Here is a 71,324-nt window from a genome sequence, read left to right as displayed (position 1 = left end):
GAGGGAGGGAATCAGACGCGGGGAATCAGAGGCGGGGTTTCAGAGCTGGGGAATCAGAGGCGGGGAATCAGAGTTGTGGAATCAGAGGCAGGGAATCAGATATGGGGAATCAGAGGCGGGGAATCAGAGGCGGGGAAACAGAGGCGGGGAATCAGATATGGGGAATCAGAGGTGGGGAATCAGGGGCAGGGAATCAGTGGCAGGGAATCAGAGGCGGGGAATCTGAGGCGGGGAATCAGAGGCAGGGAATCAGACACGGGGAATCAGAGGCGGGGAATCAGAGATGGCGAATCAGAGGCGGGGAATCAGAGGCAGGGAATCGGACGCCGGGAATCAGAGGCGGGGAATCAGAGTTGGGGAATCAGAGGCGGGGAATCAGAGTTGGTGAATCAGAGGCGGGGAATCAGATATGGGGAAATAGAGGCGGGGAATCAGATATGGGGAATCAGAGGTGTGGAATCAGAGGTTGGGAATCAGAGGCAGGGAATCAGAGGCGGGGAAACAGAGGCGGGGAATCAGATATGGGAAATCAGAGGTGGCGAATCAAAGGCGGTGAAACAGAGATGGGGAATCAGGGCAGGGAATCAGAGGCAGGGAATCAGAGCTGGGCAAACAGAGGCGGGGAATCAGATATGGGGAATCAAAGGTGGGGAATCAGGGGCGGGGAATCAGTGGCAGGGAATTAGAGCTGGGGAATCAGAGGTGGGGAATCAGAGCTGGGGAAACAGAGGCGGGGAATCAGATATGGGGAATCAGAGGCAGGGAATCAGACACGGGGAATCAGAGGCGGGGAATCAGAGATGGCGAATCAGAGGCGGGGAATCAGAGGCAGGGAATCAGAGGCGGGGAAACAGAGGCGGGGAATCAGATATGGGGAATCGGATGCAGGGAATCAGAGGCGGGGAATCAGAGCTGGGGAATCAGAGGCGGGGAATCAGAGTTGGGGCATCAGAGGTGGGGAATTAGATATGGGGAAACAGAGGCGGGGAATCAGAGGCGGGGAAACAGAGGCGGGGAATCAGACGCGGGGAAATAGAGGCGGGGAATCAGATATGGGGAATCAGAGGTGTGGAATCAGAGGTTGGGAATCAGAGGCAGGGAATCAGAGGCGGGGAAACAGAGGCGGGGAATCAGATATGGGGAATCAGAAGTGGCGAATCAAAGGCGGTGAAACAGAGATGGGGAATCAGGGCAGGGAATCAGAGGCAGGGAATCAGAGCTGGGGAAACAGAGGCGGGTAATCAGATATGGGGAATAAGAGGTGGGGAATCAGGGCCGGGGAATCAGTGGCAGGGAATCAGAGCTGGGTAATCAGATATGGGGAATAAGAGGTGGGGAATCAGGGCCGGGGAATCAGTGGCAGGGAATCAGAGCTGGGGAATCAGAGGTGGGGAATCAGAGCTGGGGAAACAGAGGCGGGGAATCAGATATGGGGAATCAGAGGCAGGGAATCAGACACGGGGAATCAGAGGCGGGGAATCAGAGATGGCGAATCAGAGGCGGGGAATCAGAGGCAGGGAATCGGACGCCGGGAATCAGAGGCGGGGAATCAGAGTTGGGGAATCAGAGGCGGGGAATCAGAGTTGGGGAATCAGAGGCGGGGAATCAGATATGGGGAAATAGAGGCGGGGAATCAGATATGGGGAATCAGAGGTGTGGAATCAGAGGTTGGGAATCAGAGGCAGGGAATCAGAGGCGGGGAAACAGAGGCGGGGAATCAGATATGGGGAATCAGAGGTGGCGAATCAAAGGCGGTGAAACAGAGATGGGGAATCAGGGCAGGGAATCAGATGTGCGGAATCAGAGATGGGGAATCAGAGGCAGGGAATCTGAATCAGAAGCGGGGAATCAGAGGCCGGGAATCAGAGGCCGGGAATCAGATTCTGGGAATAAGAGGCCGGCAATCAGAGGTGGGGAATCAGAGTCCGGGAATCAGAGATGGGGATTCAGAGGCGGGGAATGAGATATGGAGAATCAGAGGCGGGGAATCAGAGGCGGGGAAACAGAGGTGGGGAATCAGATATGGAGAATCAGAGGTGGGGAATCAAAGGTGGTGAATCAGAGATGGGGAATCAGAGGCGGGGAATCAGAGGCAGGGAATCAGATGCGGGGATTCAGAGGCGGGGAATCAGAGCTTGCGAATCAGAGGCGAGGAATCAGAGGTGGGCAATCAGAGCCGGGGAATCAGATATGGGGAATCAGAGGCGGGGAATCAGAGGCGGGGAAACAGAGGCGGGGAATCAGATATGGGGAATCAGAGGTGGGAAATCAGAGGTTGTGAATCAGAGATGGGGAATCAAGGCGGGGAATCAGAGGGAGGGAATCAGACGCGGGGAATCAGAGGCGGGGTTTCAGAGCTGGGGAATCAGAGGCGGGGAATCAGAGTTGTGGAATCAGAGGCAGGGAATCAGATATGGGGAATCAGAGGCGGGGAATCAGAGGCGGGGAAACAGAGGCGGGGAATCAGATATGGGGAATCAGAGGTGGGGAATCAGGGGCAGGGAATCAGTGGCAGGGAATCAGAGGCGGGGAATCTGAGGCGGGGAATCAGAGGCAGGGAATCAGACACGGGGAATCAGAGGCGGGGAATCAGAGATGGCGAATCAGAGGCGGGGAATCAGAGGCAGGGAATCGGACGCCGGGAATCAGAGGCGGGGAATCAGAGTTGGGGAATCAGAGGCGGGGAATCAGAGTTGGGGAATCAGAGGCGGGGAATCAGATATGGGGAAATAGAGGCGGGGAATCAGATATGGGGAATCAGAGGTGTGGAATCAGAGGTTGGGAATCAGAGGCAGGGAATCAGAGGCGGGGAAACAGAGGCGGGGAATCAGATATGGGGAATCAGAGGTGGCGAATCAAAGGCGGTGAAACAGAGATGGGGAATCAGGGCAGGGAATCAGAGGCAGGGAATCAGAGCTGGGCAAACAGAGGCGGGGAATCAGATATGGGGAATCAAAGGTGGGGAATCAGGGGCGGGGAATCAGTGGCAGGGAATCAGAGCTGGGGAATCAGAGGTGGGGAATCAGAGCTGGGGAAACAGAGGCGGGGAATCAGATATGGGGAATCAGAGGCAGGGAATCAGACACGGGGAATCAGAGGCGGGGAATCAGAGATGGCGAATCAGAGGCGGGGAATCAGAGGCAGGGAATCGGACGCCGGGAATCAGAGGCGGGGAATCAGAGTTGGGGAATCAGAGGCGGGGAATCAGAGTTGGGGAATCAGAGGCGGGGAATCAGATATGGGGACATAGAGGTGGGGAATCAGATATGGGGAATCAGAGGTGTGGAATCAGAGGTTGGGAATCAGAGGCAGGGAATCAGAGGCGGGGAAACAGAGGCGGGGAATCAGATATGGGGAATCAGAGGTGGCGAATCAAAGGCGGTGAAACAGAGATGGGGAATCAGGGCAGGGAATCAGAGGCAGGGAATCAGAGCTGGGGAAACAGAGGCGGGGAATCAGATATGGGGAATCAGAGGTGGGGAATCAGGGGCGGGGAATCAGTGGCAGGGAATCAGAGCTGGGGGATCAGAGGTGGGGAATCAGAGCTGGGGAAACAGAGGCGGGGAATCAGATATCGGGAAACAGAGGCGGGGAATCAGAGGCGGGGAAACAGAGGCGGGGAATCAGATATGGGGAATCAGAGGTGGGGAATCAGAGGCAGGGAATCAGATGTGCGGAATCAGAGATGGGGAATCAGAGGCAGGGAATCAGAATCAGAAGCAGGGAATCAGTGGCAGGGAATCAGAGGCCGGGAATAAAAGGCGGGGAATCAGAGGCAGGGAATCGGATGTGCGGAATCAGAGATGGGGAATCAGAGGTGGGGATTCAGAGGTGGTGAATCAGAGAAGGGGAATCAGAGGTTGGGAATCAGAGGCAGGGAATCAGATGCAGGGAATCAGAGGCGGGGAATCATAGCTGGCGAATTAGAGGAGGGGAATCAGAGTTGGGGAATCAGAGGCGGGGAATCAGATATGGGGAAACAGAGGCGGGGAATCAGAGGTGGGGAAACAGAGGCGGGGAATCAGATATGGGGAATCAGAGGTGGGGAATCAGGGGCAGGGAATCAGTGGCAGGGAATCAGACGCGGGGAATCAGAGGCGGGGAATCAGAGGCAGGGAATCAGAGGCGGGGAATCAGAGGCAGGGAATCGGATGTGCGGAATCAGAGATGGGGAATCAGAGGTGGGGATTCAGAGGTGGTGAATCAGAGAAGGGGAATCAGAGGCTGGGAATCAGAGGCAGGGAATCAGACGCAGGGAATCAGAGGCGGGGAATCATAGCTGGCGAATTAGAGGAGGGGAATCAGAGTTGGGGAATCAGAGGCGGGGAATCATATATGGGGAATCAGAGGTGGGGAATCAGGGGCAGGGAATCAGTGGCAGGGAATCAGAGGCGGGGAATCATAGCTGGCGAATTAGAGGAAGGGAATCAGAGTTGGGGAAACAGAGGCGGGGAATCAGATATGGGGAATCAGAGGTGGGGAATCAGGGGCAGGGAATCAGTGGCAGGGAATCAGACGCGGGGAATCAGAGACGGGGAATCAGAGGCAGGGAATCAGACACGGGGAATCAGAGGCGGGGAATCAGAGATGGGGAATCAGAGGCGGGGAATCAGAGGCAGGGAATCAGAGGCCGGGAATCAGATGCTGGGAATAAGAGGCCGGGAATCAGAGGTGGGGAAACAGAGGCGGGGAATCAGATATGGGGAATCAGAGGTGGGGAATCAGAGGCGGGGAATCAGTGGCAGGGAATCAGAGGCCGGGATAAAAGGCGGGGAATCAAAGCTGGGGAATCAGAGGCGGGGAATCAGAGTTGGGGAATCAGAGGAGGGGAATCAGATATGGGGAAACAGAGGCCGGGAATCAGAGGCAGGGAAACAGAGGCGGGGAATCAGATATGGGAAATCAGAGGTGGGGAATTAGAGGTTGCGAATCAGAGGCGGGATATCAGAGACGGGGAATCAGAGGCAGGGAATCGGATGTGCGGAATCAGAGATGGGGAATCAGAGGTGGGGATTCAGAGGTGGTGAATCAGAGAAGGGGAATCAGAGGCCTGGAATCAGAGGCAGGGAATCAGACGCAGGGAATCAGAGGCGGGGAATCATAGCTTGCGAATTAGAGGAGGGGAATCAGAGTTGGGGAATCAGAGGCGGGGAATCAGATATGGGGAAACAGAGGCGGGGAATCAGAGGTGGGGAAACAGAGGCGGGGAATCAGATATGGGGAATCAGAGGTGGGGAATCAGAGGCAGGGAATCAGATGTGCGGAATCAGAGATGGGGAATCAGAGGCAGGGAATCAGAATCAGAAGCAGGGAATCAGAGGCCGGGAATCAGAGGCCGGAATCAGATGCTGGGAATCAGAGGCCTGGAATCAGAGGCGGGGAATCAGAGGCAGGGAATCAGATGCGGGGAATCAGAGGCGGGGAACCAGAGCTGGGGAATCAGAGGCAGGGTATTAGAGTTGGGGAATCAGAGGCGGGGAATCAGATATGGGGAAACAGAGGTGGGGAATCAGAGGCGGGGAAACAGAGGCAGGGAATCAGATATGGGGAATCAGAGGCGGGGAATCAGAGGTGGGGAATCATAGGCAGGGAATCGGATGTGTGGAATCAGAGATGGGGAATCAGAGGCCGGGAATCAGAGGTGGTGAATCAGATATGGGGAATCAGAGGCGGGGAATCAGAGGCAGGGAATCAGACGCGGGGAATCAGAGGTGGGCAATCAGAGGCGGGGAATCAGATATGGGGAAACAGAGGCGGGGAATCAGAGGCGGGAAAACAGAGGCGGGGAATTAGATATGGGGAATCAGAGGTGGGGAATCAGAGGTGGTGAATCAGTGATGGGGAATCACAGGCGGGGAATCAGAGGCAGGGAATAGAACGCGGGGAATCAGAGGCAGGGAATCAGAGCTGGGGAATCAGAGGCGGGGAATCATAGTTGGGAATCAGAGGCGGGGAATCAGATATGGGGAAACAGAGGCGGGGAATCAGAGGCGGGGAAACAGAGGCGGGGAATCAGATATGGGGAATCGGATGCAGGGAATCAGAGGCGGGGAATCAGAGCTGGGGAATCAGAGGCGGGGAATCAGAGTTGGGGCATCAGAGGTGGGGAATTAGATATAGGGAAACAGAGGCGGGGAATCAGATATGGGGAAACAGAGGCGGGGAATCAGAGGCGGGGAAACAGAGGCGGGGAATCAGATATGGGGAAATAGAGGCGGGGAATCAGATATGGGGAATCAGAGGTGTGGAATCAGAGGTTGGGAATCAGAGGCAGGGAATCAGAGGCGGGGAAACAGAGGCGGGGAATCAGATATGGGGAATCAGAGGTGGCGAATCAAAGGCGGTGAAACAGAGATGGGGAATCAGGGCAGGGAATCAGAGGCAGGGAATCAGAGCTGGGGAAACAGAGGCGGGTAATCAGATATGGGGAATAAGAGGTGGGGAATCAGGGCCGGGGAATCAGTGGCAGGGAATCAGAGCTGGGGAATCAGAGGTGGGGAATCAGAGCTGGGGAAACAGAGGCGGGGAATCAGATATGGGGAATCAGAGGCAGGGAATCAGACACGGGGAATCAGAGGCGGGGAATCAGAAATGGCGAATCAGAGGCGGGGAATCAGAGGCAGGGAATCGGACGCCGGGAATCAGAGGCGGGGAATCAGAGTTGGGGAATCAGAGGCGGGGAATCAGAGTTGGGGAATCAGAGGCGGGGAATCAGATATGGGGAAATAGAGGCGGAGAATCAGATATGGGGAATCAGAGGTGTGGAATCAGAGGTTGGGAATCAGAGGCAGGGAATCAGAGGCGGGGAAACAGAGGCGGGGAATCAGATATGGGGAATCAGAGGTGGCGAATCAAAGGCGGTGAAACAGAGATGGGGAATCAGGGCAGGGAATCAGAGGCAGGGAATCAGAGCTGGGGAAACAGAGGCGGGGAATCAGATATGGGGAATCAGAGGTGGGGAATCAGGGGCGGGGAATCAGTGGCAGGGAATCAGAGCTGGGGAATCAGAGGTGGGGAATCAGAGCTGGGGAAACAGAGGCGGGGAATCAGAGCTGGGGAAACAGAGGCGGGGAATCAGACACGGGGAATCAGAGGCGGGGAATCAGAGATGGCGAATCAGAGGCGGGGAATCAGAGGCAGGGAATCGGACGCCGGGAATCAGAGGCGGGGAATCAGTGTTGGGGAATCAGAGGCGGGGAATCAGAGTTGGGGAATCAGAGGCGGGGAATCAGATATGGGGAAATAGAGGCGGTGAATCAGATATGGGGAATCAGAGGTGTGGAATCAGATGTTGGGAATCAGAGGCAGGGAATCAGAGGCGGGGAAACAGAGGCGGGGAATCAGATATGGGGAATCAGAGGTGGCGAATCAAAGGCGGTGAAACAGAGATGGGGAAACAGGGCAGTGAATCAGAGGCAGGGAATCAGAGCTGGGGAAACAGAGGCGGGGAATCAGATATGGGGAATCAGAGGTGGGGAATCACGGGCGGGGAATCAGTGGCAGGGAATCAGAGCTGGGGAATCAGAGGTGGGGAATCAGAGCTGGGGAAACAGAGGCGGGGAATCAGATATGGGGAATCAGACGAGGGGAATCAGACATGGGGAAACAGAGGCCGGGAATCAGAGGCAGGGAAACAGAGGCGGGGAATCAGATATGGGGAATCAGAGGTGGGGAATTAGAGGTTGCGAATCAGAGGCGGGGAATCAGAGGCTGGGAATCAGAGGCAGGGAATCGGATGTGCGGAATCAGAGATGGGGAATCAGAGGTGGGGATTCAGAGGTGGTGAATCAGAGAAGGGGAATCAGAGGCTGGGAATCAGAGGCAGGGAATCAGACGCAGGGAATCAGAGGCGGGGAATCATAGCTGGCGAATTAGAGGAGGGGAATCAGAGTTGGGGAATCAGAGGCGGGGAATCAGATATCGGGAAACAGAGGCGGGGAATCAGAGGCGGGGAAACAGAGGCGGGGAATCAGATATGGGGAATCAGAGGTGGGGAATCAGAGGCAGGGAATCAGATGTGCGGAATCAGAGATGGGGAATCAGAGGCAGGGAATCAGAATCAGAAGCAGGGAATCAGTGGCAGGGAATCAGAGGCCGGGAATAAAAGGCGGGGAATCAGAGGCAGGGAATCGGATGTGCAGAATCAGAGATGGGGAATCAGAGGTGGGGATTCAGAGGTGGTGAATCAGAGAAGGGGAATCAGAGGCTGGGAATCAGAGGCAGGGAATCAGATGCAGGGAATCAGAGGCGGGGAATCATAGCTGGCGAATTAGAGGAGGGGAATCAGAGTTGGGGAATCAGAGGCGGGGAATCAGATATGGGGAAACAGAGGCGGGGAATCAGAGGTGGGGAAACAGAGGCGGGGAATCAGATATGGGGAATCAGAGGTGGGGAATCAGGGGCAGGGAATCAGTGGCAGGGAATCAGACGCGGGGAATCAGAGGCGGGGAATCAGAGGCGGGGAATCAGAGGCGGGGAATCAGAGGCAGGGAATCGGATGTGCGGAATCAGAGATGGGGAATCAGAGGTGGGGATTCAGAGGTGGTGAATCAGAGAAGGGGAATCAGAGGCTGGGAATCAGAGGCAGGGAATCAGACGCAGGGAATCAGAGGCGGGGAATCATAGCTGGCGAATTAGAGGAGGGGAATCAGAGTTGGGGAATCAGAGGCGGGGAATCATATATGGGGAATCAGAGGTGGGGAATCAGGGGCAGGGAATCAGTGGCAGGGAATCAGAGGCGGGGAATCATAGCTGGCGAATTAGAGGAAGGGAATCAGAGTTGGGGAAACAGAGGCGGGGAATCAGATATGTGGAATCAGAGGTGGGGAATCAGGGGCAGGGAATCAGTGGCAGGGAATCAGACGCGGGGAATCAGAGACGGGGAATCAGAGGCAGGGAATCAGACACGGGTAATCAGAGGCGGGGAATCAGAGATGGGGAATCAGAGGCGGGGAATCAGAGGCAGGGAATCAGAGGCCGGGAATCAGATGCTGGGAATAAGAGGCCGGGAATCAGAGGTGGGGAAACAGAGGCGGGGAATCAGATATGGGGAATCAGAGGTGGGGAATCAGAGGCGGGGAATCAGTGGCAGGGAATCAGAGGCCGGGAATAAAAGGCGGGGAATCAAAGCTGGGGAATCAGAGGCGGGGAATCAGAGTTGGGGAATCAGAGGAGGGGAATCAGATATGGGGAAACAGAGGCCGGGAATCAGAGGCAGGGAAACAGAGGCGGGGAATCAGATATGGGAAATCAGAGGTGGGGAATTAGAGGTTGCGAATCAGAGGCGGGATATCAGAGGCGGGGAATCAGAGGCAGGGAATCGGATGTGCGGAATCAGAGATGGGGAATCAGAGGTGGGGATTCAGAGGTGGTGAATCAGAGAAGGGGAATCAGAGGCTGGGAATCAGAGGCAGGGAATCAGACGCAGGGAATCAGAGGCGGGGAATCATAGCTGGCGAATTAGAGGAGGGGAATCAGAGTTGGGGAATCAGAGGCGAAAATCAGATATGGGGAAACAGAGGCCGGGAATCAGAGGCGGGGAAACAGAGGCGGGGAATCAGATATGGGGAATCAGAGGTGGGGAATCAGAGGCAAGGAATCAGATGTGCGGAATCAGAGATGGGGAATCAGAGGCAGGGAATCAGAATCAGAAGCAGGGAATCAGAGGCCGGGAATCAGAGGCTGGATTCAGATGCTGGGTATCAGAGGCCTGGAATCAGAGGCGGGGAATCAGAGGCAGGGAATCAGATGCGGGGAATCAGAGGCGGGGAATCAGAGCTGGGGAATCAGAGGCAGGGTATTAGAGTTGGGGAATCAGAGGCGGGGAATCAGATATGGGGAAACAGTGGTGGGGAATCAGAGGCGGGGAAACAGAGGCAGGGAATCAGATATGGGGAATCAGAGGTGGGGAATCAGAGGTGGGGAATCATAGGCAGGGAATCGGATGTGCGGAATCAGAGATGGGGAATCAGAGGCCGGGAATCAGAGGTGGTGAATCAGATATGGGGAATCAGAGGCGGGGAATCAGAGGCAGGGAATCAGACGCGGGGAATCAGAGGTGGGCAATCAGAGGCGGGGAATCAGATATGGGGAATCAGAGGTGGGGAATCAGAGGCGGGGAAACAGGCGGGGAATCAGATATGGGGAATCAGAGGTGGGGCATCAGAGGTCTTGAATCACAGATGGGGAATTAGAGGCGGGGAATCAGAGGCAGGGAATCAGACGCGGGGAATCAGAGGCGGGGATTCGGAGCTGGGGAATCAGAAGCGGGGAATCAGAGTTGGGGAATCAGAGGCGGGGAATCAGATATGGGGAATCAGAGGCAGGGAATCAGAGGCGGGGAATCAGAGGCAGGGAATCAGACGTGGGGAATCTGAGGCGGGGAATCAGAGCTGGGGAATCAGAGGTGGGGAATCAGAGTTGGGGAATCAGAGGCAGGGAATTTGATGTGCGGAATCAGAGATGGCGAATCAGAGGTGGGGAATCAGAGGCGGTGAATCAGAGATGGGGAATCAGAGGCGGGGAATCAGAGGCAGGAAATCAGACACGGGGATTCAGAGGCTGGGAATCAGACGGGGGGAATCAAAGGCGGGGAATCAGAGCTGGGGAATCTGAGGCAGGGAATCAGAGTTGGGGATTCAGAGGCGGGGAATCAGATATGGGGAAACAGAGGCGGGGAATCAGAGGCGGGAAAACAGAGGCGGGGAATTAGATATGGGGAATCAGAGGTGGGGAATCAGAGGTGGTGAATCAGTGATGGGGAATCACAGGCGGGGAATCAGAGGCAGGGAATAGAACGCGGGGAATCAGAGGCAGGGTATCAGAGCTGGGGAATCAGAGGCGGGGAATCATAGTTGGGAATCAGAGGCGGGGAGTCAGATATGGGGAAACAGAGGCGGGGAATCAGAGGCGGGGAAACAGAGGCGGGGAATCAGATATGGGGAATCGGATGCAGGGAATCAGAGGCGGGGAATCAGAGCTGGGGAATCAGAGGCGGGGAATCAGAATTGGGGCATCAGAGGTGGGGAAACAGAGGCGGGGAATCAGATATGGGGATTCAGAGGTGGGGAATCAGAGGTTGGGAATCAGAGGCAGGGAATCAGAGGCGGGGAATCAGAGGCAGGGAATCAGATGCGGGGAATCAGAGGCTGGGAATCAGATGCAGGGAATCAGATGCGGGGAATCAGAGGCGGGGAATCAGAGCTGGGGAATCAGAGGTGGGGAATCAGAGTTGGGGAATCAGAGTCGGGGACTTAGATATGGGGAAACAGAGGCAGGGAATCAGAGGCTGGGAAACAGAGGCGGGGAATCAGATATGGGGATTCAGAGGTGGGGAATCAGAGGTTGGGAATCAGAGGCAGGGAATCAGAGGCGGGGAATCAGAGGCAGGGAATCAGATGCGGGGAATCAGAGGCAGGGAATCAGAGCTGGGGAATCAGAGGCGGGGAATCAGAGTTGGGGAATCAGAGGCGTGGAATTAGATATGGCGAAACAGAGGCAGGGAATCAGATATGGGGAAACAGAGGCGGGGAATCAGAGGCGGGGAAACAGAGGCGGGAAATCAGATATGGGGATTCAGAGGTGGGGAATCAGAGGTTGGAAATCAGAGGCAGGGAATCAGAGGCGGGGAATCAGAGGCAGGGAATCAGATGCGGGGTATCAGAGGCAGGGAATCAGAGCTGGGGAATCAGAGGCGGGGAATCAGAGTTGGGGAATCAGAGGCGTGGAATTAGATATGGCGAAACAGAGGCGGGGAATCAGAGACGGGGAAACAGAGGCGGGGAATCAGAGCTGGGGAATCAGAAGCGGGGAATCAGAGGCGGGGAATCAGAGGCCGGGAATCACAGGCCGGGAATCAGAGGCCGGGAATCAGAGTCCGGGATTCAGAGATGGGCAATCAGAGGCGGGGAATCCGATATGGGGAATCAGAGGCGGGGAATCAGAAGTGGGGAAACATAGGCAGGGAATCATATGGGGAATCAGAGGTGGCGAATCAGAGGCAGTGTATCAGAGATGGGGAAGCAGAGGTGGGGAATCAGATGTGATGAATCAGAGCTGGGGAATCAGAGGCCGGGATTAAGAGTTGGGGAATCAGAGGCGTGGAATCAGATATGGGGAAACAGAGGCGTGGAATCAGAGGCGGGGAAACAGACGCGGGGAATCAGATATGGGGAATCAGGGGTGGGGAATCAGAGGTTGGGAATCAGAGGCAGGGAATCAGAGGCGGGGAATCAAAGCTTGGGAATCAGAGGTGGGGAATCAGAGGCGGGGAATCAGACGCAGGGAATCAGAGGTGGTGAATCAGAGATGGGGAATCAGAGGCGGGGAATCAGAGGCAGGGAATCAGACGCGGGGAATCAGAGGCGGGGAATCATAGCTGGCGAATCAGAGGTGGGGAATCAGAGTTGGGGAATCAGAGGCAGGGAATCAGATATGGGGAATCAGAGGCGGGGAATCAGAGGCGGGGAATCAGAGGCGGGGAAACTGAGGCAGGGAATCAAATATGGGGAATCAGACACGGGGAATCAGAGGCGGGGATTCAGAGATGAGGAATCAGAGGCAGGGCATCAGAGGCAGGGAATCAGACACGGGGTATCAGAGGCGGGGATTCAGAGTTGGGGAATCAGAGGTGGCGAATCAGATATGGGGAAACAGAGACGGGGAATCAGAGGCGGGGAAACAGAGGCGGAGGATCAGATATAGGGAATCAGAGGTGGGGAATCATAGGTTGGGAATCAGGGGCAGGTAATCAGACGTGGGGAATCAGAGGCGGGGAATCAGAGGCAGGGAATCGGATGTGCGGAATCAGAGATGGGGAATCAGAGGTGGGGAATCAGAGTCCGGGAATCAGATATGGGGAAACAGAGGCCGGGAATCAGAGGCGGGGAAACAGAGGCGGGGAATCCGATATGGGGAATCAGAGGTGGGGAATCAGAGGTTGGGAATCAGAGGCGGGGAATCAGAGGAGCAAATCAGAGGCGGGGAATCAGAGGCAGGGAATCAGAGGCAGGGAATCAGATGTGGGGAATCAGAGATGGGGAATCAGAGGCAGGGAATCAGAATCAGAAGCGGGGAATCAGAGGCCGGGAATCAGAGGCCCGGAATCAGAGGCCGGGAATCAGAGGTGGGGAATCAGAGTCCGGGATTCAAAGGCGGGGAAACTGAGGCGGGGAATCAGAGATGGGGAATCAGAGGCAGGGAATCAGAAGCGGGGAATCAGAGGCCGGGAATCAGAGGCCGGGAATCAGATGCTGGGAATAAGAGGACTGGGAATCAGAGGTGTGGAAACAGAGTCCGTGAATCAGAGATGGGGAATCAGAGGCGGGGAATGAGATATGGGGAATCATAGGCGGGGAATCAGAGGCGGGGAAATAGAGGCGGGGAATCAGAGGCAGGGAATCAAACACGGGGAATCAGAGCTGGGGAATCAGAGGCGGGGAATCAGAGTTGGGGAATCAGAGGCGGGGAATCAGATATGGGGAAACAGAGGCGGGGAATCAGAGGCAGGGAAAGAGAGGCGGGGAATCAGATATGGGGAATCAGAGGTGGGGAATCAGAGGTTGGGAATAAGAGGCAGGGAATCAGAGGCGGGAAATCATAGCTGGTGAATCAGAGGCGGGGAATCAGAATTGGGGAATCAGAGATGGGGAATCAGCGATGGGGAATCAGAGGCGGGCAATCAGAGGCGGGGAAGCTGAGGCGGGGAATCAGACATGCGGAATTAGAGGTGGGGAATCAGAGGTTGTGAATCAGAGATGGGGCATCAGAGGCAGGGAATCAGACGCGAGGAATCAGAGACAGGGAATCAGAGCTGGGGAATCAGAGGCGGGGAATCAGAGATGGGGAATCAGAGGCGGGGAATCAGAGTTGGGGAATCAGAGGCGGTTAATCAGATATCGGGAATCAGAGGCGGGGAATCAGAGGCGGGGAAACAGAGGCGGGGAATCAGAGGCAGGGAATCAGAGGCAGGGAATCAGACACGGGGAATCAGAGGCGGGGAATCATAGATGGGGAATCAGAGGCGGGGCATCAGAGGCAGGGAATCAGACGCGAGGAATCAGAGGCGGGGAATCAGAGCTGGGGAATCGAAGGCGGGAAATCAGAGTTGGGGAATCAGAGGCGGGGAATCAGATATGGGGAATCAGAGGCGGGGAATCAGAAGCGGGGAAACAGAGGCCGGGAATCAGATAAGGGGATTCAGAGGTGGGGAATCAGAGGTTGGGAATCAGAGGCAGGGAATCAGACGCGGGGAATCAGAGGCGGGGAATCAGAGGCAGGGAATCGGATGTGCGGAATCAGAGATGGGGAATCAGAGGTGGGGAATCAGAGGCCGGGAATCAGATATGGGTAAACAGAGGCGGGGAATCAGAGGCGGTGAAACAGAGGCGGGGAATCAGATATGGGGAATCAGAGGTGGGGAATCAGAGGTTGGGAATCAGAGGCGGGGAATCAGAGGCGGGGAATCAGAGACAGGGAATCAGAGGCAGGGAATCAGATGTGGCGAATCAGAGATGGGGAATCAGAGGCAGGGAATCAGAATCAGAAGCGGGGAATCAGAGGCGGGGAATCAGAGGCCGGGAATCACAGGCCGGGAATCAGAGGCCGGGAATCAGAAGTGGGGAAACATAGGCAGGGAATCATATGGGGAATCAGAGGTGGCGAATCAGAGGCAGTGTATCAGAGATGGGGAAGCAGAGGTGGGGAATCAGATGTGATGAATCAGAGCTGGGGAATCAGAGGCCGGGATTCAGAGTTGGGGAATCAGAGGCGGGTAATCAGATATGGGGAAACAGAGGCGTGGAATCAGAGGCGGGGAAACAGACGCAGGGAATCAGATATGGGGAATCAGAGGTGGGGAATCAGAGGTTGGGAATCAGAGGCAGGGAATCAGAGGCGGGGAATCAAAGCTGGTGAATCAGAGGCGGGGAATCAGAGGTGGTGAATCAGAGTCGGGGAATCAGATATGGGGAATCAGAGGCGGGGAATCAGAGGCGGGGAAACTGAGGCGGGGAATCAGACATGCGGAATCAGAGGTGGGAATCAGAGGTTGTGAATCAGAGATGGGGAATCAGAGGCGGGGAATCAGAGGCAGGGATCAGACGTGGGGAATCAGAGGCGGGGAATCAGAGCTGGGGAATCAGAGGCGGGGAAACAGAGGCGGGGAATCAGATATGGGGAATCAGAGGTGGGGAATCAGAGGCAGGGAATATGACGCGTGGAATCAGAGGCGGGGAATCAGAGGCAGGGAATCGGATGTGCGGAATCAGAGATGGGGAATCAGAGGTGGGGAATCAGATGCTGGAATAAGAGGACTGGGAATCAGAGGTGTGGAAAGAGAGTTCGGGAAGCAGAGATGTGGAATCAGAGGCGGGGAATGAGATATGGGGAATCAGAGGTGGGGAAACAGATGCGGGGAATCAGAGGCAGGGAATCAAACACGGGGAATCATAGGTGGGGAATCAGAGGCGGGGAATCAGAGTTGGGGAATCAGAGGCGGGGAATTAGATATGGGGAAACAGAGGTGGGGAATCAGAGGCAGGGAAACAGAGGCGGGGAATCAGAGCTGGGGAATCAGAGGCGGGGAATCAGAGGCGGGGAATCAGACGCAGGGAATCAGAGGTGGTGAATCAGAGATGGGGAATCAGAGGCGGGGAATCAGAGGCAGGGAATCAGACGCGGGGAATCAGAGGCGGGGAATCATAGCTGGCGAATCAGAGGTGGGGAATCAGAGTTGGGGAATCAGAGGCAGGGAATCAGATATGGGGAATCAGAGGCGGGGAATCAGAGGCGGGGAAACTGAGGCAGGGAATCAGATATGGGGAATCAGACGCAGGGAATCAGACACGGCGAATCAGAGGCGGGGATTCAGAGATGAGGAATCAGAGGCAGGGCATCAGAGGCAGGGAATCAGACGCGGGGTATCAGAGGCGGGGTATCAGAGTTGGGGAATCAGAGGCGGCGAATCATTTATGGGGAAACAGAGACGGGGAATCAGAGGCGGGGAAACAGAGGCGGAGGATCAGATATAGGGAATCAGAGGTGGGGAATCATAGGTTGGGAATCAGAGGCAGGGAATCAGACGTGGGGAATCAGAGGCGGGGAATCAGAGGCAGGGAATCGGATGTGCGGAATCAGAGATGGGGAATCAGAGGTGGGGAATCAGAGGCGGGGAATCAGAGGCGGGGAAACAGAGGCGGGGAATCCGATATGGGGAATCAGAGGTGGGGAATCAGAGGTTGGGAATCAGAGGCGGGGAATCAGAGGAGGGGAATCAGAGGCGGGGAATCAGAGTTGGGGCATCAGAGGTGGGGAATTAGATATAGGGAAACAGAGGCGGGGAATCAGATATGGGGAAACAGAGGCGGGGAATCAGAGGCGGGGAAACAGAGGCGGGGAATCAGATATGGGGAAATAGAGGCGGGGAATCAGATATGGGGAATCAGAGGTGTGGAATCAGAGGTTGGGAATCAGAGGCAGGGAATCAGAGGCGGGGAAACAGAGGCGGGGAATCAGATATGGGGAATCAGAGGTGGCGAATCAAAGGCGGTGAAACAGAGATGGGGAATCAGGGCAGGGAATCAGAGGCAGGGAATCAGAGCTGGGGAAACAGAGGCGGGTAATCAGATATGGGGAATAAGAGGTGGGGAATCAGGGCCGGGGAATCAGTGGCAGGGAATCAGAGCTGGGGAATCAGAGGTGGGGAAACAGAGGCGGGGAATCAGATATGGGGAATCAGAGGCAGGGAATCAGACACGGGGAATCAGAGGCGGGGAATCAGAGATGGCGAATCAGAGGCGGGGAATCAGAGGCAGGGAATCGGACGCCGGGAATCAGAGGCGGGGAATCAGAGTTGGGGAATCAGAGGCGGGGAATCAGAGTTGGGGAATCAGAGGCGGGGAATCAGATATGGGGAAATAGAGGCGGGGAATCAGATATGGGGAATCAGAGGTGTGGAATCAGAGGTTGGGAATCAGAGGCAGGGAATCAGAGGCGGGGAAACAGAGGCGGGGAATCAGATATGGGGAATCAGAGGTGGCGAATCAAAGGCGGTGAAACAGAGATGGGGAATCAGAGGCAGGGAAACAGAGGCGGGGAATCAGATATGGGGAATCAGAGGTGGGGAATCAGAGGTTGGGAATAAGAGGCAGGGAATCAGAGGCGGGAAATCAGAGCTGGGGAATCAGAGGCGTGGAATCAGAATTGGGGAATCAGAGATGGGGAATCAGCGATGGGCAATCAGAGGCAGGGAATCAGACGCGGGGAATCAGAGGTGGTGAATCAGAGATGGGGAATCAGAGGCGGGGAATCAGAGGCAGGGAACCAGACGCGGGGAACCAGAGGCGGGGAATCATAGCTGGTGAATCAGAGGCGGGGAATCAGAGGTGGGGAATCAGAGGCGCGGAATCATATATGGGGAATCAGAGGCGGGCAATCAGAGGCGGGGAAGCTGAGGCGGGGAATCAGACATGCGGAATTAGAGGTGGGGAATCAGAGGTTGTGAATCAGAGATGGGGCATCAGAGGCAGGGAATCAGACGTGAGGAATCAGAGACAGGGAATCAGAGCTGGGGAATCAGAGGCGGGAAATCAGAGTTGGGGAATCAGAGGCGGGGAATCAGAGATGGGGAATCAGAGGCCGGGAATCAGAGGTGGGGAATCAGAGTCCGGGAATCAGAGATGGGGAATCAGATGCGGGGAATCAGATATGGGGAATCAGAGGCGGGGAATCAGAGGTGGGGAAACAGAGGCGGGGAATCAGGGGCGGGGAATCTGTGGCAGGGAATCAGAGGAGGGGAATCAGAGGCGGGGAATCAGAGGTGGGGAATCAGGGGCGGGGAATCTGTGGCAGGGAATCAGAGGAGGGGAATCAGAGGAGGGGAATCAGAGGCAGGGAATGATACACGGGGAATCAGAGGCGGGGAATCAGAGATGGGGAATCAGAGGCCGTGAATCAGAGGTGGGGAATCAGAGTCCTGGAAAAAGAGGCGGGGAAACAGAGGCGGGGAATCAGATATGGGGAGTCAGAGGCGGGGAATCAGAGGCGGGGAAACAGAGGCGGGGAATCAGATATAGGGAATCAGAGGAGGCGAATCAGAGGCAGTGAATTGGAGATGGGGAATCAGAGGCAGGGTATCAGAGGTGGCCAATCAGAGGCGGGGAAACAGAGGCGGGGAATCAGATATGGGGAATCAGAGGTGGGGAATCAGGGGCGGGAAATCAGTGGCAGGGAATCAGAGGCTGGGAATCAGAGGCCGGGAATCAGATGCCAGGAATAAGAGGACTGGGAATCAGAGATGGGGAATCAGAGGCGGGGAATCAGAGTTGGGGAATCAGAGGCGGTTAATCAGATATCGGGAATTAGAGGCGGGGAATCAGAGGCGGGGAAACAGAGGCGGGGAATCAGAGGCGGGGAATCAGAGGCAGGGAATCAGACACGGGGAATCAGAGGCGGGGAATCATAGATGGGGAATCAGAGGCGGGGCATCAGAGGCAGGGAATCAGACGCAAGGAATCAGAGGCGGGGAATCAGAGCTGGGGAATCGGAGGCGGGAAATCAGAGTTGGGGAATCAGAGGCGGGGAATCAGATATGGGGAATCAGAGGCGGGGAATCAGAAGCGGGGAAACAGAGGCGGGGATTCAGATAAGGGGATTCAGAGGTGGGGAATCAGAGGTCGGGAATCAGAGGCAGGGAATCAGACGCGGGGAATCAGAGGCGGGGAATCAGAGGCAGGGAATCGGATGTGCGGAATCAGAGATGGGGAATCAGAGGTGGGGAATCAGAGTCCGGGAATCAGATATGGGTAAACAGAGGCGGGGAATCAGAGGCGGTGAAACAGAGGCGGGGAATCAGATATGGGGAATCAGAGGTGGGGAATCAGAGGTTGGGAATCAGAGGCGGGGAATCAGAGGCAAGGAATCAGAGACAGGGAATCAGAGGCAGGGAATCAGATGTGGGGAATCAGAGATGGGGAATCAGAGGCAGGGAATCAGAATCAGAAGCGGGGAATCAGAGGCAGGGAATCAGAGGCCGGGAATCACAGGCCGGGAATCAGAGGCCGGGAATCAGAGTCCGGGATTCAGAGATGGGCAATCAGAGGCGGGGAATCCGATATGGGGAATCAGTGGCGGGGAATCAGAAGTGGGGAAACATAGGCAGGGAATCATATGGGGAATCAGAGGTGGCGAATCAGAGGCAGTGTATCAGAGATGGGGAAGCAGAGGTGGGGAATAAGATGTGATGAATCAGAGCTGGGGAATCAGAGGCCGGGATTCAGAGTTGGGGAATCAGAGGCGGGGAATCAGATATGTGGAAACAGAGGCGTGGAATCAGAGGCGGGGAAACAGACGCGGGGAATCAGATATGGGGAATCAGAGGTGGGGAATCAGAGGTTGGGAATCAGAGGCAGGGAATCAGAGGCGGGGAATCAAAGCTTGGGAATCAGAGGTGGGGAATCAGAGGCGGGGAATCAGACGCAGGGAATCAGAGGTGGTGAATCAGAGATGGGGAATCAGAGGCGGGGAATCAGAGGCAGGGAATCAGACGCGGGGAATCAGAGGCGGGGAATCATAGCTGGCGAATCAGAGGTGGGGAATCAGAGTTGGGGAATCAGAGGCAGGGAATCAGATATGGGGAATCAGAGGCGGGGAATCAGAGGCGGGGAAACTGAGGCAGGGAATCAGATATGGGGAATCAGACGCAGGGAATCAGACACGGCGAATCAGAGGCGGGGATTCAGAGATGAGGAATCAGAGGCAGGGCATCAGAGGCAGGGAATCAGACGCGGGGTATCAGAGGCGGGGTATCAGAGTTGGGGAATCAGAGGCGGCGAATCATTTATGGGGAAACAGAGACGGGGAATCAGAGGCGGGGAAACAGAGGCGGAGGATCAGATATAGGGAATCAGAGGTGGGGAATCATAGGTTGGGAATCAGAGGCAGGGAATCAGACGTGGGGAATCAGAGGCGGGGAATCAGAGGCAGGGAATCGGATGTGCGGAATCAGAGATGGGGAATCAGAGGTGGGGAATCAGAGGCGGGGAATCAGAGGCGGGGAAACAGAGGCGGGGAATCCGATATGGGGAATCAGAGGTGGGGAATCAGAGGTTGGGAATCAGAGGCGGGGAATCAGAGGAGGGGAATCAGAGGCGGGGAATCAGAGTTGGGGCATCAGAGGTGGGGAATTAGATATAGGGAAACAGAGGCGGGGAATCAGATATGGGGAAACAGAGGCGGGGAATCAGAGGCGGGGAAACAGAGGCGGGGAATCAGATATGGGGAAATAGAGGCGGGGAATCAGATATGGGGAATCAGAGGTGTGGAATCAGAGGTTGGGAATCAGAGGCAGGGAATCAGAGGCGGGGAAACAGAGGCGGGGAATCAGATATGGGGAATCAGAGGTGGCGAATCAAAGGCGGTGAAACAGAGATGGGGAATCAGGGCAGGGAATCAGAGGCAGGGAATCAGAGCTGGGGAAACAGAGGCGGGTAATCAGATATGGGGAATAAGAGGTGGGGAATCAGGGCCGGGGAATCAGTGGCAGGGAATCAGAGCTGGGGAATCAGAGGTGGGGAAACAGAGGCGGGGAATCAGATATGGGGAATCAGAGGCAGGGAATCAGACACGGGGAATCAGAGGCGGGGAATCAGAGATGGCGAATCAGAGGCGGGGAATCAGAGGCAGGGAATCGGACGCCGGGAATCAGAGGCGGGGAATCAGAGTTGGGGAATCAGAGGCGGGGAATCAGAGTTGGGGAATCAGAGGCGGGGAATCAGATATGGGGAAATAGAGGCGGGGAATCAGATATGGGGAATCAGAGGTGTGGAATCAGAGGTTGGGAATCAGAGGCAGGGAATCAGAGGCGGGGAAACAGAGGCGGGGAATCAGATATGGGGAATCAGAGGTGGCGAATCAAAGGCGGTGAAACAGAGATGGGGAATCAGGGCAGGGAATCAGAGGCAGGGAATCAGAGCTGGGGAAACAGAGGCGGGGAATCAGATATGGGGAATCAGAGGTGGGGAATCAGGGGCGGGGAATCAGTGGCAGGGAATCAGAGCTGGGGAATCAGAGGTGGGGAATCAGAGCTGGGGAAACAGAGGCGGGGAATCAGAGCTGGGGAAACAGAGGCGGGGAATCAGACACGGGGAATCAGAGGCGGGGAATCAGAGATGGCGAATCAGAGGCGGGGAATCAGAGGCAGGGAATCGGACGCCGGGAATCAGAGGCGGGGAATCAGAGTTGGGGAATCAGAGGCGGGGAATCAGAGTTGGGGAATCAGAGGCGGGGAATCAGATATGGGGAAATAGAGGCGGTGAATCAGATATGGGGAATCAGAGGTGTGGAATCAGATGTTGGGAATCAGAGGCAGGGAATCAGAGGCGGGGAAACAGAGGCGGGGAATCAGATATGGGGAATCAGAGGTGGCGAATCAAAGGCGGTGAAACAGAGATGGGGAATCAGGGCAGGGAATCAGAGGCAGGGAATCAGAGCTGGGGAAACAGAGGCGGGGAATCAGATATGGGGAATCAGAGGTGGGGAATCACGGGCGGGGAATCAGTGGCAGGGAATCAGAGCTGGGGAATCAGAGGTGGGGAATCAGAGCTGGGGAAACAGAGGCGGGGAATCAGATATGGGGAATCAGACGAGGGGAATCAGACATGGGGAAACAGAGGCCGGGAATCAGAGGCAGGGAAACAGAGGCGGGGAATCAGATATGGGGAATCAGAGGTGGGGAATTAGAGGTTGCGAATCAGAGGCGGGGAATCAGAGGCTGGGAATCAGAGGCAGGGAATCGGATGTGCGGAATCAGAGATGGGGAATCAGAGGTGGGGATTCAGAGGTGGTGAATCAGAGAAGGGGAATCAGAGGCTGGGAATCAGAGGCAGGGAATCAGACGCAGGGAATCAGAGGCGGGGAATCATAGCTGGCGAATTAGAGGAGGGGAATCAGAGTTGGGGAATCAGAGGCGGGGAATCAGATATCGGGAAACAGAGGCGGGGAATCAGAGGCGGGGAAACAGAGGCGGGGAATCAGATATGGGGAATCAGAGGTGGGGAATCAGAGGCAGGGAATCAGATGTGCGGAATCAGAGATGGGGAATCAGAGGCAGGGAATCAGAATCAGAAGCAGGGAATCAGTGGCAGGGAATCAGAGGCCGGGAATAAAAGGCGGGGAATCAGAGGCAGGGAATCGGATGTGCAGAATCAGAGATGGGGAATCAGAGGTGGGGATTCAGAGGTGGTGAATCAGAGAAGGGGAATCAGAGGCTGGGAATCAGAGGCAGGGAATCAGATGCAGGGAATCAGAGGCGGGGAATCATAGCTGGCGAATTAGAGGAGGGGAATCAGAGTTGGGGAATCAGAGGCGGGGAATCAGATATGGGGAAACAGAGGCGGGGAATCAGAGGTGGGGAAACAGAGGCGGGGAATCAGATATGGGGAATCAGAGGTGGGGAATCAGGGGCAGGGAATCAGTGGCAGGGAATCAGACGCGGGGAATCAGAGGCGGGGAATCAGAGGCGGGGAATCAGAGGCGGGGAATCAGAGGCAGGGAATCGGATGTGCGGAATCAGAGATGGGGAATCAGAGGTGGGGATTCAGAGGTGGTGAATCAGAGAAGGGGAATCAGAGGCTGGGAATCAGAGGCAGGGAATCAGACGCAGGGAATCAGAGGCGGGGAATCATAGCTGGCGAATTAGAGGAGGGGAATCAGAGTTGGGGAATCAGAGGCGGGGAATCATATATGGGGAATCAGAGGTGGGGAATCAGGGGCAGGGAATCAGTGGCAGGGAATCAGAGGCGGGGAATCATAGCTGGCGAATTAGAGGAAGGGAATCAGAGTTGGGGAAACAGAGGCGGGGAATCAGATATGTGGAATCAGAGGTGGGGAATCAGGGGCAGGGAATCAGTGGCAGGGAATCAGACGCGGGGAATCAGAGACGGGGAATAAGAGGCAGGGAATCAGACACGGGTAATCAGAGGCGGGGAATCAGAGATGGGGAATCAGAGGCGGGGAATCAGAGGCAGGGAATCAGAGGCCGGGAATCAGATGCTGGGAATAAGAGGCCGGGAATCAGAGGTGGGGAAACAGAGGCGGGGAATCAGATATGGGGAATCAGAGGTGGGGAATCAGAGGCGGGGAATCAGTGGCAGGGAATCAGAGGCCGGGAATAAAAGGCGGGGAATCAAAGCTGGGGAATCAGAGGCGGGGAATCAGAGTTGGGGAATCAGAGGAAGGGAATCAGATATGGGGAAACAGAGGCCGGGAATCAGAGGCAGGGAAACAGAGGCGGGGAATCAGATATGGGAAATCAGAGGTGGGGAATTAGAGGTTGCGAATCAGAGGCGGGATATCAGAGGCGGGGAATCAGAGGCAGGGAATCGGATGTGCGGAATCAGAGATGGGGAATCAGAGGTGGGGATTCAGAGGTGGTGAATCAGAGAAGGGGAATCAGAGGCTGGGAATCAGAGGCAGGGAATCAGACGCAGGGAATCAGAGGCGGGGAATCATAGCTGGCGAATTAGAGGAGGGGAATCAGAGTTGGGGAATCAGAGGCGAAAATCAGATATGGGGAAACAGAGGCCGGGAATCAGAGGCGGGGAAACAGAGGCGGGGAATCAGATATGGGGAATCAGAGGTGGGGAATCAGAGGCAAGGAATCAGATGTGCGGAATCAGAGATGGGGAATCAGAGGCAGGGAATCAGAATCAGAAGCAGGGAATCAGAGGCCGGGAATCAGAGGCTGGAATCAGATGCTGGGTATCAGAGGCCTGGAATCAGAGGCGGGGAATCAGAGGCAGGGAATCAGATGCGGGGAATCAGAGGCGGGGAATCAGAGCTGGGGAATCAGAGGCAGGGTATTAGAGTTGGGGAATCAGAGGCGGGGAATCAGATATGGGGAAACAGTGGTGGGGAATCAGAGGCGGGGAAACAGAGGCAGGGAATCAGATATGGGGAATCAGAGGTGGGGAATCAGAGGTGGGGAATCATAGGCAGGGAATCGGATGTGCGGAATCAGAGATGGGGAATCAGAGGCCGGGAATCAGAGGTGGTGAATCAGATATGGGGAATCAGAGGCGGGGAATCAGAGGCAGGGAATCAGACGCGGGGAATCAGAGGTGGGCAATCAGAGGCGGGGAATCAGATATGGGGAATCAGAGGTGGGGAATCAGAGGCGGGGAAACAGGCGGGGAATCAGATATGGGGAATCAGAGGTGGGGCATCAGAGGTCTTGAATCACAGATGGGGAATTAGAGGCGGGGAATCAGAGGCAGGGAATCAGACGCGGGGAATCAGAGGCGGGGATTCAGAGCTGGGGAATCAGAAGCGGGGAATCAGAGTTGGGGAATCAGAGGCGGGGAATCAGATATGGGGAATCAGAGGCAGGGAATCAGAGGCGGGGAATCAGAGGCAGGGAATCAGACGTGGGGAATCTGAGGCGGGGAATCAGAGCTGGGGAATCAGAGGTGGGGAATCAGAGTTGGGGAATCAGAGGCAGGGAATTGGATGTGCGGAATCAGAGATGGCGAATCAGAGGTGGGGAATCAGAGGCGGTGAATCAGAGATGGGGAATCAGAGGCGGGGAATCAGAGGCAGGAAATCAGACACGGGGATTCAGAGGCTGGGAATCAGACCGGGGGAATCAAAGGCGGGGAATCAGAGCTGGGGAATCTGAGGCAGGGAATCAGAGTTGGGGATTCAGAGGCGGGGAATCAGATATGGGGAAACAGAGGCGGGGAATCAGAGGCGGGAAAACAGAGGCGGGGAATTAGATATGGGGAATCAGAGGTGGGGAATCAGAGGTGGTGAATCAGTGATGGGGAATCACAGGCGGGGAATCAGAGGCAGGGAATAGAACGCGGGGAATCAGAGGCAGGGTATCAGAGCTGGGGAATCAGAGGCGGGGAATCATAGTTGGGAATCAGAGGCGGGGAGTCAGATATGGGGAAGCAGAGGCGGGGAATCAGAGGCGGGGAAACAGAGGCGGGGAATCAGATATGGGGAATCGGATGCAGGGAATCAGAGGCGGGGAATCAGAGCTGGGGAATCAGAGGCGGGGAATCAGAATTGGGGCATCAGAGGTGGGGAAACAGAGGCGGGGAATCAGATATGGGGATTCAGAGGTGGGGAATCAGAGGTTGGGAATCAGAGGCAGGGAATCAGAGGCAGGGAATCGGATGTGCGGAATCAGAGATGGGGAATCAGAGGTGGGGATTCAGAGGTGGTGAATCAGAGAAGGGGAATCAGAGGCTGGGAATCAGAGGCAGGGAATCAGACGCAGGGAATCAGAGGCGGGGAATCATAGCTGGCGAATTAGAGGAGGGGAATCAGAGTTGGGGAATCAGAGGCGAAAATCAGATATGGGGAAACAGAGGCCGGGAATCAGAGGCGGGGAAACAGAGGCGGGGAATCAGATATGGGGAATCAGAGGTGGGGAATCAGAGGCAAGGAATCAGATGTGCGGAATCAGAGATGGGGAATCAGAGGCAGGGAATCAGAATCAGAAGCAGGGAATCAGAGGCCGGGAATCAGAGGCTGGAATCAGATGCTGGGTATCAGAGGCCTGGAATCAGAGGCGGGGAATCAGAGGCAGGGAATCAGATGCGGGGAATCAGAGGCGGGGAATCAGAGCTGGGGAATCAGAGGCAGGGTATTAGAGTTGGGGAATCAGAGGCGGGGAATCAGATATGGGGAAACAGTGGTGGGGAATCAGAGGCGGGGAAACAGAGGCAGGGAATCAGATATGGGGAATCAGAGGTGGGGAATCAGAGGTGGGGAATCATAGGCAGGGAATCGGATGTGCGGAATCAGAGATGGGGAATCAGAGGCCGGGAATCAGAGGTGGTGAATCAGATATGGGGAATCAGAGGCGGGGAATCAGAGGCAGGGAATCAGACGCGGGGAATCAGAGGTGGGCAATCAGAGGCGGGGAATCAGATATGGGGAATCAGAGGTGGGGAATCAGAGGCGGGGAAACAGGCGGGGAATCAGATATGGGGAATCAGAGGTGGGGCATCAGAGGTCTTGAATCACAGATGGGGAATTAGAGGCGGGGAATCAGAGGCAGGGAATCAGACGCGGGGAATCAGAGGCGGGGATTCAGAGCTGGGGAATCAGAAGCGGGGAATCAGAGTTGGGGAATCAGAGGCGGGGAATCAGATATGGGGAATCAGAGGCAGGGAATCAGAGGCGGGGAATCAGAGGCAGGGAATCAGACGTGGGGAATCTGAGGCGGGGAATCAGAGCTGGGGAATCAGAGGTGGGGAATCAGAGTTGGGGAATCAGAGGCAGGGAATTGGATGTGCGGAATCAGAGATGGCGAATCAGAGGTGGGGAATCAGAGGCGGTGAATCAGAGATGGGGAATCAGAGGCGGGGAATCAGAGGCAGGAAATCAGACACGGGGATTCAGAGGCTGGGAATCAGACCGGGGGAATCAAAGGCGGGGAATCAGAGCTGGGGAATCTGAGGCAGGGAATCAGAGTTGGGGATTCAGAGGCGGGGAATCAGATATGGGGAAACAGAGGCGGGGAATCAGAGGCGGGAAAACAGAGGCGGGGAATTAGATATGGGGAATCAGAGGTGGGGAATCAGAGGTGGTGAATCAGTGATGGGGAATCACAGGCGGGGAATCAGAGGCAGGGAATAGAACGCGGGGAATCAGAGGCAGGGTATCAGAGCTGGGGAATCAGAGGCGGGGAATCATAGTTGGGAATCAGAGGCGGGGAGTCAGATATGGGGAAACAGAGGCGGGGAATCAGAGGCGGGGAAACAGAGGCGGGGAATCAGATATGGGGAATCGGATGCAGGGAATCAGAGGCGGGGAATCAGAGCTGGGGAATCAGAGGCGGGGAATCAGAATTGGGGCATCAGAGGTGGGGAAACAGAGGCGGGGAATCAGATATGGGGATTCAGAGGTGGGGAATCAGAGGTTGGGAATCAGAGGCAGGGAATCAGAGGCGGGGAATCAGAGGCAGGGAATCAGATGCGGGGAATCAGAGGCTGGGAATCAGATGCAGGGAATCAGATGCGGGGAATCAGAGGCGGGGAATCAGAGCTGGGGAATCAGAGGTGGGGAATCAGAGTTGGGGAATCAGAGTCGGGGACTTAGATATGGGGAAACAGAGGCAGGTAATCAGAGGCTGGGAAACAGAGGCGGGGAATCAGATATGGGGATTCAGAGGTGGGGAATCAGAGGTTGGGAATCAGAGGCAGGGAATCAGAGGCGGGGAATCAGAGGCAGGGAATCAGATGCGGGGAATCAGAGGCAGGGAATCAGAGCTGGGGAATCAGAGGCGGGGAATCAGAGTTGGGGAATCAGAGGCGTGGAATTAGATATGGCGAAACAGAGGCAGGGAATCAGATATGGGGAAACAGAAGCGGGGAATCAGAGGCGGGGAAACAGAGGCGGGAAATCAGATATGGGGATTCAGAGGTGGGGAATCAGAGGTTGGAAATCAGAGGCAGGGAATCAGAGGCGGGGAATCAGAGGCAGGGAATCAGATGCGGGGTATCAGAGGCAGGGAATCAGAGCTGGGGAATCAGAGGCGGGGAATCAGAGTTGGGGAATCAGAGGCGTGGAATTAGATATGGCGAAACAGAGGCGGGGAATCAGAGACGGGGAAACAGAGGCGGGGAATCAGAGCTGGGGAATCAGAAGCGGGGAATCAGAGGCGGGGAATCAGAGGCCGGGAATCACAGGCCGGGAATCAGAGGCCGGGAATCAGAGTCCGGGATTCAGAGATGGGCAATCAGAGGCGGGGAATCCGATATGGGGAATCAGAGGCGGGGAATCAGAAGTGGGGAAACATAGGCAGGGAATCATATGGGGAATCAGAGGTGGCGAATCAGAGGCAGTGTATCAGAGATGGGGAAGCAGAGGTGGGGAATCAGATGTGATGAATCAGGGCTGGGGAATCAGAGGCCGGGATTAAGAGTTGGGGAATCAGAGGCGTGGAATCAGATATGGGGAAACAGAGGCGTGGAATCAGAGGCGGGGAAACAGACGCGGGGAATCAGATATGGGGAATCAGGGGTGGGGAATCAGAGGTTGGGAATCAGAGGCAGGGAATCAGAGGCGGGGAATCAAAGCTTGGGAATCAGAGGTGGGGAATCAGAGGCGGGGAATCAGACGCAGGGAATCAGAGGTGGTGAATCAGAGATGGGGAATCAGAGGCGGGGAATCAGAGGCAGGGAATCAGACGCGGGGAATCAGAGGCGGGGAATCATAGCTGGCGAATCAGAGGTGGGGAATCAGAGTTGGGGAATCAGAGGCAGGGAATCAGATATGGGGAATCAGAGGCGGGGAATCAGAGGCGGGGAATCAGAGGCGGGGAAACTGAGGCAGGGAATCAAATATGGGGAATCAGACACGGGGAATCAGAGGCGGGGATTCAGAGATGAGGAATCAGAGGCAGGGCATCAGAGGCAGGGAATCAGACACGGGGTATCAGAGGCGGGGATTCAGAGTTGGGGAATCAGAGGTGGCGAATCAGATATGGGGAAACAGAGACGGGGAATCAGAGGCGGGGAAACAGAGGCGGAGGATCAGATATAGGGAATCAGAGGTGGGGAATCATAGGTTGGGAATCAGGGGCAGGTAATCAGACGTGGGGAATCAGAGGCGGGGAATCAGAGGCAGGGAATCGGATGTGCGGAATCAGAGATGGGGAATCAGAGGTGGGGAATCAGAGTCCGGGAATCAGATATGGGGAAACAGAGGCCGGGAATCAGAGGCGGGGAAACAGAGGCGGGGAATCCGATATGGGGAATCAGAGGTGGGGAATCAGAGGTTGGGAATCAGAGGCGGGGAATCAGAGGAGGCAAATCAGAGGCGGGGAATCAGAGGCAGGGAATCAGAGGCAGGGAATCAGATGTGGGTAATCAGAGATGGGGAATCAGAGGCAGGGAATCAGAATCAGAAGCGGGGAATCAGAGGCCGGGAATCAGAGGCCCGGAATCAGAGGCCGGGAATCAGAGGTGGGGAATCAGAGTCCGGGATTCAAAGGCGGGGAAACTGAGGCGGGGAATCAGATATGGGGAATCAGAGGCGGGGAATCAGAGGCGGGGTTTCAGAGGGGGCGAATCAGAGGCAGGGAAACAGAGGCGGGGAATCAGATATGGGGAATCAGATGTGGGGAATCAGGGGCGGGGAATCAGTGGCAGTGAATCAGAGGCCGGGAATCAGAGGCCGGGAATCAGAGGCCGGGAATCAGATGCTGGGAATAAGAGGACTGGGAATCAGAGGTGTGGAAACAGAGTCCGTGAATCAGAGATGGGGAATCAGAGGCGGGGAATGAGATATGGGGAATCATAGGCGGGGAATCAGAGGCGGGGAAATAGAGGCGGGGAATCAGAGGCAGGGAATCAAACACGGGGAATCAGAGCTGGGGAATCAGAGGCGGGGAATCAGAGTTGGGGAATCAGAGGCGGGGAATCAGATATGGGGAAACAGAGGCGGGGAATCAGAGGCAGGGAAAGAGAGGCGGGGAATCAGATATGGGGAATCAGAGGTGGGGAATCAGAGGTTGGGAATAAGAGGCAGGGAATCAGAGGCGGGAAATCATAGCTGGTGAATCAGAGGCGGGGAATCAGAATTGGGGAATCAGAGATGGGGAATCAGCGATGGGGAATCAGAGGCGGGCAATCAGAGGCGGGGAAGCTGAGGCGGGGAATCAGACATGCGGAATTAGAGGTGGGGAATCAGAGGTTGTGAATCAGAGATGGGGCATCAGAGGCAGGGAATCAGACGCGAGGAATCAGAGACAGGGAATCAGAGCTGGGGAATCAGAGGCGGGGAATCAGAGATGGGGAATCAGAGGCGGGGAATCAGAGTTGGGGAATCAGAGGCGGTTAATCAGATATCGGGAATCAGAGGCGGGGAATCAGAGGCGGGGAAACAGAGGCGGGGAATCAGAGGCAGGGAATCAGAGGCAGGGAATCAGACACGGGGAATCAGAGGCGGGGAATCATAGATGGGGAATCAGAGGCGGGGCATCAGAGGCAGGGAATCAGACGCGAGGAATCAGAGGCGGGGAATCAGAGCTGGGGAATCGAAGGCGGGAAATCAGAGTTGGGGAATCAGAGGCGGGGAATCAGATATGGGGAATCAGAGGCGGGGAATCAGAAGCGGGGAAACAGAGGCCGGGAATCAGATAAGGGGATTCAGAGGTGGGGAATCAGAGGTTGGGAATCAGAGGCAGGGAATCAGACGCGGGGAATCAGAGGCGGGGAATCAGAGGCAGGGAATCGGATGTGCGGAATCAGAGATGGGGAATCAGAGGTGGGGAATCAGAGGCCGGGAATCAGATATGGGTAAACAGAGGCGGGGAATCAGAGGCGGTGAAACAGAGGCGGGGAATCAGATATGGGGAATCAGAGGTGGGGAATCAGAGGTTGGGAATCAGAGGCGGGGAATCAGAGGCGGGGAATCAGAGACAGGGAATCAGAGGCAGGGAATCAGATGTGGCGAATCAGAGATGGGGAATCAGAGGCAGGGAATCAGAATCAGAAGCGGGGAATCAGAGGCGGGGAATCAGAGGCCGGGAATCACAGGCCGGGAATCAGAGGCCGGGAATCAGAAGTGGGGAAACATAGGCAGGGAATCATATGGGGAATCAGAGGTGGTGAATCAGAGGCAGTGTATCAGAGATGGGGAAGCAGAGGTGGGGAATCAGATGTGATGAATCAGAGCTGGGGAATCAGAGGCCGGGATTCAGAGTTGGGGAATCAGAGGCGGGTAATCAGATATGGGGAAACAGAGGCGTGGAATCAGAGGCGGGGAAACAGACGCAGGGAATCAGATATGGGGAATCAGAGGTGGGGAATCAGAGGTTGGGAATCAGAGGCAGGGAATCAGAGGCGGGGAATCAAAGCTGGTGAATCAGAGGCGGGGAATCAGAGGTGGTGAATCAGAGTCGGGGAATCAGATATGGGGAATCAGAGGCGGGGAATCAGAGGCGGGGAAACTGAGGCGGGGAATCAGACATGCGGAATCAGAGGTGGGAATCAGAGGTTGTGAATCAGAGATGGGGAATCAGAGGCGGGGAATCAGAGGCAGGGATCAGACGTGGGGAATCAGAGGCGGGGAATCAGAGCTGGGGAATCAGAGGCGGGGAAACAGAGGCGGGGAATCAGATATGGGGAATCAGAGGTGGGGAATCAGAGGCAGGGAATATGACGCGTGGAATCAGAGGCGGGGAATCAGAGGCAGGGAATCGGATGTGCGGAATCAGAGATGGGGAATCAGAGGTGGGGAATCAGATGCTGGAATAAGAGGACTGGGAATCAGAGGTGTGGAAAGAGAGTTCGGGAAGCAGAGATGTGGAATCAGAGGCGGGGAATGAGATATGGGGAATCAGAGGTGGGGAAACAGATGCGGGGAATCAGAGGCAGGGAATCAAACACGGGGAATCATAGGTGGGGAATCAGAGGCGGGGAATCAGAGTTGGGGAATCAGAGGCGGGGAATTAGATATGGGGAAACAGAGGTGGGGAATCAGAGGCAGGGAAACAGAGGCGGGGAATCAGAGCTGGGGAATCAGAGGCGGGGAATCAGAGTTGGGGAATCAGAGGCGGGGAATCAGATATGTGGAATCAGAGGCGGGGAATCAGAGGCGGGGAAACAGAGGCGGGGAATCAGATATGGGGAATCAGAGGTGGGGAATCAGAGGCAGGGAATATGACGCGTGGAATCAGAGGCGGGGAATCAGAGGCAGGGAATCGGATGTGCGGAATCAGAGATGGGGAATCAGAGGTGGGGAATCAGTGTCCGGGAATCAGATATGGGGAAACAGAGGCGGGGAATCAGAGGCGGGGAAACAGAGGTGGGGAATCAGATATGGGGAATCAGAGGCAGGGAATCTGAGGCAGGGAATCAGATGTGGGGAATCAGAGATGGGGAATCAGAGGCAGGGAATCAGAATCAGAAGTGGGGAATCAGAGGCCGGGAATCAGAGGCCGGGAATCAGACCCTGGAATCAGAGGTGGGGAATCAGAGTCCGGGATTCAAAGGCAGGGAAACAGAGGCGGGGAATCAGATATGGGGAATCAGAGGCGGGGAAGCAGAGGCGGGGTATCAGAGGGGGCGAATCAGAGGCAGGGAAACAGAGGCGGGGAATCAGATATGGGGAATCAGATGTGGGGAATCAGGGGCGGGGAATCAGTGGCAGGGAATCAGAGGCCGGGAATCAGAGGCCGGGAATCAGATGCTGGAATAAGAGGACTGGGAATCAGAGGTGTGGAAAGAGAGTCCGGGAAGCAGAGATGTGGAATCAGAGGCGGGGAATGAGATATGGGGAATCAGAGGCGGGGAAACAGATGCGGGGAATCAGAGGCAGGGAATCAAACACGGGGAATCATAGGTGGGGAATCAGAGGCGGGGAATCAGAGTTGGGGAATCAGAGGCGGGGAATCAGATATGGGGAAACAGAGGTGGGGAATCAGAGGCAGGGAAACAGAGGCGGGGAATCAGATATGGGGAATCAGAGGTGGGGAATCAGAGGTTGGGAATAAGAGGCAGGGAATCAGAGGCGGGAAATCAGAGCTGGGGAATCAGAGGCGTGGAATCAGAATTGGGGAATCAGAGATGGGGAATCAGCGATGGGCAATCAGAGGCAGGGAATCAGACGCGGGGAATCAGAGGTGGTGAATCAGAGATGGGGAATCAGAGGCGGGGAATCAGAGGCAGGGAATCAGACGCGGGGAACCAGAGGCGGGGAATCATAGCTGGTGAATCAGAGGCGGGGAATCAGAGGTGGGGAATCAGAGGCGCGGAATCATATATGGGGAATCAGAGGCGGGCAATCAGAGGCGGGGAAGCTGAGGCGGGGAATCAGACATGCGGAATTAGAGGTGGGGAATCAGAGGTTGTGAATCAGAGATGGGGCATCAGAGGCAGGGAATCAGACGTGAGGAATCAGAGACAGGGAATCAGAGCTGGGGAATCAGAGGCGGGAAATCAGAGTTGGGGAATCAGAGGCGGGGAATCAGAGATGGGGAATCAGAGGCCGGGAATCAGAGGTGGGGAATCAGAGTCCGGGAATCAGAGATGGGGAATCAGATGCGGGGAATCAGATATGGGGAATCAGAGGCGGGGAATCAGAGGTGGGGAAACAGAGGCGGGGAATCAGGGGCGGGGAATCTGTGGCAGGGAATCAGAGGAGGGGAATCAGAGGCGGGGAATCAGAGGTGGGGAATCAGGGGCGGGGAATCTGTGGCAGGGAATCAGAGGAGGGGAATCAGAGGAGGGGAATCAGAGGCAGGGAATGATACACGGGGAATCAGAGGCGGGGAATCAGAGATGGGGAATCAGAGGCCGTGAATCAGAGGTGGGGAATCAGAGTCCTGGAAAAAGAGGCGGGGAAACAGAGGCGGGGAATCAGATATGGGGAGTCAGAGGCGGGGAATCAGAGGCGGGGAAACAGAGGCGGGGAATCAGATATAGGGAATCAGAGGAGGCGAATCAGAGGCAGTGAATTGGAGATGGGGAATCAGAGGCAGGGTATCAGAGGTGGCCAATCAGAGGCGGGGAAACAGAGGCGGGGAATCAGATATGGGGAATCAGAGGTGGGGAATCAGGGGCGGGAAATCAGTGGCAGGGAATCAGAGGCTGGGAATCAGAGGCCGGGAATCAGACGCCAGGAATAAGAGGACTGGGAATCAGAGATGGGGAATCAGAGGCGGGGAATCAGAGTTGGGGAATCAGAGGCGGTTAATCAGATATCGGGAATCAGAGGCGGGGAATCAGAGGCGGGGAAACAGAGGCGGGGAATCAGAGGCGGGGAATCAGAGGCAGGGAATCAGACACGGGGAATCAGAGGCGGGGAATCATAGATGGGGAATCAGAGGCGGGGCATCAGAGGCAGGGAATCAGACGCAAGGAATCAGAGGCGGGGAATCAGAGCTGGGGAATCGGAGGCGGGAAATCAGAGTTGGGGAATCAGAGGCGGGGAATCAGATATGGGGAATCAGAGGCGGGGAATCAGAAGCGGGGAAACAGAGGCGGGGATTCAGATAAGGGGATTCAGAGGTGGGGAATCAGAGGTCGGGAATCAGAGGCAGGGAATCAGACGCGGGGAATCAGAGGCGGGGAATCAGAGGCAGGGAATCGGATGTGCGGAATCAGAGATGGGGAATCAGAGGTGGGGAATCAGAGTCCGGGAATCAGATATGGGTAAACAGAGGCGGGGAATCAGAGGCGGTGAAACAGAGGCGGGGAATCAGATATGGGGAATCAGAGGTGGGGAATCAGAGGTTGGGAATCAGAGGCGGGGAATCAGAGACAGGGAATCAGAGGCAGGGAATCAGATGTGGGGAATCAGAGATGGGGAATCAGAGGCAGGGAATCAGAATCAGAAGCGGGGAATCAGAGGCAGGGAATCAGAGGCCGGGAATCACAGGCCGGGAATCAGAGGCCGGGAATCAGAGTCCGGGATTCAGAGATGGGCAATCAGAGGCGGGGAATCCGATATGGGGAATCAGAGGCGGGGAATCAGAAGTGGGGAAACATAGGCAGGGAATCATATGGGGAATCAGAGGTGGCGAATCAGAGGCAGTGTATCAGAGATGGGGAAGCAGAGGTGGGGAATAAGATGTGATGAATCAGAGCTGGGGAATCAGAGGCCGGGATTCAGAGTTGGGGAATCAGAGGCGGGGAATCAGATATGTGGAAACAGAGGCGTGGAATCAGAGGCGGGGAAACAGACGCGGGGAATCAGATATGGGGAATCAGAGGTGGGGAATCAGAGGTTGGGAATCAGAGGCAGGGAATCAGAGGCGGGGAATCAAAGCTTGGGAATCAGAGGTGGGGAATCAGAGGCGGGGAATCAGACGCAGGGAATCAGAGGTGGTGAATCAGAGATGGGGAATCAGAGGCGGGGAATCAGAGGCAGGGAATCAGACGCTGGGAATCAGAGGCGGGGAATCATAGCTGGCGAATCAGAGGTGGGGAATCAGAGTTGGGGAATCAGAGGCAGGGAATCAGATATGGGGAATCAGAGGCGGGGAATCAGAGGCGGGGAAACTGAGGCAGGGAATCAGATATGGGGAATCAGACGCAGGGAATCAGACACGGCGAATCAGAGGCGGGGATTCAGAGATGAGGAATCAGAGGCAGGGCATCAGAGGCAGAGAATCAGACGCGGGGTATCAGAGGCGGGGTATAAGAGTTGGGGAATCAGAGGCGGCGAATCATTTATGGGGAAACAGAGACGGGGAATCAGAGGCGGGGAAACAGAGGCGGAGGATCAGATATAGGGAATCAGAGGTGGGGAATCATAGGTTGGGAATCAGAGGCAGGGAATCAGACGTGGGGAATCAGAGGCGGGGAATCAGAGGCAGGGAATCGGATGTGCGGAATCAGAGATGGGGAATCAGAGGTGGGGAATCAGAGGCGGGGAATCAGAGGCGGGGAAACAGAGGCGGGGAATCCGATATGGGGAATCAGAGGTGGGGAATCAGAGGTTGGGAATCAGAGGCGGGGAATCAGAGGAGGGGAATCAGAGGCGGGGAATCAGAGGCAGGGAATCAGAGGCAGGGAATCAGATGTGGGGAATCAGAGATGGGGAATCAGAGGCAGGGAATCAGAATCAGAAGCGGGGAATCAGAGGCCGGGAATCAGAGGCCCGGAATCAGAGGCCAGGAATCAGAGGTGAGGAATCAGAGTCCGGGATTCAAAGGCGGGGAAACTGAGGCGGGGAATCAGATATGGGGAATCAGAGGCGGGGAATCAGAGGCGGGGTTTCAGTTGGGGCGAATCAGAGGCAGGGAAACAGAGGCGGGGAATCAGATATGGGGAATCAGATGTGGGGAATCAGGGGCGGGGAATCAGTGGCAGTGAATCAGAGGCCGGGAATCAGAGGCCGGGAATCAGATGCTGGGAATAAGAGGACTGGGAATCAGAGGTGTGGAAACAGAGTCCGTGAATCAGAGATGGGGAATCAGAGGCGGGGAATGAGATATGGGGAATCATAGGCGGGGAAATTTGAGGCGGGGAAATAGAGGCGGGGAATCAGAGGCAGGGAATCAAACACGGGGAATCAGAGCTGGGGAATCAGAGGCGGGGAATCAGAGTTGGGGAATCAGAGGCGGAAAATCAGAGCTGGGGAATCAGAGGCGGGGAATCAGAATTGGGGAATCAGAGATGGGGAATCAGCGATGGGGAATCAGAGGCGGGGAATCAGATGCGGGGAATCAGAGGTGTTGATTCAGAGATGGGGAATCAGAGGCGGGGAATCAGAGGCAGGGTATCAGACGCGGGGAACCAGAGGCGGGGAATCATAGCTGGTGAATCAGAGGCGGGGAATCAGAGGTGGTGAATCAGAGGCGGGGAATCAGAGATGGGGAATCAGAGGCGGGGAATCAGAGTTGGGGAATCAGAGGCGGTTAATCAGATATCGGGAATCAGAGGCGGGGAATCAGAGGCGGGGAAACAGAGGCGGGGAATCAGAGGCGGGGAATCAGAGGCAGGGAATCAGACACGGGGAATCAGAGGCGGGGAATCATAGATGGGGAATCAGAAGCGGGGCATCAGAGGCAGGGAATCAGACGCGAGGAATCAGAGGCGGGGAATCAGAGCTGGGGAATCGGAGGCGGGAAATCAGAGTTGGGGAATCAGAGGCGGGGAATCAGATATGGGGAATCAGAGGCGGGGAATCAGAAGCGGGGAAACAGAGGCGGGGAATCAGATAAGGGGATTCAGAGGTGGGGAATCAGAGGTTGGGAATCAGAGGCAGGGAATCAGACGCGGGGAATCAGAGGCGGGGAATCAGAGGCAGGGAATCGGATGTGCGGAATCAGAGATGGGGAATCAGAGGTGGGGAATCAGAGTCCGGGAATCAGATATGGGTAAACAGAGGCGGGGAATCAGAGGCGGTGAAACAGAGGCTGGGAATCAGATATGGGGAATCAGAGGTGGGGAATCAGAGGTTGGGAATCAGAGGCGGGGAATCAGAGGCGGGGAATCAGAGACAGGGAATCAGAGGCAGGGAATCAGATGTGGGGAATTAGAGATGGGGAATCAGAGGCAGGGAATCAGAATCAGAAGCGGGGAATCAGAGGCGGGGAATCAGAGGCCGGGAATCACAGGCCGGGAATCAGAGGCCGGGAATCAGAGGCGGGGAATCATAGCTGGCGAATCAGAGGTGGGGAATCAGAGTTGGGGAATCAGAGGCGGGGAATCAGAAGTGGGGAAACATAGGCAGGGAATCATATGGGGAATCAGAGGTGGCGAATCAGAGGCAGTGTATCAGAGATGGGGAAGCAGAGGTGGGGAATCAGATGTGATGAATCAGAGCTGGGGAATCAGAGGCCGGGATTAAGAGTTGGGGAATCAGAGGCGGGGAATCAGATCTGGGGAAACAGAGGCGTGGAATCAGAGGCGGGGAAACAGACGCGGGGAATCAGATATGGGGAATCAGAGGTGGGGAATCAGAGGTTGGGAATCAGAGGCAGGGAATCAGAGACGGGGAATCAAAGCTTGGGAATCAGAGGTGGGGAATCAGAGGCGGGGAATCAGACGCAGGGAATCAGAGGTGGTGAATCAGAGATGGGGAATCAGAGGCGGGGAATCAGAGGCAGGGAATCAGATGCGGGGAATCAGAGGCGGGGAATCATAGCTGGCGAATCAGAGGTGGGGAATCAGAGTTGGGGAATCAGAGGCAGGGAATCAGATATGGGGAATCAGAGGCGGGGAATCAGAGGCGGGGAAACTGAGGCAGGGAATCAGATATGGGGAATCAGACGCAGGGAATCAGACACGGCGAATCAGAGGCGGGGATTCAGAGATGAGGAATCAGAGGCAGGGCATCAGAGGCAGGGAATCAGACGCGGGATATCAGAGGCGGGGAATCAGAGTTGGGGAATCAGAGGCGGCGAATCAGATATGGGGAAACAGAGACGGGGAATCAGAGGCGGGGAAACAGAGGCGGAGGATCAGATATAGGGAATCAGAGGTGGGGAATCATAGGTTGGGAATCAGAGGCAGGGAATCAGACGTGGGGAATCAGAGGCGGGGAATCAGAGGCAGGGAATCGGATGTGCGGAATCAGAGATGGGGAATAAGAGGTGGGGAATCAGAGTCCGGGAATCAGATATGGGGAAACAGAGGCGGGGAATCAGAGGCGGGGAAACAGAGGCGGGTAATCCGATATGGGGAATCAGAGGTGGGGAATCAGAGGTTGGGAATCAGAGGCGGGGAATCAGAGGAGGGGAATCAGAGGCGGGGAATCAGAGGCAGGGAATCAGAGGCAGGGAATCAGATGTGGGGAATCAGAGATGGGGAATCAGAGGCAGGGAATCAGAATCAGAAGCGGGGAATCAGAGGCCGGGAATCAGAGGCCCGGAATCAGAGGCCGGGAATCAGAGGTGGGGAATCAGAGTCCGGGATTCAAAGGCGGGGAAACTGAGGCGGGGAATCAGATATGGGGAATCAGAGGCGGGGAATCAGAGGCGGGGTTTCAGAGGGGGCGAATCAGAGGCAGGTAAACAGAGGCGGGGAATTATTTATGGGGAATCAGACGTGGGGAATCAGGGGCGGGGAATCAGTGGCAGTGAATCAGAGGCCGGGAATCAGAGGCCGGGAATCAGATGCTGGGAATAAGAGGACTGGGAATCAGAGGTGTGGAAACAGAGTCCGTGAATCAGAGATGGGGAATCAGAGGCGGCGAATGAGATATGGGGAATCATAGGCGGGGAATCAGAGGAGGGGAAATAGAGGCGGGGAATCAGAGGCAGGGAATCAAACACGGGGAATCAGAGCTGGGGAATCAGAGGCGGGGAATCAGAGTTGGGGAATCAGAGGTGGGGAATCAGATATGGGGAATCAGAGGTGGGGAATCAGAGGTTGGGAATAAGAGGCAGGGAATCAGAGGCGGGAAATCAGAGCTGGGGAATCAGAGGCGGGGAATCAGAATTGGGGAATCAGAGATGGGGAATCAGCGATGGGGAATCAGAGGCGGGGAATCAGACGCAGGGAATCAGAGGTGTTGAATCAGAGATGGGGAATCAGAGGCGGGGAATCAGAGGCAGGGTATCAGACGCGGGGAACCAGAGGCGGGGAATCATAGCTGGTGAATCAGAGGCGGGGAATCAGAGGTGGTGAATCAGAGGCGGGGAATCAGATATAGGGAATCAGAGGCGGGGAATCAGAGGCGGGGAAACTGAGGCGGGGAATCAGACATGCGGAATCAGAGGTGGGGAATCAGAGGTGGGGAATCAGAGGTTTTGAATCAGAGATGGGGAATCAGACGCGGGGAATCAGAGGCGGGGAATCAGAGCTGGGGAATCAGAGGCGGGGAATCAGAGTTGGGGAATCATAGGCGGGGAATCATATATGGGGAATCAGAGGCGGGGGATCAGAGGCGGGGAAACAGAGGCGGGGAATCAGATATGGGGAATCAGAGGTGGGGAATCAGAGGTTGGGAATCAGAGGCAGGGAATCAGACGCGGGGAATCAGAGGCGGGGAATCAGAGGCAGGGAAACGGAGATGGGGAATCAGAGGCGGGGCATCAGAGGCAGGGAATCAGACGCGAGGAATCAGAGGCGGGGAATCAGAGCTGGGGAATCAGAGGCGGAAAATCAGAGTTGGGGAATCAGAGGTGGGGAATCAGATATGGGGAAACAGAGGCGGGGAATCAGAAGCGGGGAAACAGAGTCGGGGAATCAGATATGGAGAATCAGAGGTGGGGAATCAGAGGTTGGGTATCAGAGGCAGGGAATCAGACGCGGGGAATCAGAGGCGGGGAATCAGAGGCAGAGAATCGGAAGTACGGAATCAGAGATGGCGAATCAGAGGTGGGGAATCAGAGTCCGGGAATCAGATATGGGGAAACAGAGGCGGGGAATCAGAGGCGGTGAAACAGAGGCGGGGAATCAGATATGGGGAATCACAGGTGGGGAATCAGAGGTTGGGAATCAGAGGCGGGGAATCAGAGGCGGGGAATCAGAGACAGGGAATCAGAGGCAGGGAATCAGATGTGGGGAATCAGAGATGGGGAATCAGAGGCAGGGAATCAGAATCAGAAGCGGGGAATCAGAGGCGGGGAATCAGAGGCCGGGAATCAGAGGCCGGGAATCAGAGGCCGGGAATCAGAGTCCGGGATTCAGAGATGGGGAAACAGAGGCGGGGAATCCGATATGGGGAATCAGAGGTGGGGAATCATAGGTTGGGAATCAGAGGCAGGGAATCAGACGTGGGGAATCAGAGGCGGGGAATCAGAGGCAGGGAATCGGATGTGCGGAATCAGAGATGGGGAATAAGAGGTGGGGAATCAGAGTCCGGGAATCAGATATGGGGAAACACAGGCGGGGAATCAGAGGCGGGGAAACAGAGGCGGGTAATCCGATATGGGGAATCAGAGGTGGGGAATCAGAGGTTGGGAATCAGAGGCGGGGAATCAGAGGAGGGGAATCAGAGGCGGGGAATCAGAGGCAGGGAATCAGAGGCAGGGAATCAGATGTGGGGAATCAGAGATGGGGAATCAGAGGCAGGGAATCAGAATCAGAAGCGGGGAATCAGAGGCCGGGAATCAGAGGCCCGGAATCAGAGGCCGGGAATCAGAGTTGGGGAATCAGAGTCCGGGATTCGAAGGCGGGGAAACTGAGGCGGGGAATCAGATATGGGGAATCAGAGGCGGGGAATCAGAGGCGGGGTTTCAGAGGGGGCGAATCAGAGGCAGGTAAACAGAGGCGGGGAATTATTTATGGGGAATCAGATGTGGGGAATCAGGGGCGGGGAATCAGAGGTGGGGAATCAGAAGTGGGGAATCAGAGGTGGGGAATCAGAGCCGGGGAATCTGAATCAGCGAATCAGAGGCGGGGCAATCAGAGGTGGGGAATCAGAGGCGGGGAATCAGAGGCGGGGAATCAGAGGCGGGGAATCAGACGCGGGGAATCAGAGGCGGGGAATCAGAAGTGGGGAATCAGAGGTGGGGAATCAGAGGCGGGGAATCAGAGGCAGGTAATCAGAGGCGGGCAATCAGATGCAGGGAATCAGAGGCAGGGAATCAGAGGCAGGGAATCTGAGGCAGGGAATCTGAGGCAGGGAATCTGAGGTGGGCAATCAGAGGTGGGAAAACAGGCGGGTAAACAGAGGCGGGTAAACATAGGCGGGGTATCAGAGGCGGGGAATCAGAGGCAGGGTATCAGAGGCGGGCAATCAGATGCAGGGAATCAGAGGCAGGGAATCTGAGGCAGGGAATCAGAGGCAGGGAACCTGAGATGGCGAATATGAGGTGGTGAATCAGAGGCGGGGAAACAGTCGGGTAAACAGAGGCGGGGAATCAGAGGCAGGGAATCAGCCGTGGGGAATCAGAGGCAGGGAATCAGATGAAGGGAATCTGATGCAGGGAATCTGAGGCAGGGTATCTGAGGCAGGGAATCTGTGGCAGGGAATCTGATGCGGGTTATCAGAAGGGGGAAATGAGATGTGGGAAACGAGATGCAGAGAAAGAGGCACGGAAATAGAGGCAGGGAAAGAGAGGCAGGGTATCAGAGGCGGGTAATCAGAGGCGTGGAATCAGAGGCGGGGAAACAGAGACACAGAAAGAGAGGCGTGGAATCAGAGGTGCGGAATCAGAGCCGGTGAATCTGAGCCGGGAAATCAGAAGCAGAGCAACAGAGGTGGTGAAACATGGGTGCGGAATCGGACACGGGGAATCAGAGGTGGGGACTCAGAGGCCGGGAATCAGAGGCAGGGAATCAGAGGCAGGTTATCAGAGGCAGGGAATCAGAGGTGGGAAATCAGAGGCGGGGAATCAGAGGCGGCGAATCAGAGGCGGGGAATCAGAGGCGGGGAATCAGAGGCGGAGAATCAGAGGCGGGCAATCAGATGCAGGAAATCAGAGGCAGGGAATCAGAGGCAGGGAATCAGAGGCAGGGAATCTGAGGCAGGGAATCAGAGGTGGGGAATCAGAGGCGGGGAATCAGAGGCAGGGAATCAGATGAAGGGAATCTGATGCAGGGAATCTGAGGCAGGGAATCTGAGGCAGGGAATCTGTGGCAGGGAATCTGATGCGGGTTATCAGAAGGGGGAAATGAGATGTGGGAAACGAGATGCAGAGAAAGAGGCACGGAAATAGAGGCAGGGAAAGACAGGCAGGGAATCAGAGGCGGGGAATCAGAGGTGGGGAATCAGAGGCTGGGAATCAGAGGCGGGGAATCAGAGGGGGGAATCAGAGGTGGGGAATCAGAGGCAGGGAATCAGAGGCAGGGAATCAGAGGCGGGAAATAAGAGGCGGCGAATCTGAGGCGTGGAATCAGAGGTGGGGAAAGAGATGTGGGGAAACGTAGGCCAGGAAAGTTGCACGGAAAGGGAGGCGGTGAATCAGAGGCGGGGAATCAGAGGCGGGGAATCAGAGGCGGGGAATCAGAGGCGTGGAATCAGAGGTGGGGAAAGAGATGTGGGGAATCAGGCGGGTAAACAGAAGCGGGTAAACATAGCTGCATAAATAGAGGCAGCGAAAGAGATGGGCGAAACATAGTGGTTGGAACTTGTGTGTTGAAAATTAGGTACACAGAACAGATCAAACAGAGTTGTTGAAATTGAGGGAGGGAAAGAGAGGCACAGAAAGAGTGGAGGGGAAAGAGTGCAGGCAAAATAGAGGCGTAGAGACAGAGGTGGGGAATCAGAGGCGGGGAATCAGATGAAGGGAATCTGATGCAGGGAATCTGAGGCAGGGAATCTGAGGCAGGGAATCGGAGGCAGGGAATCTGAGGCAGGGAATCAGTAAAAAGTTATCAGAGGCAGGGTATCAGAGGCGGAGAATCAGAGGTGGGGATTCAGAAGTGGGGAATCAGAGGCGTGGAATCAGAGGCGGGGAATCAGAGGTGGGGAATCAGAAGTGGGGAATCAGAGGTGGGGAATCAGAGGCGGGGAATCAGAGGCGTGGAATCAGAGGCGGGCAATCAGAAGTGGGGAATCAGAGGTGGGGAATCAGAGGCGGGGAATCAGAGGCGGTGAATCAGAGGCGGGGAATCAGAGGCGGGGAATCAGAGGCGGGGAATCAGAAGTGGGGAATCAGAGGTGGGGAATCAGAGGCGGGGAATCAGAGGCGGGGAATCAGAGGCGGGCAATCAGATGCAGGGAATCAGAGGCAGGGAATCAGACGCAGGGAATCAAATGAAGGGAATCTGATGCAGGGAATCTGAGGCAGGGAATCTGAGGCAGGGAACCTGAGATGGCGAATATGAGGTGGTGAATCAGAGGCGGGGAAACAGTCGGGTAAACAGAGGCGGGGAATCAGAGGCAGGGAATCAGATGAAGGGAATCTGATGCAGTGAATCTGAGGCAGGGAATCTGAGGCGGGGAAACAGGCGGGTAAACAGAGGCGGGTAAACATAGGTGGGGAATCAGAGGCGGGGAATCAGAGGCGGGGAATCAGAGGCGGGGAATCAGAGGCGGGGAATCAGAGGCGGGGAATCAGATGCGGGGAATCAGATGCGGGGAATCAGAGGTGGGGAATCAGAAGCGGGGTATCAGAGGAGGGGAATCAGAGGCGGGGAATCAGAGGTGGGGAATCAGAGGCGGGGAATCAGAGGCGTGGAATCAGAGGCGGGAATTCAGAGGCGGGGAAAGATATGTGGGGAAACGTAGGCCAGGAAAGTTGAGCGGAAATGGAGGCAGTGAATCAGAGGTGGGGAATCAGAGGCGGGGAATCAGAGGCGGGGAATCAGAGGCGGGGAATCAGAGGCGGGGAATCAGAAGTGGGGAATCAGAGGTGGGGAATCAGAGGCGGGGAATCAGAGGTGGGGAATCAGAGGCGGGGAATCAGAGGCAGGGAATCAGAGGCGGGCAATCAGATGCAGGGAATCAGAGGCAGGGAATCAGAGGCGGGCAATCAGATGCAGGGAATCTGAGGCAGGGAATCTGATGCAGGGAATCTGAGGCAGGGAATCTGAGGCAGGGTATCTGTGGCAGAAAATCTGATGCGTGTTATCAGAAGGGGGAAATGAGATGTGGGAAACGAGATGCAGAGAAAGAGGCACGGAAATAGAGGCAGGGAAAGAGAGGCAGGGTATCAGAGGCGGGTAATCAGAGGCGTGGAATCAGAGGCGGGGAATCAGAGACACAGAAAGAGAGGCGTGGAATCAGAGGTGCGGAATCAGAGCCGGTGAATCTGAGCCGGGAAATCAGAAGCATAGCAACAGAGGCGGTGAAACATGGGTGCGGAATAGGACGCGGGGAATCAGAGGTGGGGACTCAGAGGCAGGGAATCAGAGGCAGGGAATCAGAGGCAGGTTATCAGAGGCAGGGAATCTGATGCGGGGAATCAGAGGCGGGGAATCAGAGGCGGGGAATCAGAGGCGGGGAATCAGAGGCGGGGAATCAGAGGCGGAGAATCATAGGCGGGCAATCAGATGCAGGAAATCAGAGGCAGGGAATCAGAGGCAGGGAATCAGAGGCAGGGAATCTGAGGCAGGGAGTCAGAGGTGGGGAATCAGAGGCGGGGAATCAGAGGCAGGGAATCTGTGGCAGGGAATCTGATGAGGGTTATCAGAAGGGGGAAATGAGATTTGGGAAACGAGATGCAGAGAAAGAGGCACGGAAATAGAGGCAGGGAAAGAGAGGCAGCGAATCAGAGGCGGGGAATCAGAGGTGGGGAATCAGAGGCGGGGAATCAGAGGGGGGAATCAGAGGCAGGGAATCAGAGGCGGGGAATCAGAGGCAGGGAATCAGAGGCGGGAAATCAGAGACGGCGAATCTGAGGCGTGGAATCAGAGGTGGGGAAAGAGATGTGGGGAAACGTAGGCCAGGAAAGTTGCGCGGAAAGGGAGGCGGTGAATCAGAGGCGGCGAATTAGAGGCGGGGAATCAGAGGCAGGGAATCAGAGGGGGGCAATCAGAGGCGGCGAATCAGAGGCGTGGAATCAGAGGTGTGGAAAGAGATGTGGGGAAACAGGCGGGTAAACAGAAGCGGGTAAACATAGGTGCATAAATAGAGGCGGCGAAAGAGATGGGCGAAACATAGTGGTTGGAACTTGTATGTTGAAATTGAGTTACACAGAACAGATCAAACAGAGTTGTTGAAATTGAGGGAGGGAAAGAGAGGCACGGAAAGAGTGGAGGGGAAAGAGTGCAGGCAAAATAGAGGCGTAGAGACAGAGGTGGCGAATCAGTGGCGGGGAATCAGAGGCGTGGAATCAGAGGCAGGGAATCAGATGAAGGTAATCTGATGCAGGGAATCTGAGGCAGGGAATCTGAGGCAGGGAATCGGAGGCAGGGAATCTGATGTGGGGAATCAGAGGCGGGGAATCAGAGGCGGGGAATCAGAGGGGGGATTCAGAGGCGGGGAATCAGAGGCGGGGAATCAGAGGCGGGGAATCAGAGGGGGGAATCTGAGGTGGGGAATCAGAGGCGGGGAATCAGAGGCGGGGAATCAGAGGCAGGGAATCAGAGGCAGGGAATCAGATGAAGGGAATCTGATGCAGGGAATCTGAGGCAGGGAATCTGAGGCGGGGAAACAGGCGGGTAAACAGAGGCGGGTAAACATAGGCGGGGAATCAGAGGCGGGGAATCAGAGGCGGGGAATCAGAGGCGGGGAATCAGAGGCGGGGAATCAGAGGCGGGGAATCAGATGCGGGGAATCAGATGCGGGGAATCAGAGGTGGGGAATCAGAAGTGGGGTATCAGAGGAGGGGAATCAGAGGCGGGGAATCAGAGGCGGGGAATCAGAGGCGGGGAATCAGAGGCGTGGAATCAGAGGCGGGAATTCAGAGGCGGGGAAAGATATGTGGGGAAACGTAGGCCAGGAAAGTTGAGCGGAAATGGAGGCAGTGAATCAGAGGTGGGGAATCAGAGGCGGGGAATCAGAGGCGGGGAATCAGAGGCGGGGAATCAGAGGCGTGGAATCAGAGGCGGGGAATCAGAGGCGGGGAATCAGAAGTGGGGAATCAGAGGTGGGGAATCAGAGGCGGGGAATCAGAGGCGGTGAATCAGAGGCGGGGAATCAGACGCGGGGAATCAGAAGCGGGGAATCAGAAGTGGGGAATCAGAGGTGGGGAATCAGAGGCGGGGAATCAGAATCAGCGAATCAGAGGCGGGGCAATCAGAGGTGGGGAATCAGAGGCGGGGAATCAGAGGCGGGGAATCAGAGGCGGTGAATCAGAGGCGGGGAATCAGAGGCGGGGAATCAGACGCGGGGAATCAGAGGCGGGGAATCAGAAGTGGGGAATCAGAGGTGGGGAATCAGAGGCGGGGAATCAGAAGCAGGGAATCAGAGGCAGGGAATCTGAGGCAGGGAATCTGAGGCAGGGAATCTGAGGTGGGCAATCAGAGGCGGGAAAACAGGCGGGTAAACAGAGGCGGGTAAACATAGGCGGGGAATCAGAGGCGGGGAATCAGAGGCAGGGAATCAGATGAAGGGAATCTGATGCAGGGAATCTGAGGCAGGGAATCTGAGGCAGGGAATCTGTGGCAGGGAATCTGATGCGGGTTATCAGAAGGGGGAAATGAGATGTGGGAAACGAGATGCAGAGAAAGAGGCACGGAAATAGAGGCAGGGAAAGAGAGGCAGGGTATCAGAGGCGGGTAATCAGAGGCGTGGAATCAGAGTCGGGGAATCAGAGGCGGGAAATCAGAGAGGGGAATCAGAGGCAGGGAATCAGATGAAGGGAATCTAATGCAGGGAATCTGAGGCAGGGAATCTGAGGCAGGGAATCGGAGGCAGGGAATCTGAAGCAGGGAATCAGTAAAAAGTTATCAGAGGCAGGGTATCAGAGGCGGAGAATCAGAGGTGGGGAATCAGAAGTGGGGAATCAGAGGTGGGGAATCAGAGGCGTGGAATAAGAGGCGGGGAATCAGAGGTGGGGAATCAGAAGTGGGGAATCAGAGGTGGGGAATCAGAGGCGGGGAATCAGAGGCGTGGAATCAGAGGCGGGCAATCAGAAGTGGGGAATCAGAGGCGGGGAATCAGAGGCGGGGAATCAGAGGCGGTGAATCAGATGCGGGGAATCAGAGGCGGGGAATCAGAGGCGGGGAATCAGAAGTGGGGAATCAGAGGTGGGGAATCAGAGGCGGGGAATCAGAGGCGGGCAATCAGATGCAGGGAATCAGAGGCAGGGAATCAGAGGCAGGGAACCAGACGCAGGGAATCAAATGAAGGGAATCTGATGCAGGGAATCTGAGGCAGGGAATCTGAGGGAGGGAATCTGTGGTGGGGAATCAGTGGCGGAAAAACAGGCGGTTAAACAGAGGCGGGTAAACATAGGCGGGGATTCAGAGGCGTGGAATCAGAGGCGGGAAATCAGAGGCGGGGAAAGATATGTGGGGAAAAGTAGGCCAGGAAAGTTGAGCGGAAAGGGAGGCATTGAATCAGAGGTGGGGAATCAGAGGCGGGGAATCAGAGGCGGGGAATCAGAGGCGGGGAATCAGAGGCAGGGAATCAGAAGCGGGTAATCAGAGGTTGGGAATCAGAGGCGGGGAATCAGAGGCGGAGAATCAGAGGCGGGCAATCAGATGCAGGGAATCAGAGGCAGGGAATCAGAGGCAGGGAATCAGAGGCAGGGAATCTGAGGCAGGGAATCTGAGGTGGGGAATCAGAGGCGGGGAAACAGGTGGGTAAACAGAGGCGGGTAAACATAGGCGGGGAATCAGAGGCGCGGAATCAGAGGTGGGGAATCAGAGGCAGGGAATCAGAGGCGGGGAATCAGAGGCGGGGAATCAGATGCGGGGAATCAGAGGTGGGGAATCAGAGGCGGGGTATCAGAGGAGGGGAATCAGAGGCGGGGAATCAGAGGCGGGGAATCAGAGGCGGGGAATCAGAGGCGTGCAATCAGAGGCGGGGAATCAGAGGTGGGGAATCAGAAGTGGGGAATCAGAGGTGGGGAATCAGAGCCGGGGAATCTGAATCAGCGAATCAGAGGCGGGGCAATCAGAGGTGGGGAATCAGAGGCGGGGAATCAGAGGTGGGGAATCAGAGGAGGTGAATCAGAGGCGGGGAATCAGACGCGGGGAATCAGAGGCGGGGAATCAGAAGCGGGGAATCAGAGGTGGGGAATCAGAGGCGGGCAATCAGATGCAGGGAATCAGAGGCAGGGAATCAGAGGCAGGGAATCTGAGGCAGGGAATCTGAGGCAGGGAATCTGAGGTGGGCAATCAGAGGTGGGAAAACAGGCGGGTAAACAGAGGCGGGTAAACATAGGCGGGGAATCAGAGGCGGGGAATCAGAGGCGGGGAATCAGAGGCGGGGAATCAGAGTCGGGGAATCAGAGGCGGGGAATCTGAGGCGGGGAATCAGATGCAGGGAATCAGAGGCGGGGAATCAGAGGCGGGGTATCAGAGGCGGGGAATCAGAGGCGCGGAATCAGAGGCGGGGAATCAGAGGCGTGGAATCAGAGACGGGGAATCAGAGGCGGGGAATCAGAAGTGGGGAATGAGAGGTGGGAAATCAGAGGCTGGGAATCAGAGGCGGGGTATCAGAGGCGGGGAATCAGAGGCAGGGTATCAGAGGCGGGCAATCAAATGCAGGGAATCAGAGGCAGGGAATCAGAGGCAGGGAATCAGAGGCAGGGAACCTGAGATGGCGAATATGAGGTGGTGAATCAGAGGCGGGGAAACAGTCGGGTAAACAGAGGCGGGGAATCAGAGGCAGGGAATCAGCCGTGGGGAATCAGAGGCAGGGAATCAGATGAAGGGAATCTGATGCAGGGAATCTGAGGCAGGGTATCTGAGGCAGGGAATCTGTGGCAGGGAATCTGATGCGGGTTATCAGAAGGGGGAAATGAGATGTGGGAAACGAGATGCAGAGAAAGAGGCACGGAAATAGAGGCAGGGAAAGAGAGGCAGGGTATCAGAGGCGGGTAATCAGAGGCGTGGAATCAGAGGCGGGGAATCAGAGACACAGAAAGAGAGGCGTGGAATCAGAGGTGCGGAATCAGAGCCGGTGAATCTGAGCCGGGAAATCAGAAGCAGAGCAACAGAGGTGGTGAAACATGGGTGCGGAATCGGACACGGGGAATCAGAGGTGGGGACTCAGAGGCCGGGAATCAGAGGCAGGGAATCAGAGGCAGGTTATCAGAGGCAGGGAATCAGAGGTGGGAAATCAGAGGCGGGGAATCAGAGGCGGCGAATCAGAGGCGGGGAATCAGAGGCGGGGAATCAGAGGCGGAGAATCAGAGGCGGGCAATCAGATGCAGGAAATCAGAGGCAGGGAATCAGAGGCAGGGAATCAGAGGCAGGGAATCTGAGGCAGGGAATCAGAGGTGGGGAATCAGAGGCGGGGAATCAGAGGCAGGGAATCAGATGAAGGGAATCTGATGCAGGGAATCTGAGGCAGGGAATCTGAGGCAGGGAATCTGTGGCAGGGAATCTGATGCGGGTTATCAGAAGGGGGAAATGAGATGTGGGAAACGAGATGCAGAGAAAGAGGCACGGAAATAGAGGCAGGGAAAGACAGGCAGGGAATCAGAGGCGGGGAATCAGAGGTGGGGAATCAGAGGCTGGGAATCAGAGGCGGGGAATCAGAGGGGGAAATCAGAGGTGGGGAATCAGAGGCAGGGAATCAGAGGCAGGGAATCAGAGGCGGGAAATCAGAGGCGGCGAATCTGAGGCATGGAATCAGAGGTGGGGAAAGAGATGTGGGGAAACGTAGGCCAGGAAAGTTGCACGGAAAGGAAGGCGGTGAATCAGAGGCGGGGAATCAGAGGCGGGGAATCAGAGGCGGGGAATCAGAGGCGTGGAATCAGAGGTGGGGAAAGAGATGTGGGGAATCAGGCGGGTAAACAGAAGCGGGTAAACATAGCTGCATAAATAGAGGCAGCGAAAGAGATGGGCGAAACATAGTGGTTGGAACTTGTGTGTTGAAAATTAGGTACACAGAACAGATCAAACAGAGTTGTTGAAATTGAGGGAGGGAAAGAGAGGCACAGAAAGAGTGGAGGGGAAAGAGTGCAGGCAAAATAGAGGCGTAGAGACAGAGGTGGGGAATCAGAGGCGGGGAATCAGATGAAGGGAATCTGATGCAGGGAATCTGAGGCAGGGAATCTGAGGCAGGGAATCGGAGGCAGGGAATCTGAGGCAGGGAATCAGTAAAAAGTTATCAGAGGCAGGGTATCAGAGGCGGAGAATCAGAGGTGGGGATTCAGAAGTGGGGAATCAGAGGCGTGGAATCAGAGGCGGGGAATCAGAGGTGGGGAATCAGAAGTGGGGAATCAGAGGTGGGGAATCAGAGGCGGGGAATCAGAGGCGTTGAATCAGAGGCGGGCAATCAGAAGTGGGGAATCAGAGGTGGGGAATCAGAGGCGGGGAATCAGAGGCGGTGAATCAGAGGCGGGGAATCAGAGGCGGGGAATCAGAGGCGGGGAATCAGAAGTGGGGAATCAGAGGTGGGGAATCAGAGGCGGGGAATCAGAGGCGGGGAATCAGAGGCGGGCAATCAGATGCAGGGAATCAGAGGCAGGGAATCAGACGCAGGGAATCAAATGAAGGGAATCTGATGCAGGGAATCTGAGGCAGGGAATCTGAGGCAGGGAACCTGAGATGGCGAATATGAGGTGGTGAATCAGAGGCGGGGAAACAGTCGGGTAAACAGAGGCGGGGAATCAGAGGCAGGGAATCAGATGAAGGGAATCTGATGCAGTGAATCTGAGGCAGGGAATCTGAGGCGGGGAAACAGGCGGGTAAACAGAGGCGGGTAAACATAGGCGGGGAATCAGAGGCGGGGAATCAGAGGCGGGGAATCAGAGGCGGGGAATCAGAGGCGGGGAATCAGAGGCGGGGAATCAGATGCGGGGAATCAGATGCGGGGAATCAGAGGTGGGGAATCAGAAGCGGGGTATCAGAGGAGGGGAATCAGAGGCGGGGAATCAGAGGTGGGGAATCAGAGGCGGGGAATCAGAGGCGTGGAATCAGAGGCGGGAATTCAGAGGTGGGGAAAGATATGTGGGGAAACGTAGGCCAGGAAAGTTGAGCGGAAATGGAGGCAGTGAATCAGAGGTGGGGAATCAGAGGCGGGGAATCAGAGGCGGGGAATCAGAGGCGGGGAATCAGAGGCGGGGAATCAGAAGTGGGGAATCAGAGGTGGGGAATCAGAGGCGGGGAATCAGAGGTGGGGAATCAGAGGCGGGGAATCAGAGGCAGGGAATCAAAGGCGGGCAATCAGATGCAGGGAATCAGAGGCAGGGAATCAGAGGCGGGCAATCAGATGCAGGGAATCTGAGGCAGGGAATCTGATGCAGGGAATCTGAGGCAGGGAATCTGAGGCAGGGAATCTGTGGCAGAAAATCTGATGCGGGTTATCAGAAGGGGGAAATGAGATGTGGGAAACGAGATGCAGAGAAAGAGGCACGGAAATAGAGGCAGGGAAAGAGAGGCAGGGTATCAGAGGCGGGTAATCAGAGGCGTGGAATCAGAGGCGGGGAATCAGAGACACAGAAAGAGAGGCGTGGAATCAGAGGTGCGGAATCAGAGCCGGTGAATCTGAGCCGGGAAATCAGAAGCATAGCAACAGAGGCGGTGAAACATGGGTGCGGAATAGGACGCGGGGAATCAGAGGTGGGGACTCAGAGGCAGGGAATCAGAGGCAGGGAATCAGAGGCAGGTTATCAGAGGCAGGGAATCTGATGCGGGGAATCAGAGGCGGGGAATCAGAGGCGGGGAATCAGAGGCGGGGAATCAGAGGCGGGGAATCAGAGGCGGAGAATCATAGGCGGGCAATCAGATGCAGGAAATCAGAGGCAGGGAATCAGAGGCAGGGAATCAGAGGCAGGGAATCTGAGGCAGGGAGTCAGAGGTGGGGAATCAGAGGCGGGGAATCAGAGGCAGGGAATCAGATGAAGGGAATCTGATGCAGGGAATCTGAGGCAGGGAATCTGAGGCAGGGAATCTGTGGCAGGGAATATGATGAGGGTTATCAGAAGGGGGAAATGAGATTTGGGAAACGAGATGCAGAGAAAGAGGCACGGAAATAGAGGCAGGGAAAGAGAGGCAGCGAATCAGAGGCGGGGAATCAGAGGTGGGGAATCAGAGGCGGGGAATCAGAGGGGGGAATCAGAGGCAGGGAATCAGAGGCGGGGAATCAGAGGCAGGGAATCAGAGGCGGGAAATCAGAGACGGCGAATCTGAGGCGTGGAATCAGAGGTGGGGAAAGAGATGTGGGGAAACGTAGGCCAGGAAAGTTGCGCGGAAAGGGAGGCGGTGAATCAGAGGCGGCGAATTAGAGGCGGGGAATCAGAGGCAGGGAATCAGAGGGGGGCAATCAGAGGCGGCGAATCAGAGGCGTGGAATCAGAGGTGTGGAAAGAGATGTGGGGAAACAGGCGGGTAAACAGAAGCGGGTAAACATAGGTGCATAAATAGAGGCGGCGAAAGAGATGGGCGAAACATAGTGGTTGGAACTTGTATGTTGAAAATGAGTTACACAGAACAGATCAAACAGAGTTGTTGAAATTGAGGGAGGGAAAGAGAGGCACGGAAAGAGTGGAGGGGAAAGAGTGCAGGCAAAATAGAGGCGTAGAGACAGAGGTGGCGAATCAGTGGCGGGGAATCAGAGGCGTGGAATCAGAGGCAGGGAATCAGATGAAGGGAATCTGATGCAGGGAATCTGAGGCAGGGAATCTGAGGCAGGGAATCGGAGGCAGGGAATCTGATGTGGGGAATCAGAGGCGGGGAATCAGAGGCGGGGAATCAGAGGGGGGATTCAGAGGCGGGGAATCAGAGGCGGGGAATCAGAGGCGGGGAATCAGAGGGGGGAATCTGAGGTGGGGAATCAGAGGTGGGGAATCAGAGGCGGGGAATCAGAGGCAGGGAATCAGAGGCAGGGAATCAGATGAAGGGAATCGGATGCAGGGAATCTGAGGCAGGGAATCTGAGGCGGGGAAACAGGCGGGTAAACAGAGGCGGGTAAACATAGGCGGGGAATCAGAGGCGGGGAATCAGAGGCGGGGAATCAGAAGCGGGGAATCAGAGGCGGGGAATCAGAGGCGGGGAATCAGATGCGGGGAATCAGATGCGGGGAATCAGAGGTGGGGAATCAGAAGCGGGGTATCAGAGGAGGGGAATCAGAGGCGGGGAATCAGAGGCGGGGAATCAGAGGCGGGGAATCAGAGGCGTGGAATCAGAGGCGGGAATTCAGAGACGGGGAAAGATATGTGGGGAAACGTAGGCCAGGAAAGTTGAGCGGAAATGGAGGCGGTGAATCAGAGGTGGGGAATCAGAGGCGGGGAATCAGAGGCGGGGAATCAGAGGCGGGGAATCAGAGGCGGGGAATCAGAAGTGGGGAATCAGAGGTGGGGAATCAGAGGCGGGGAATCAGAGGCGGGGAATCAGAGGCGGGGAATCAGAGGCAGGGAATCAGAGGCGGGCAATCAGATGCAGGGAATCAGAGGCAGGGAATCAGAGGCAGGGAATCAGAGGCAGGGAATCTGAGGGGGCGAATATGAGGTAGTGAATCAGAGGCGGGATAACAGGCGGGTAAACAGAGGCTGGGAATCAGAGGCAGGGAATCAGCCGCGGTTAATCAGAGGCAGGGAATCAGATGAAGGGAATCTGATGCAGGGAATCTTAGGCAGGGAATCTGAGGCAGGGAATCTGTGGCAGAAAATCTGATGCGGGTTATCAGAAGGGGGAAATGAGATGTGGGAAACGAGATGCAGAGAAAGAGGCACGGAAATAGAGGCAGGGAAAGAGAGGCAGGGTATCAGAGGCGGGTAATCAGAGGCGTGGAATCATAGGCGGGGAATCAGAGACACAGAAAGAGAGGCGTGGAATCAGAGGTGCGGAATCAGAGCCGGTGAATCTGAGCCGGGAAATCAGAAGCATAGCAACAGAGGCGGTGAAACATGGGTGCGGAATCGGACGCGGGGAATCAGAGGTGGGGACTCAGAGGCAGGGAATCAGATGCAGGGAATCAGAGGCAGGTTATCAGAGGGTGGGAATCAGATGCGGGGAATCAGAGGCGTGGAATCAGAGGCGGAGAATGAGAGGTGGGGAATCAGAGGCGGGGAATCAGAGGCGGAGAATCATAGGCGGGCAATCAGATTCAGGAAATCAGAGGCAGGGAATCAGAGGCAGGGAATCAGAGGCAGGGAATCTGAGGCAGGGAGTCAGAGGTGGGGAATCAGAGGCGGGGAATCAGAGGCAGGGAATCAGATGAAGGGACTCTGATGCAGGGAATCTGAGGCAGGGAATCAGATGAAGGGACTCTGATGCAGGGAATCTGAGGCAGGGAATCTGAGGCAGGGAATCTGTGGCAGGGAATCTGATGAGGGTTATCAGAAGGGGGAAATGAGATTTGGGAAACGAGATGCAGAGAAAGAGGCACGGAAATAGAGGCAGGGAAAGAGAGGCAGGGAATCAGAGGCGGGGAATCAGAGGTGGGGAATCAGAGGCGGGGAATCAGAGGCGGGGAATCAGAGGGGGGAATCAGAGGCGGGGAATCAGAGGCGGGGAATCAGAGGCAGGGAATCAGAGGCGGGAAATCAGAGACGGCGAATCTGAGGCGTGGAATCAGAGGTGGGGAAAGAGATGTGGGGAAACGTAGGCCAGGAAAGATGCACGGAAAGGGAGGCGGTGAATCAGAGGCGGGGAATCAGAGGCGGGGAATCAGAGGCAGGGAATCAGAGGGGGGCAATCAGAGGCGGCGAATCAGAGGCGTGGAATCAGAGGTGGGGAAAGAGATGTGGGGAAACAGGCGGGTAAACAGAAGCGGGTAAACATAGGTGCATAAATAGAGGCGGCGAAAGAGATGGGCGAAACATAGTGGTTGGAACTTGTATGTTGAAAATGAGTTACACAGAACAGATCAAACAGAGTTGTTGAAATTGAGGGAGGGAAAGAGAGGCACGGAAAGAGTGGAGGGGAAAGAGTGCAGGCAAAAGAGAGGCGTAGAGACAGTGGTGGGGAATCAGAGGCGGGGAATCAGAGGCGGGGAATCAGAGGCAGGGAATCAGAGGCGGGGAAAGATATGTGGGGAAACGTAGGCCAGGAAAGTTGAGCGGAAAGGGAGGCAGTGAATCAGAGGTGGGGAATCAGAGGCGGGGAATCAGAGGCGGGAAATCAGAGGCGGGGAATCAGAGGCGGCGAATCAGAAGCGGGGAATCAGAGGTGGGGAATCAGAGGCGGGGTATCAGAGGTTGAGAATCAGAGATGGGCATTCAGATGCAGGGAATCAGAGGCAGGGAATCAGAGGCAGGGAATCAGAGTCACGGAATCTGAGGTAGGGAATCTGAGGTGGGGAATCAGAGGCGGGGAAACAGGCGGGTAAACAGAGGCGGGTATACATAGGCGGGGAATCAGAGGCAGGGAATCAGAGGCGGGGAATCAGAGGCGGTGAATCAGAGGCGGGGAATCAGAGGCGGGGAATCAGATGCGGGGAATCAGAGGCGGGGAATCAGAGGTGGGGTATTAGATGAGGGGAATCAGAGGCGGGGAATCAGAGGCGGGGAATCAGAGGCGGGGAATCAGAGGCGTGGAATCAGAGGCGGGGAATCAGAGGCGGGGAATCAGAAGTGGGGAATCAGATGTGGGGAATCAGAGGCGGGGAATCAGAGGTGGGCAATCAGAGGCGGGGAATCAGATATGGGGAATCAGAGGCGGGGAATCAGAGGCGGGGAAACAGAGGCGGGGAATCAAATATAGGGAATCAGAGGTGGGGAATCAGAGGTTGTGAATCAGAGATGGGGAATCAAGGCGGGGGATCAGAGGCAGGGAATCAGACACGGGGAATCAGAGGCGGGGATTCAGAGCTGGGGAATCAGAGGCGGGGAATCAGAGTTGGGGAATCAGAGGCAGGGAATCAGATATGGGGAATCAGAGGCGGGGAATCAGAGGCGGGGAAACAGAGGCGGGGAATCAGATATGGGGAATCAGAGGTGGGGAATCAGGGGAAGGGATTCAGTGTCAGGGAATCAGAGGCGGGGAATCAGAGTCCGGGAATCAGAGATGGGGATTCAGAGGCGGGGAATGAGATATGGAGAATCAGAGATGGGGAATCAGAGGCGGGGAATCAGAGGCAGGGAATCGGACGCCGGGAATCAGAGTCGGGGAATCAGAGCTGGGGAATCAGAGGCGGGGTATCAGAGTTGGGGAATCAGAGGCGGGGATTCAGATATGGGGAAATAGAGGCGGGGAATCAGATATGGGGAATCAGAGGTGTGGAATCAGAGGTTGGGAATCAGAGGAAGGGAATCAGAGTCGGGGAAACAGAGGCGGGGAATCAGATATGTGGAATCAGAGGTGGCGAATCAAAGGCGGTGAAACAGAGATGGGGAATCAGGGCAGGGAATCAGAGGCAGGGAATCAAACACGGGGAATCAGAGCTGGGGAATCAGAGGCGGGGAATCAGAGTTGGGAATCAGAGGCGGGGAATCAGAGGCGGGGAATCAGAGGCGGGGAATCAGAGGCGGGGAATCAGAGGGGGGAATCAGAAGCGGGGAATCAGAGGCGGGGAATCAGAGGCAGGGAATCAGAGGCGGGAAATCAGAGACGGCGAATCTGAGGCGTGGAATCAGAGGTGGGGAAAGAGATGTGGGGAAACGTAGGCCAGGAAAGATGCACGGAAAGGGAGGCGGTGAATCAGAGGCGGGGAATCAGAGGCGCGGAATCAGAGGCAGGGAATCAGAGGGGGGCAATCAGAGGAGGCGAATCAGAGGCGTGGAATCAGAGGTGGGGAAAGAGATGTGGGGAAACAGGCGGGTAAACAGAAGCGGGTAAACATAGGTGCATAAATAGAGGCGGCGAAAGAGATGGGCGAAACATAGTGGTTGGAAATTGTATGTTGAAAATGAGTTACACAGAACAGATCAAACAGAGTTGTTGAAATTGAGGGAGGGAAAGAGAGGCACGGAAAGAGTGGAGGGGAAAGAGTGCAGGCAAAAGAGAGGCGTAGAGACAGTGGTGGGGAATCAGAGGCGGGGAATCAGAGGCGGGGAATCAGAGGCAGGGAATCAGAGGCGGGGAAAGATATGTGGGGAAACGTAGGCCAGGAAAGTTGAGCGGAAAGGGAGGCAGTGAATCAGAGGTGGGGAATCATAGGCGGGGAATCAGAGGCGGGGAATCTGAGGCGGGGAATCAGAGGCGGGGAATCAGAAGCGGGGAAACAGAGGTGGGGAATCAGAGGCGGGGTATCAGAGGTTGAGAATCAGAGATGGGCATTCAGATGCAGGGAATCAGAGGCAGGGAATCAGAGGCGGGGAAACAGGCGGGTAAACAGAGGCGGGTAAACATAGGCGGGGAATCAGAGGCAGGGAATCAGAGGCGGGGAATCAGAGGCGGTGAATCAGAGGCGGGGAATCAGAGGCGGGGAATAAGATGCGGGGAATCAGAGGCGGGGAATCAGAGGTGGGGTATTAGATGAGGGGAATCAGAGGCGGGGAATCAGAGGCGGGGAATCAGAGGCGGGGAATCAGAGGCGTGGAATCAGAGGCGGGGAATCAGAGGCGGGGAATCAGAAGTGGGGAATCAGATGTGGGGAATCAGAGGCGGGGAATCAGAGGCAGGGAATCAGAGGTGGGCAATCAGAAGTGGGGAATCAGAGGCGGGGAATCAGAGGCGGGGAAACAGAGGCGGTGAATCAGAGGCGGGGAATCAGAAGTGGGGAATCAGAGGCAGGGAATCTGAGGCAGGGAATCTGTGTTGGGGAACCAGAGGCGGGAAAACAGGCGAGTAAACAGAGGCGGGTAAACATAGGTGGGGAATCAGAGGCGGGGAATCAGAGCCGGGAAATCAGAGGCGGGGAATCTGAGGCGGGGAATCAGATGCAGGGAATCAGATGCGGGACATCAGAGGTGCGGTATCAGAGGCGGGGAATTAGAGGCGGGGAATCAGAGGCGGGGAATCAGAGGCGTGGAATCAGAGGCGGGGAATCAGAGGCGGTGAATCAGAGGCGGGGAATCACAGGCGGGGAATCAGAGGGGGGGAATCAGAGGCGTGGAATCAGATGCGGTGAATCAGTGGCAGAGAATCAGAGGCGGGGTATTAGACGAGGGGAATCGGAGATGGGGAATCAGAGGCAGGGAATCAGAGGCGGGGAATCAGAGGCGGGGAATCAGAGGCCGGGAATCAGATATGGGGAAACAGAGGCGGGGAATCCGAGACGGGGAAACAGAGGCGGGGAATCAGATATGGGGAATCAGAGGTGGGGAATCAGAGGTTGGGAATCAGAGGCAGGGAATCAGAGGCTTGGAATCAGATGCAGGGAATCAGATGCGGGGAATCAGAGGCGGGGAATCAGAGCTGGGGAATTAGAGGTGGGGAATCAGATTTGGGGAATCAGAGGCGGGGACTTAGATATTGGGAAACAGAGGCGGGGAATCAGAGGCGGGGAAACCCAGGCGGGGAATCAGATATGGGGAATCAGAGGTGGGGAATCAGAGGCAAGGAATCAGATGTGCGGAATCAGAGATGGGGAATCAGAGGCAGGGAATCAGAATCAGAAGCAGGGAATCAGAGGCCGGGAATCAGAGGCCGGAATCACATGCTGGGAATCAGAGGCCTGGAATCAGAGGCGGGGAATCAGAGGCAGGGAATCAGATGCGGGGAATCAGAGGCGGGGAATCAGGGCTGGGGAATCAGAGGCGGGGTATTAGAGTTGGGGAATCAGAGGCGGGGAATCAGATATGGGGATACAGAGGTGGGGAATCAGAGGCGCGGAAACAGAGGCAGGGAATCAGATATGGGGAATCAGAGGTGGGGAATCAGAGATGGGGAATCAGAGGCGGTGAATCAGAGATGGGGAATCAGAGGCGGGGAATCAGAGGCAGGAAATCAGACACGGGGATTCAGAGGCTGGGATTCAGAGGCGGGGAATCAGAGGCAGGGAATCAGATGTGGGGAATCAGAGGAATCAGAGATGGGGAATCAGAGGCGGGGAATCAGAGGCAGGAAATCAGACACGGGTATTCAGAGGCTGGGAATCAGACGGGGGGAATCAAAGGCGGGGAATCAGAGCTGGGGAATCAGAGGCAGGGAATCAGAGTTGGGGATTCAGAGACGGGGAATCAGATATGGGGAAACAGAGGCGGGGAATCAGAGGTGGGCAAACAGAGGCGGGGAATTAGATATGGGGAATCAGAGGTGGGGAATCAGAGGTGGTGAATCAGTGATGGGGAATCACAGGCGGGGAATCAGAGGCAGGGAATAGAACGCAGGGAATCAGACGCAGGGAATCAGAGCTGGGGAATCAGAGGCGGGGAATCATAGTTGGGAATCAGAGGCGGGGAATCAGATATGGGGAAACAGAGGCGGGGAATCAGAGGCGGGGAAACAGAGGCGGGGAATAAGATATGGGGAATTGGATGCGGGGAATCAGAGGCGGGGAATCAGAGCTGGGGAATCAGAGGCGGGGAATCAGAGTTGGGGCATCAGAGGTGGGGAATTAGATATAGGGAAACCGAGGCGGGGAATCAGAGGCGGGGAAACAGAGGCGGGGAATAAGAAATGGGGAATCAGAGGTGGGGAATCAGAGGCAGGGAATCAGATGAGCGGAATCAGAGATGGGGAATCAGAGGCAGGGAATCAGAATCAGAAGCGGGGAATCAGAGGCCGGGAATCAGAGGCCGGGAATCAGATGCTGGGAATAAGAGGCCGGGAATCAGAGGTGGGGAATCAGAGTCCGGGAATCAGAGATGGGGATTCAGAGGCGGGGAATGAGATATGGAGAATCAGAGGCGGGGAATCAGAGGCCGGGAAACAGAGGTGGGGAATCAGATATGGGGAATCAGAGGTGGCGAATCAAAGGCGGTGTATCAGAGATGGGGAATCAGAGGCGGGGAATCAGAGGCAGGGAATCAGATGCGGGGAATCAGAGGCGGGGAATCAGAGCTGGCGAATCAGAGGCGGGGAATCAGAGGTGGGCAATCAGAGGCGGGGAATCAGATATGGGGAATCAGAGGCGGGGAAACAGAGGCGGGGAAACAGAGGCGGGGAATCAGAGGTGCGGAATCAGAGGCGGGGAATCAGAGGCGGGGAATCAGAGGCGGGGAATCAGAGGCGGGGAATCAGATGCGGGGAATCAGATGCGGGGAATCAGAGGTGGGGAATCAGAAGCGGGGTATCAGAGGAGGGGAATCTGAGGCGGGGAATCAGAGGTGGGGAATCAGAGGCGGGGAATCAGAGGCGGGGAATCAGAGGCGGGGAATCAGAGGCGGGGAATCAGAAGTGGGGAATCAGAGGTGGGGAATCAGAGGCGGGGAATCAGAGGTGGGGAATCAGAGGCGGGGAATCAGAGGCAGGGAATCAAAGGCGGGCAATCAGATGCAGGGAATCAGAGGCAGGGAATCAGAGGCGGGCAATCAGATGCAGGGAATCTGAGGCAGGGAATCTGATGCAGGGAATCTGAGGCAGGGAATCTGAGGCAGGGAATCTGTGGCAGAAAATCTGATGCGGGTTATCAGAAGGGGGAAATGAGATGTGGGAAACGAGATGCAGAGAAAGAGGCACGGAAATAGAGGCAGGGAAAGAGAGGCAGGGTATCAGAGGCGGGTAATCAGAGGCGTGGAATCAGAGGCGGGGAATCAGAGACACAGAAAGAGAGGCGTGGAATCAGAGGTGCGGAATCAGAGCCGGTGAATCTGAGCCGGGAAATCAGAAGCATAGCAACAGAGGCGGTGAAACATGGGTGCGGAATAGGACGCGGGGAATCAGAGGTGGGGACTCAGAGGCAGGGAATCAGAGGCAGGGAATCAGAGGCAGGTTATCAGAGGCAGGGAATCTGATGCGGGGAATCAGAGGCGGGGAATCAGAGGCGGGGAATCAGAGGCGGGGAATCAGAGGCGGGGAATCAGAGGCGGAGAATCATAGGCGGGCAATCAGATGCAGGAAATCAGAGGCAGGGAATCAGAGGCAGGGAATCAGAGGCAGGGAATCTGAGGCAGGGAGTCAGAGGTGGGGAATCAGAGGCGGGGAATCAGAGGCAGGGAATCAGATGAAGGGAATCTGATGCAGGGAATCTGAGGCAGGGAATCTGAGGCAGGGAATCTGTGGCAGGGAATCTGATGAGGGTTATCAGAAGGGGGAAATGAGATTTGGGAAACGAGATGCAGAGAAAGAGGCACGGAAATAGAGGCAGGGAAAGAGAGGCAGCGAATCAGAGGCGGGGAATCAGAGGTGGGGAATCAGAGGCGGGGAATCAGAGGGGGGAATCAGAGGCAGGGAATCAGAGGCGGGGAATCAGAGGCAGGGAATCAGAGGCGGGAAATCAGAGACGGCGAATCTGAGGCGTGGAATCAGAGGTGGGGAAAGAGATGTGGGGAAACGTAGGCCAGGAAAGTTGCGCGGAAAGGGAGGCGGTGAATCAGAGGTGGCGAATTAGAGGCGGGGAATCAGAGGCAGGGAATCAGAGGCGGGGAATCAGAGGCAGGGAATCAGAGGCGGGAAATCAGAGACGGCGAATCTGAGGCGTGGAATCAGAGGTGGGGAAAGAGATGTGGGGAAACGTAGGCCAGGAAAGATGCGCGGAAAGGGAGGCGGTGAATCAGAGGCGGCGAATTAGAGGCGGGGAATCAGAGGCAGGGAATCAGAGGGGGGCAATCAGAGGCGGCGAATCAGAGGCGTGGAATCAGAGGTGTGGAAAGAGATGTGGGGAAACAGGCGGGTAAACAGAAGCGGGTAAACATAGGTGCATAAATAGAGGCGGCGAAAGAGATGGGCGAAACATAGTGGTTGGAACTTGTATGTTGAAAATGAGTTACACAGAACAGATCAAACAGAGTTGTTGAAATTGAGGGAGGGAAAGAGAGGCACGGAAAGAGTGGAGGGGAAAGAGTGCAGGCAAAATAGAGGCGTAGAGACAGAGGTGGCGAATCAGTGGCGGGGAATCAGAGGCGTGGAATCAGAGGCAGGGAATCAGATGAAGGGAATCTGATGCAGGGAATCTGAGGCAGGGAATCTGAGGCAGGGAATCGGAGGCAGGGAATCTGATGTGGGGAATCAGAGGCGGGGAATCAGTGGCGGGGAATCAGAGGGGGGATTCAGAGGCGGGGAATCAGAGGCGGGGAATCAGAGGCGGGGAATCAGAGGGGGGAATCTGAGGTGGGGAATCAGAGGCGGGGAATCAGAGGCGGGGAATCAGAGGCAGGGAATCAGAGGCAGGGAATCAGATGAAGGGAATCTGATGCAGGGAATCTGAGGCAGGGAATCTGAGGCGGGGAAACAGGCGGGTAAACAGAGGCGGGTAAACATAGGCGGGGAATCAGAGGCGGGGAATCAGAGGCGGGGAATCAGAAGCGGGGAATCAGAGGCGGTGAATCAGAGGCGGGGAATCAGATGCGGGGAATCAGATGCGGGGAATCAGAGGTGGGGAATCAGAAGCGGGGTATCAGAGGAGGGGAATCAGAGGCGGGGAATCAGAGGCGGGGAATCAGAGGCGGGGAATCAGAGGCGTGGAATCAGAGGCGGGAATTCAGAGGCGGGGAAAGATATGTGGGGAAACGTAGGCCAGGAAAGTTGAGCGGAAATGGAGGCAGTGAATCAGAGGTGGGGAATCAGAGGCGGGGAATCAGAGGCGGGGAATCAGAGGCGGGGAATCAGAGGCGGGGAATCAGAAGTTGGGAATCAGAGGTGGGGAATCAGAGGCGGGGAATCAGAGGCGGGGAATCAGAGGCGGGGAATCAGAGGCAGGGAATCAGAGGCGGGCAATCAGATGCAGGGAATCAGAGGCAGGGAATCAGAGGCAGGGAATCAGAGGCAGGGAATCTGAGGGGGCGAATATGAGGTAGTGAATCAGAGGCGGGGAAACAGGCGGGTAAACAGAGGCTGGGAATCAGAGGCAGGGAATCAGCCGCGGGGAATCAGAGGCAGGGAATCAGATGAAGGGAATCTGATGCAGGGAATCTTAGGCAGGGAATCTGAGGCAGGGAATCTGTGGCAGAAAATCTGATGCGGGTTATCAGAAGGGGGAAATGAGATGTGGGAAACGAGATGCAGAGAAAGAGGCACGGAAATAGAGGCAGGGAAAGAGAGGCAGGGTATCAGAGGCGGGTAATCAGAGGCGTGGAATCAGAGGCGGGGAATCAGAGACACAGAAAGAGAGGCGTGGAATCAGAGGTGCGGAATCAGAGCCGGTGAATCTGAGCCGGGAAATCAGAAGCATAGCAACAGAGGCGGTGAAACATGGGTGCGGAATCGGACGCGGGGAATCAGAGGTGGGGACTCAGAGGCAGGGAATCAGAGGCAGGGAATCAGAGGCAGGTTATCAGAGGGTGGGAATCAGATGCGGGGAATCAGAGGCGTGGAATCAGAGGCGGAGAATGAGAGGTGGGGAATCAGAGGCGGGGAATCAGAGGCGGAGAATCATAGGCGGGCAATCAGATTCAGGAAATCAGAGGCAGGGAATCAGAGGCAGGGAATCAGAGGCAGGGAATCTGAGGCAGGGAGTCAGAGGTGGGGAATCAGAGGCGGGGAATCAGAGGCAGGGAATCAGATGAAGGGACTCTGATGCAGGGAATCTGAGGCATGGAATCAGATGAAGGGACTCTGATGCAGGGAATCTGAGGCAGGGAATCTGAGGCAGGGAATCTGTGGCAGGGAATCTGATGAGGGTTATCAGAAGGGGGAAATGAGATTTGGGAAACGAGATGCAGAGAAAGAGGCACGGAAATAGAGGCAGGGAAAGAGAGGCAGGGAATCAGAGGCGGGGAATCAGAGGTGGGGAATCAGAGGCGGGGAATCAGAGGCGGGGAATCAGAGGGGGGAATCAGAGGTGTGGAATCAGAGGTTGGGAATCAGAGGAAGGGAATCAGAGTCGGGGAAACAGAGGCGGGGAATCAGATATGTGGAATCAGAGGTGGCGAATCAAAGGCGGTGAAACAGAGATGGGGAATCAGGGCAGGGAATCAGAGGCAGGGAATCAAACACGGGGAATCAGAGCTGGGGAATCAGAGGCGGGGAATCAGAGTTGGGAATCAGAGGCGGGGAATCAGAGGCGGGGAATCAGAGGCGGGGAATCAGAGGCGGGGAATCAGAGGGGGGAATCAGAAGCGGGGAATCAGAGGCGGGGAATCAGAGGCAGGGAATCAGAGGCGGGAAATCAGAGACGGCGTATCTGAGGCGTGGAATCAGAGGTGGGGAAAGAGATGTGGGGAAACGTAGGCCAGGAAAGATGCACGGAAAGGGAGGCGGTGAATCAGAGGCGGGGAATCAGAGGCGCGGAATCAGAGGCAGGGAATCAGAGGGGGGCAATCAGAGGCGGCGAATCAGAGGCGTGGAATCAGAGGTGGGGAAAGAGATGTGGGGAAACAGGCGGGTAAACAGAAGCGGGTAAACATAGGTGCATAAATAGAGGCGGCGAAAGAGATGGGCGAAACATAGTGGTTGGAACTTGTATGTTGAAAATGAGTTACACAGAACAGATCAAACAGAGTTGTTGAAATTGAGGGAGGGAAAGAGAGGCACGGAAAGAGTGGAGGGGAAAGAGTGCAGGCAAAAGAGAGGCGTAGAGACAGTGGTGGGGAATCAGAGGCGGGGAATCAGAGGCGGGGAATCAGAGGCAGGGAATCAGAGGCGGGGAAAGATATGTGGGGAAACGTAGGCCAGGAAAGTTGAGCGGAAAGGGAGGCAGTGAATCAGAGGTGGGGAATCAGAGGCGGGGAATCAGAGGCGGGGAATCTGAGGCGGGGAATCAGAGGCGGGGAATCAGAAGCGGGGAAACAGAGGTGGGGAATCAGAGGCGGGGTATCAGAGGTTGAGAATCAGAGATGGGCATTCAGATGCAGGGAATCAGAGGCAGGGAATCAGAGGCGGGGAAACAGGCGGGTAAACAGAGGCGGGTAAACATAGGCGGGGAATCAGAGGCAGGGAATCAGAGGCGGGGAATCAGAGGCGGTGAATCAGAGGCGGGGAATCAGAGGCGGGGAATAAGATGCGGGGAATCAGAGGCGGGGAATCAGAGGTGGGGTATTAGATGAGGGGAATCAGAGGCGGGGAATCAGAGGCGGGGAATCAGAGGCGGGGAATCAGAGGCGTGAAATCAGAGGCGGGGAATCAGAGGCGGGGAATCAGAAGCGGGGAATCAGATGTGGGGAATCAGAGGCGGGGAATCAGAGGCAGGGAATCAGAGGCGGGCAATCAGAAGTGGGGAATCAGAGGCGGGGAATCAGAGGCGGGGAAACAGAGGCGGTGAATCAGAGGCGGGGAATCAGAAGTGGGGAATCAGAGGCAGGGAATCTGAGGCAGGGAATCAGTGTTGGGGAACCAGAGGCGGGAAAACAGGCGAGTAAACAGAGGCGGGTAAACATAGGTGGGGAATCAGAGGCGGGGAATCAGAGCCGGGAAATCAGAGGCGGGGAATCTGAGGCGGGGAATCAGATGCAGGGAATCAGATGCGGGACATCAGAGGTGCGGTATCAGAGGCGGGGAATTAGAGGCGGGGAATCAGAGGCGGGGAATCAGAGGCGTGGAATCAGAGGCGGGGAATCAGAGGCGGGTAAACATAGGCGGGGAATCAGAGGCGGGGAATCAGAGGCGGGGAATCACAGGCGGGGAATCAGAGGGGGGGAATCAGAGGCGTGGAATCAGATGCGGTGAATCAGTGGCAGAGAATCAGAGGCGGGGAATCAGAGGTGGGGAATCAGAGGCCGGGAATCAGATATGGGGAAACAGAGGCGGGGAATCCGAGACGGGGAAACAGAGGCGGGGAATCAGATATGGGGAATCAGAGGTGGGGAATCAGAGGTTGGGAATCAGAGGCAGGGAATCAGAGGCTTGGAATCAGATGCAGGGAATCAGATGCGGGGAATCAGAGGCGGGGAATCAGAGCTGGGGAATTAGAGGTGGGGAATCAGATTTGGGGAATCAGAGGCGGGGACTTAGATATTGGGAAACAGAGGCGGGGAATCAGAGGCGGGGAAACCCAGGCGGGGAATCAGATATGGGGAATCAGAGGTGGGGAATCAGAGGCAAGGAATCAGATGTGCGGAATCAGAGATGGGGAATCAGAGGCAGGGAATCAGAATCAGAAGCAGGGAACCAGAGGCCGGGAATCAGAGGCCGGAATCAGATGCTGGGAATCAGAGGCCTGGAATCAGAGGCGGGGAATCAGAGGCAGGGAATCAGATGCGGGGAATCAGAGGCGGGGAATCAGGGCTGGGGAATCAGAGGCGGGGTATTAGAGTTGGGGAATCAGAGGCGGGGAATCAGATATGGGGATACAGAGGTGGGGAATCAGAGGCGGGGAAACAGAGGCAGGGAATCAGATATGGGGAATCAGAGGTGGGGAATCAGAGATGGGGAATCAGAGGCGGTGAATCAGAGATGGGGAATCAGAGGCGGGGAATCAGAGGCAGGAAATCAGACACGGGGATTCAGAGGCTGGGAATCAGACGGGGGGAATCAAAGGCGGGGAATCAGAGGCTGGGATTCAGAGGCGGGGAATCAGAGGCAGGGAATCAGAGGCGGGGAATCAGAGGCTGGGATTCAGAGGCGGGGAATCAGAGGCAGGGAATCAGACACGGGGAATCAGAGGTGGGGAATCAGAGATGGGGAATCAGAGGCGGGGAATCAGAGGCAGGGAATCAGACGCGGGGAATCTGAGGCGGGGAATCAGAGCTGAGGAATCAGAGGTGGGGAATCAGAGTTGGGGAATCAGAGGCAGGGAATCGGATGTGCGGAATCAGAGATGGGGAATCAGATGTGGGGAATCAGAGGAATCAGAGATGGGGAATCAGAGGCGGGGAATCAGAGGCAGGAAATCAGACACGGGTATTCAGAGGCTGGGAATCAGACGGGGGGAATCAAAGGCGGGGAATCAGAGCTGGGGAATCAGAGGCAGGGAATCAGAGTTGGAGATTCAGAGACGGGGAATCAGATATGGGGAAACAGAGGCGGGGAATCAGAGGTGGGCAAACAGAGGCGGGGAATTAGATATGGGGAATCAGAGGTGGGGAATCAGAGGTGGTGAATCAGTGATGGGGAATCACAGGCGGGGAATCAGAGGCAGGGAATAGAACGCAGGGAATCAGACGCAGGGAATCAGAGCTGGGGAATCAGAGGCGGGGAATCATAGTTGGGAATCAGAGGCGGGGAATCAGATATGGGGAAACAGAGGCGGGGAATCAGAGGCGGGGAAACAGAGGCGGGGAATAAGATATGGGGAATTGGATGCGGGGAATCAGAGGCGGGGAATCAGAGCTGGGGAATCAGAGGCGGGGAATCAGAGTTGGGGCATCAGAGGTGGGGAATTAGATATAGGGAAACAGAGGCGGGGAATCAGAGGCGGGGAAACAGAGGCGGGGAATAAGAAATGGGGAATCAGAGGTGGGGAATCAGAGGCAGGGAATCAGATGTGCGGAATCAGAGATGGGGAATCAGAGGCAGGGAATCAGAATCAGAAGCGGGGAATCAGAGGCCGGGAATCAGAGGCCGGGAATCAGATGCTGGGAATAAGAGGCCGGGAATCAGAGATGGGGAATCAGAGTCCGGGAATCAGAGATGGGGATTCAGAGGCGGGGAATGAGATATGGAGAATCAGAGGCGGGGAATCAGAGGCCGGGAAACAGAGGTGGGGAATCAGATATGGGGAATCAGAGGTGGCGAATCAAAGGCGGTGTATCAGAGATGGGGAATCAGAGGCGGGGAATCAGAGGCAGGGAATCAGATGCGGGGAATCAGAGGCGGGGAATCAGAGCTGGCGAATCAGAGGCGGGGAATCAGAGGTGGGCAATCAGAGGCGGGGAATCAGATATGGGGAATCAGAGGCGGGGAATCAGAGGCGGGGAAACAGAGGCGGGGAATCAGAGGTGCGGAGTCAGAGGCGGGGAATCAGAGGCGGGGAATCAGAGGCGGGGAATCAGAGGCGGGGAATCAGATGCGGGGAATCAGATGCGGGGAATCAGAGGTGGGGAATCAGAAGCGGGGTATCAGAGGAGGGGAATCAGAGGCGTGGAATCAGAGGCGGGAATTCAGAGGTGGGGAAAGATATGTGGGGAAACGTAGGCCAGGAAAGTTGAGCGGAAATGGAGGCAGTGAATCAGAGGTGGGGAATCAGAGGCGGGGAATCAGAGGCGGGGAATCAGAGGCGGGGAATCAGAGGCGGGGAATCAGAGGTGGGGAATCAGAGGCGGGGAATCAGAGGCAGGGAATCAAAGGCGGGCAATCAGATGCAGGGAATCAGAGGCAGGGAATCAGAGGCGGGCAATCAGATGCAGGGAATCTGAGGCAGGGAATCTGATGCAGGGAATCTGAGGCAGGGAATCTGAGGCAGGGAATCTGTGGCAGAAAATCTGATGCGGGTTATCAGAAGGGGGAAATGAGATGTGGGAAACGAGATGCAGAGAAAGAGGCACGGAAATAGAGGCAGGGAAAGAGAGGCAGGGTATCAGAGGCGGGTAATCAGAGGCGTGGAATCAGAGGCGGGGAATCAGAGACACAGAAAGAGAGGCGTGGAATCAGAGGTGCGGAATCAGAGCCGGTGAATCTGAGCCGGGAAATCAGAAGCATAGCAACAGAGGCGGTGAAACATGGGTGCGGAATAGGATGCGGGGAATCAGAGGTGGGGACTCAGAGGCAGGGATTCAGAGGCAGGGAATCAGAGGCAGGTTATCAGAGGCAGGGAATCTGATGCGGGGAATCAGAGGCGGGGAATCAGAGGCGGGGAATCAGAGGCGGGGAATCAGAGGTGGGGAATCAGAGGCGGGGAATCAGAGGCAGGGAATCAGATGAAGGGAATCTGATGCAGGGAATCTGAGGCAGGGAATCTGAGGCAGGGAATCTGTGGCAGGGAATCTGATGAGGGTTATCAGAAGGGGGAAATGAGATTTGGGAAACGAGATGCAGAGAAAGAGGCACGGAAATAGAGGCAGGGAAAGAGAGGCAGCGAATCAGAGGCGGGGAATCAGAGGTGGGGAATCAGAGGCGGGGAATCAGAGGGGGGAATCAGAGGCAGGGAATCAGAGGCGGGGAATCAGAGGCAGGGAATCAGAGGCGGGAAATCAGAGACGGCGAATCTGAGGCGTGGAATCAGAGGTGGGAAAAGAGATGTGGGGAAACGTAGGCCAGGAAAGTTGCGCGGAAAGGGAGGCGGTGAATCAGAGGCGGCGAATTAGAGGCGGGGAATCAGAGGCAGGGAATCAGAGGCGGGGAATCAGAGGCAGGGAATCAGAGGCGGGAAATCAGAGACGGCGAATCTGAGGCGTGGAATCAGAAGTGGGGAAAGAGATGTGGGGAAACGTAGGCCAGGAAAGTTGCGCGGAAAGGGAGGCGGTGAATCAGAGGCGGCGAATTAGAGGCGGGGAATCAGAGGCAGGGAATCAGAGGGGGGCAATCAGAGGCGGCGAATCAGAGGCGTGGAATCAGAGGTGTGGAAAGAGATGTGGGGAAACAGGCGGGTAAACAGAAGCGGGTAAACATAGGTGCATAAATAGAGGCGGCGAAAGAGATGGGCGAAACATAGTGGTTGGAACTTGTATGTTGAAAATGAGTTACACAGAACAGATCAAACAGAGTTGTTGAAATTGAGGGAGGGAAAGAGAGGCACGGAAAGAGTGGAGGGGAAAGAGTGCAGGCAAAATAGAGGCGTAGAGACAGAGGTGGCGAATCAGTGGCGGGGAATCAGAGGCGTGGAATCAGAGGCAGGGAATCAGATGAAGGGAATCTGATGCAGGGAATCTGAGGCAGGGAATCTGAGGCAGGGAATCAGAGGCTGGGATTCAGAGGCGGGGAATCAGAGGCAGGGAATCAGACACGGGGAATCAGAGGTGGGGAATCAGAGATGGGGAATCAGAGGCGGGGAATCAGAGGCAGGGAATCAGACGCGGGGAATCTGAGGCGGGGAATCAGAGCTGAGGAATCAGAGGTGGGGAATCAGAGTTGGGGAATCAGAGGCAGGGAATCGGATGTGCGGAATCAGAGATGGGGAATCAGATGTGGGGAATCAGAGGAATCAGAGATGGGGAATCAGAGGCGGGGAATCAGAGGCAGGAAATCAGACACGGGTATTCAGAGGCTGGGAATCAGACGGGGGGAATCAAAGGCGGGGAATCAGAGCTGGGGAATCAGAGGCAGGGAATCAGAGTTGGAGATTCAGAGACGGGGAATCAGATATGGGGAAACAGAGGCGGGGAATCAGAGGTGGGCAAACAGAGGCGGGGAATTAGATATGGGGAATCAGAGGTGGGGAATCAGAGGTGGTGAATCAGTGATGGGGAATCACAGGCGGGGAATCAGAGGCAGGGAATAGAACGCAGGGAATCAGACGCAGGGAATCAGAGCTGGGGAATCAGAGGCGGGGAATCATAGTTGGGAATCAGAGGCGGGGAATCAGATATGGGGAAACAGAGGCGGGGAATCAGAGGCGGGGAAACAGAGGCGGGGAATAAGATATGGGGAATTGGATGCGGGGAATCAGAGGCGGGGAATCAGAGCTGGGGAATCAGAGGCGGGGAATCAGAGTTGGGGCATCAGAGGTGGGGAATTAGATATAGGGAAACAGAGGCGGGGAATCAGAGGCGGGGAAACAGAGGCGGGGAATAAGAAATGGGGAATCAGAGGTGGGGAATCAGAGGCAGGGAATCAGATGTGCGGAATCAGAGATGGGGAATCAGAGGCAGGGAATCAGAATCAGAAGCGGGGAATCAGAGGCCGGGAATCAGAGGCCGGGAATCAGATGCTGGGAATAAGAGGCCGGGAATCAGAGATGGGGAATCAGAGTCCGGGAATCAGAGATGGGGATTCAGAGGCGGGGAATGAGATATGGAGAATCAGAGGCGGGGAATCAGAGGCCGGGAAACAGAGGTGGGGAATCAGATATGGGGAATCAGAGGTGGCGAATCAAAGGCGGTGTATCAGAGATGGGGAATCAGAGGCGGGGAATCAGAGGCAGGGAATCAGATGCGGGGAATCAGAGGCGGGGAATCAGAGCTGGCGAATCAGAGGCGGGGAATCAGAGGTGGGCAATCAGAGGCGGGGAATCAGATATGGGGAATCAGAGGCGGGGAATCAGAGGCGGGGAAACAGAGGCGGGGAATCAGAGGTGCGGAGTCAGAGGCGGGGAATCAGAGGCGGGGAATCAGAGGCGGGGAATCAGAGGCGGGGAATCAGATGCGGGGAATCAGATGCGGGGAATCAGAGGTGGGGAATCAGAAGCGGGGTATCAGAGGAGGGGAATCAGAGGCGTGGAATCAGAGGCGGGAATTCAGAGGTGGGGAAAGATATGTGGGGAAACGTAGGCCAGGAAAGTTGAGCGGAAATGGAGGCAGTGAATCAGAGGTGGGGAATCAGAGGCGGGGAATCAGAGGCGGGGAATCAGAGGCGGGGAATCAGAGGCGGGGAATCAGAGGTGGGGAATCAGAGGCGGGGAATCAGAGGCAGGGAATCAAAGGCGGGCAATCAGATGCAGGGAATCAGAGGCAGGGAATCAGAGGCGGGCAATCAGATGCAGGGAATCTGAGGCAGGGAATCTGATGCAGGGAAT

Source organism: Narcine bancroftii, chromosome 4 (assembly GCF_036971445.1).
Source record: "Narcine bancroftii isolate sNarBan1 chromosome 4, sNarBan1.hap1, whole genome shotgun sequence".
Taxonomy (NCBI): Eukaryota; Metazoa; Chordata; class Chondrichthyes; order Torpediniformes; family Narcinidae; genus Narcine; species Narcine bancroftii.
Note: the sequence above shows the minus strand (reverse complement) of the source record.